Source organism: Mustela lutreola, chromosome 13, assembly GCF_030435805.1.
Source record: "Mustela lutreola isolate mMusLut2 chromosome 13, mMusLut2.pri, whole genome shotgun sequence".
In the NCBI taxonomy this organism is placed as follows: Eukaryota; Metazoa; Chordata; class Mammalia; order Carnivora; family Mustelidae; genus Mustela; species Mustela lutreola.
Window position 1 is genome coordinate 61,325,695 of NC_081302.1, and position 72,089 is coordinate 61,397,783.

Sequence of the window (72,089 nt, forward strand, 5' to 3'; positions counted from 1 at the left end):
AGTAATTCTCTTTAGAATAGATGAATAACTCTTAAACCTCAACAATAATAAAATAAAATAACCCAATTTAAAAATGGGCAAAATTTCTGAAAAGAAACTTGCCCAAGAAGATATATGGATGGAAATAAATACATGGGAAGCTGTTTGATATCTTTAGTCATTAGGGATACATAAGTGAAAACCACAATGGGCCACTATTACACACCTATTAGAATGGCTAAAATAAAGAGCTGAATACAAAATGTTGGCCATGATGAGCAGTGACAGGAACTCTCATTCATTGCTGCTGGAAAAGCAAAATGGTATAGTCAATTTAGAAAAAGATTTAGCCATTTCTTATAAAGTGAAATTTATATTTATCACATGACCCAGCAGCAATCCCACTCCTAGGTATTTATCTGATCAAAACTTATGTTCACATAAAAATGTGTAGGTGAGTATTTTTTTGTAATTCCCCCAAACAAGCAATCAAGGTATAAATTAATAAACAAACTGGTAATCCATACAATGGAACATCATTCGGTAATAAAAAGGAACAAACTATTGATTCATGTAACAATATGGGTGAATTTGAATGCATTTTAGGAAGAGGAACATGATTGTTGGGGCTGGTTGATAAATCCACGGAGATCCATTATTGTATTTTCTATTTTTGTATGTAATTGAGAATGTCCATAATAATAGTTTTTAAATGGTATTTTGATAGAGTATTTTAATGACATCACAATGTCCAGATATGACACACACGTGATTAAAGTTCCATATTCTGATGCCAAAAGCCACATCTAAAATGTTGCGCAGCAAAATGCTAAATGGAGACCAAATCTGAAAATATAAATTATTTCATTTAATATCTTAAGATACACAATCAGAAAGCTTTTGAATGGTTTCCAGTACACAATTCTGAGAGGAAATAAGAATCTGGCTCATTGGTTTTAAGAATTTAACTTGCCTGCATACTAGAAACAGTGCGGAAAGCTACATAGAAAAAAGTCTAGGCTCTGGCCTTGAGAGGCAGGCTAACCGAGTTCCAGGACAGAGTTCGGGGTTACAAGTGAGTACTTTTCCTTCTGTGTGTCTGTCAATGTATGATATGTTACAGAACAAAGAAGTTGGCTACAAACTGTCTCTACTAGTATTTTCTTTAACTTGGGACTAAAGTTCAAGAACAGCCAGTAATCAATCACTCCTACAGATCTCTTGAGATCACTTCTGAAGATGAGGCTCATGGAATTCTATTTACTCCCCAGTATAGGACTACCTGAAAGTTTTCCCCCACTATTCTAAGCTATAATCAGACCATGCTGAAGTTTCAACACTTCTATCCACCCTCTACCAAAAAAGTCACCACTCTAAAAAAATTCTGAGTAGTTTCTCAGGTAATGATAGCGTTCTATTATCTTGATAGGGATTTGGGATACACAGTTGTAAGCATTTGTTAAAATTTGGGGATTTACATGTAAGATTTTGCATTTAATTGTATATAAATTCCACTTCAAAATTTGAAAAATTTTGCACCTGGGTGGCTCAGTGGGTTGAAGCCTCTGCCTTCCATTCAGGTCATGATCCCAGGGTCCTGGGATCGAGCCTCACATGGGGCTCTGCTCAGCAGGCAGGCTGCTTCCTCCTCTCTCTCTGCCTGCCTCTCTGCCTACTTGTGATCTCTGTCTGCCAAATAAATAAGTAAAATCTTTTTAAAAATTTTTGGAAAAGCCATCAACAAATCTTTAATTCTATTAATGATATGCATGTTGAATTATTTAGGGGGACATATAATGATGTATGTGATTTACTTGGGAATGCATGAAAAATAAGATGAATAGATGATTGGATAGAGAAATGAATAGACATGTGATAAACTAAGTAAAATGCAAAATGTTAATGGTAGAATCCAGATGGTCAGTGTATAATATATACTATAAAACTCTCTCAGTTTTGCTGTATGTTTTCTAAATTTGCATAATAAAGTGTTTGAAAAACTATCAAGAAACTTAATGCCACCCTAATTCAGCAGGAAATGCAAAAGAGGCTACCACCATGATTAGATCTGTATTCTGATTACCAGGTGTTATATAGTGCTTTAGACCTAATCTAATTTCCTGGATTCTGATCTCTTGTGGTTTTTAGTACTTAAAACTAGTTACCTTATCATCCCTCCACTTTGACTTTCTGGTTTACCTGTTAATTTGCTCATTCATTTTCAAATACTTATCTTTGCCTACTCTGAACAAGGCCCTGTGTCAGTGTTGGGGAATATTGCCTCTGTCCCCACGGGGTTTCCATCTATGGCTTATTCCCAGTAAACAGTACCTCTACTCCCTTAATTCTGTGAGGAATGTTGGTTCCTGCATCTCCGGCTCAGGCTACACCATCAGGACCATTTTATCGCGGAATACTGTTGGCTCCACACAAAGGGCTAGGAGGTTTTTTTGGAGGGGGGTGTATGAAAAATGTTTTATACTTGGAAAAAAAAAATCTCCAATCTACAAAAAACAAACTGCAAAATCCTCTACATTCTCTAGGCTGCAGAAACAACTTCCAGTCATCCTGAGTTCTCCCTTTCTCACAGCTTTGGATCCCATAGGACTGCCAAGTGGCATTTCTGTTCCCAGGGGCAAATCTGGTCCTAATGTGGATGCTGTAGTGGAGTAAGGAACCCCAACAGTCAGAAGGATGCCTGAGCTATCATAGCCTTTGACTTTGCTCTTTGGCCTCCCTTGGGCTGATTCCTTGTTTCCCACGCTATCTTCTGATTTCCAAGTAGGTCTGCAGAGAGAATGCAGCGTTTGAATATTTCTCGTCCCTGTACCAGGGACCTGTTGACTTGAGGAAATTAGATTAGGTCTAAAGCACTATATAACACCTGGTAATCAGGTGTTGACTTGAGTCAACAGGTAAAGTAGCTTAAAATTAAGAGTTGTTACATCACATGCCTAGAATTCAGGGAGGAAAAAACCACCAGTCATGTCAACATCCTCCTCTGCCTCCACCCCCATCATCATTATCATCGCTTCTGGGCATTAATTTCTCAGTGTAAATTAAGTTGGTAATATAATGACTGAGGAAGGGGGCTGAGGCATATTTGGGCTCACTCTATCAGCCACAGCCTCAGCTTCGAAGGGTTCTGGTTGACTCATGGGTCCTACAGTGTTTTTCTTAGCTTCTGGGGTTTCTAAATGCCATTCTTCTCCCCTTGTTGACTTGCCTTCTGACCTCACACAAGGCCCATTTTACCAACTGGGACTTTAGCTTTTGTTCCTCCACTTTTAGCTCTGTTATTTCAGGGTTCCTTGGTCAAGACCCAATCAACGCAGGGCCCTTGGGCCACAGTGATGCTCCTGTGGCTTGTGCTCACCACATACATAGAGCTGGGACCTAGACAAGTTTTTTGAACATGAAACTCTATAATTATAAAGATTTCCACCTAGAACGTATTGACAGATGCAGAATATTAGTTTTAAAGCATTGTTTGAACAAAAGCAAACAACCGAATAGTGCCTTATAAACCAGTCTTTAATGAAGACTGAGAGCATTGTGGATATTTTATTTTTATTGGTTGGTAATTATGCCTGCATGATTCACAAAATTGCTGTAACATTCCTGATTTTATTGTTCCCCCAGGAAATCCTTCTCTCTTTTAAATGAAGTGCATTTTATTTGTTGAATGCATGGGGCACCTCTACCCTGTTATAGAATTCAATACAGTAAATACACATAAAGAGCTATGTGGTTTGATTATTTTAACAGAGGATTAGCTCCCTACAGGGAACGGTGATTTGTATGCCTTACCCTTTGGAATCAAAAGGAGACTGATGACAGGAGTTTGCAAAGACTGTGTTGAGATGATTGAATCTTGAGTCATCTTCACATCTCTAGTCTGTTGTGTTCACTTGGATAACTATGAACAGATGGAAATCCATTGATCTGATAGGGACCCCACAGAACTCACTGCATAGGATCTACCCCAGCCTGGCACTACCTTTTCTGCATTTTCTTCTGTTACAGTTTGAAAAAGTTATAGAGAAGAAAATGAGTGCATGCGCGCGCGCGCGGTGTGTGTGTATAAGTTGTTTCAGTTACCCTCAGTTCTGGTACTCAGTATTATTCAAATATATTCATATAATGTTATGGCTGCTTAATTGACTCGTTTTTTATGTACTTATATACACAGCCTCGCAGCGTATAGTTCAATACAATTTAGCACCTCGATGTGAAAGGCACTGAGCCATTTTAAATCTTTTATGGAACGAAGTAGGGTATAAACCAACCAACTAACAAACTATAGAATACAATGTGGGAGATGCAAAGAACACTATACTAGTCCTAACCTTACTAGAACCTAGGGGATATTCTGATTAAAGGCCAAACCAATACTTTATATTTCATAATGAATTGTGATATCAAGAATTATTAGGGGCGCCTAGGTGGCTCCGTGGGTTAAAGACTCTGCCTTCTGCTCAGGTCATGATCTCAGGGTCCTGGGATCGAGCCCCTCATAGGGCTCTCTGCTCAGCAGGGAGCCTGCCTCCCCCTCTCTCTTGCGTGCCTCTCTGCCTACTTGTGATCTCACTGTCAAATAAACAATAAAATCTTAAAAAAAAGAATTATTAATAAAATAATGATTGGGGCACCCAGACGTAATGTGTCTGTAATGAAGGCAGACACATAACACAGTCAGTTATGCGTTTGCCTTCAGCTCAGGTCATGATTCCAGGGTTCTGGGATTGAGTCCCACATCTGTATCTCTGCTCAATGGGGAGCCTGCTTCTCCTTCTCACTCTCCTTCTCTCTCTCTCTAATAAACAAATAAAATCTTTTCCAAAAATTTTTAAAAGATTTTATTTATTTGTCAGAGAGATGAGAGAGTGAGCACAAGCAGGCAGAGTGGCAGGAAGAGGCAGAGAGAGAAGCAGGCTCTGTGCTGAGCAAGGACCCTGATGAGGGACTCGATCCCAGGACCCGGGGATCATGACCTGAGCCAAAGGCAGTGGCTTAACCAACTGAGCCACCCAGGTGTCCCTAAATAAATCTTTTAAAAAAAGAAAAAAATAATGATCAGAGCTCTTTTTATAAGTATATGAAGGAGAGCCTACATTTACTCATAGATATTTATTATTCATTAAGCATTACATAAATAGTATTTATTATTATTTATATAATAGGTAAAGTACTATATGTTAACCATTTTTCAGGATTAACTATTTTATGTTAAAGCTATATGAGAAGATACTGTCTGAACCTCTCTACCAGATATATGAAATTTTAACATAACTGTGGGAATTCAACATATTTTGATTTGTCACCAGGCACAAGACATTGGTCACCATCCCCACCTCTCCATCCTGGTCCTTCCTCACTCCCACCCCCAACCTCCCTTGAATTAGGATAGATAAGAGAAGTATAAATGTGATATAACCAGGCAAATCTTCTGATGAGCTTTCACTATCGCATACCAACTACCTTGGTCATTACAGTGGCATTTGTATGTTTCACACACTTTCATTCAGTTTGTTCCACAAACAAAGCTTAATGTGCTATGTGCAAAATTGCTACAGATACATTCTCAACATTCCCAACACACGTTTAAAAAAAAAAAAAAAACAACAACGGTTATGTTTTTGATGATTGAATAAAATCCGGAGGTGGTGGTTTTTTGCTGTTGTTTGGTAACAAGACTCACATTTGCTGAGAATTAGGTGAGGATTTTCAGGGGCAGGAAGCCTGTTGAAGCACTTGCTGTTAAACCGTCAGCTGACAGCGTTTGTCAAACCACAAGTATCCCGGGCTGGGCTTCAGCAGGTCAGAGCCTGGCCGCTTGCCTTCGGTGCTCAGGGCCTCCCGCCTGCCCTGGCCCCTGCACCCTGCCCACTGCCCACTGCCCACTGCCATCCGTGGTGTGCCTTTGCGAGGGTGGGGTGGGGGTAGGGACTCTCACCTTTCACCCCATGCACTTCTGTGCTGCCTGCATTTCTCCCACATGTGCCTTTTGGTGAGAACCTCTAAGTTCTACTCGCTTTTGTCTGCTCTTTCCAAAGACATGTATTTCTTACACTTTAATTATGAACGTCAGGTGTTCATCATGGGCCGCCCTGCACCCAGCTTCTCATACTTTATACTCCTTCCTGCTTCCCCAGCCTTCTCCTTTCTCCATTCTCACCTTTTGCTTTTCCTCCTCTCTCCTGGGATTCCAGCTCTGCCTTTACTTTCTTTCTTCTTTTGCGTGGGTTTTGGTGGACTATACCTCTGTAGGATCTGCTTTAGAGATTCACTGAATGTCCTCATTTGTAATTACACCCACTATTTGTTACTGTGGTGGTTGTTCCTTTAGGCCTTGGTTTCAAGAGATTTGTCCAAAGTGACTTCTGCATTGAGTGGCATATTTCTCAACTTCCCTTATTTTCTCCCCTCACATATTTTGAGAAGGAATTAAGGAAAACACATGTTCTTCCTCTTCCTCCAAGTTCTTTCGCCCCCATGGCTTGTACAGCATATTTGTTAACAGCAGAATTTTCTTTTAAAGCAAAAGGAAACCATTGCTAAAGGAGACAAAATTAACTAAAAGGCACACTGAGTGGCTGGGTATGTCAGGGTCTGATTTAGATGTGAGAAGAGGAGCAGAAGTAGTTTTTGTATTTTAGCAAGTGAGGAGGCCTCCTGGACTAGTTTCAAGAATACCATCAGAGAAACTCTATTAAAAAAATAAAAAATAAAATCCAACAAAATTGAATGGGGAAGATAAGCCAGTCTCTTGTTACTGTAAGTGTCAGAGATCCTGGTTGTGTATTTTAAATGCACTTATTTACTTAATATCAAAAGGCATACATATCTTCCTGACCCCTGTTCTTAACCTCCATTCCTTCTCTGTGGAGTCCTGACCTTTCCTCGTAGCCCCTCCCACACCGACCTTGGATGGGGGCCATCAGGATTACTCCCAGGTAGTCTGGGTCTCCAAGGCAACACCAGTTCGCCAGATTGCTCGTAGGCCGGCCATCCGTTTCTGTGCACGGAGAAAATGCTAGAATGAGTCATAGTCCTCCTTTCCTAACAAAAGGACATTGTATCGTGCTGTTTGATTTGGGCTCTTGCATGCCACTTGTGGTTGCAAACTTATGGTAGAGGAGGCACAGTTCCAGGGACACACCTCTCAAGTTACATTATAATGATTTGATTTGGTGTGCCCCAGTAGATTGTGAGATCTTTTAAGGCTGCGACACTTTTCTTTATCTTTGATCCCCAGCCCTAAGCACATTTGTGCCTAGCTCAGGATATGTATTAAACAAAGGTTGCTTGGTTAGAATGCTACAGCAGGCGGGAAAGGGCAAAAGCTGGGCTCTACCCTTGAGGGGAAGAGGTCCCTGTACGTGGCCGCAACACCTTCACAGGGCCAGCAGAGGGCGCACTTGCATCAGTAGACAGAGAGCGGTTCCTTACCCCCACTTGTTTACTGGAACGTTAGTTACCTTTTGGGTGAACCGAAGGCCTGAGACTGCAGACATTTAAACTTAAACCTGGCACACACGCATCAGGACACACACACACCAGCTGTACAGATGAAGCGTGTGTCACATTCAGTCCAAAGGCGCAGGAACAATCCAGAATTAAGGAATACTAAGCCATGACATCTCTCATAGAATCGAACCTAAAGAAAAATTACCTAGTGTTTAATAATTTTAAAGTTGGAATGCTGCTTACACTCACTTGACAAACTAGTTCCTGTAATCCGGCTACCACATTTCTCCGACAAGGAAACTGACGTTTATGAAATTTGTCCTCTAGACTCCTGAAGAGGAGATCCACAGAAAAATTTTTCTTCTTTCAGCATTAAGTTTTAGGCGTGTTTTGAAAACATGCGGAAAGATGGCCAGTTGGAAAAACTACATCTAGAATCCTTTTATCTCTCTTTCATACCTTCTCATATACTTTAAAATATGGGCATAATGTACATATAAAATATGTAAAATATAACATGTAAAAATATATAATATTTATATATAAATGACTGAAATTAAATTTAAAATCTAAGTACATATAAGCACGCACACACATAAAGAGGCAGCGATGCCTCGTGATTCAGCTTATGGCTGTGGCCTGGATTTGAATTCTGGCTCTGTCATTTATTAGCTGTGTGACCTAGCAAGTTACTTAACCTCTTTGTGACTTAATTTCCTCATCTATAAGTGTCGTTAATCACAATACATATTTTATTAGATTACTTTAAGGATTCAATGAGTTAATCTTTGTATAAACCTTCTAGGACAGTGCTTGGGACATAAAAAGTACTGTAATAATTTTCTGCTAACTAAAATACATAAAAATTTGGAAAGACACTATTAAAAAAATAAATAAGGACAACATTCCAAAGGTTCTTTTAAAAGCGTAGAAGTTGGCTTTTAATATATCTTTGCAGGGGGAGGAATCAATTGTGTGATAAATAAAAAAGTGTGAGAAAGAACGTGTAGTTAATTAACCTGACCAAAAGGCTTTATATTACAATTTCAGGAGCGACTCCGGTGTCCAAGGTCCAGAAAAGTTTTCTAATAGCTTTTTTTTTTTTTTTCCCTTTTGGAAAGCTTAAAAGAAAACACCCAAACTAGAATCCTCAAACCTTCCAAGAATCAAGTGCTTGGAGCACTTTAAATGTACCTGCCCCTCCTGTTGGCTTGTTTCTGACGAACCCGGACTCTTTCTCCAAGGCCGGTTGTCAGTCCTCCTCCTCCTCCTCCTCCTGATGTCCCCATTTGAAGGCAGCCTTTACTTGTGTCCTCTTTTTCTGCTGGGGCTGTAGGGAGTTACCTGGCAGGAAAAAGAAACAGGATAGTATGTTCGTGCTAAGTGGGAAGTCTGGGAGGTCTCAACTTCAGGGCGAGCCACGGCAAAGGGAATCCCTTGCTCTGCAGGAGACAAACAGCTCACGTCCCTGCCAAAGACCTGGGCGGAGGGCAGTCTGGACCAGCTCGCAGGGGCTGTCACTGGACAAGTTAAGGCAACTCTAAAAAGGGCAGAAGGGGAGCACTTGCGTTACTGTCACAGGCCCTCCTTGGGCCCAGCAGGAAAGCCACCCTCCAGGAAATGTCCCAGGAGAGGAGCCCGGAGCCTCCTCAGAGCCCAGGAGTGGAGCGGGGGTTCTTGTAGAAGGGAAAGGGGTCTATAAAAGAGACGCTGGCTGTAAGGGGACAGAATGGGTGTCAGAGGTCCTGGGCTCAGGATTCTTTGAAAAGTGAGGACGGGCCATCTGGCTGGCTCAGTCGGTAGAGCATGTGACTCTTGATCTTAGGGTGTGAATTCAAGCCCCATGTTGGGTGTAGAGATCAAGGGAAGGAAGAAGGAAAGAAAGAAAGAAAAGTGTGGACAATGAAGTAGGCTGGGATTTAAGGGCCCGTTAACAGAACGCATACAAGAAATTCTCCCTAGTTAGCAGGAAGGGAGGGGTCTGAGCGCCTCTCTGGCTTCTCAAACTTGCAGATGAGTGGGAATCACCTGGGGACCTTGTGAAAACTCGGATTCTGATTCAGAGGTATGGAATACTGCCTCTAATTCTGCCTTTCTAACAAGTTCCCTGGTGAGCCTGCTGATCCCAGGACACTGCTTTCAGAAGCAAAGGTCTCTCCCGTTTGAATCTGGAGGTCATGGAGCATAGACCCAATCACTGGGCAAATTCTTGCAGCTCCAGTTTACATTCAAGGTTGTCTGCAGGTTCCCAGGTAGTAAAAGCATTTAAGGAGGAGTTCATTTATGGGGCAAGGAGGGAAAGGAGTCTTGGATTTAGGGTGTCCTCACCAACCTCCCAGGTGCCTGGGGGCTAGGAAGAAGAATGGCCCAATCTACCCATAAGTGGGGAAATAATAATAAGGGAGATAATCAGTAATCAGAAGATCTGGTGAGGCAAAAGATGCTAATAACTGAAGGTCCCAAAGCAGCCCCTAAATTCCCTGCAGGCAGCTTTTCACTTGCTACCTGGAGGCTGCCACTGAGAGGTTTTGAAACAAGATCCTGGGTTACCCCATAGAAGCACTTGCCAAACCAGGTGACCCATTGAGAGAAGCTGCTAATTGTAATAGCGGCAGAATGTTATCTGTACTAAGTTCAAAACAGTTTTCCAGGGGGAAATGAGGACAGGCCAAGGCAGCCAAAAAGGGCTGGGTGTTGCCTTTGCAGAAAGCTGAGTTACACAGGCAAACAGCGTTGCCAGGTGTCCTGTATTGAACCGGACAGTGTGGTATTTTGGCTTCTGGTGTATTAAAACGCAGCAATACCTGTTTTTAAAAAATCATTATTATTTCAGATGTACTTTTCTTACATTTGGGTTGATTTTGAATCAGCAGAGGTTTGTAATTTTAGCTTTTAGTTACTCCTTCTGCTAAGTGTTGAATGGACAAACACAACTTAAAGGGGCCGTAGGATTCTTTTGAAATGTGAGGAATCCTTTTATGTATCTGTGTGCGAGGAAACTGCTCCAACACTAATGTTAAGTATTCTGTTAAGTAAAGTCAAAATCTGTCCCTTGGAAGGGGAGAGTACACTCTGCAAATAAAGTGTTTTGTTTCCTCAGTCTCTGTGGGGTGGGTATTTCTGTAATCCTATTTACCCAGGATGCAGGGAAATGCAATCATCTTGGGCACCAACGGTTATTAGAGGGTTTACCATGGGCCCGACACTGTGTGAGACTCGATGTCCTCTACCCCTTTCTGCAACAATCCCATGAGGAAGATGTTCTATTTGTCCCCATTTCACAGTTAGGGGAAACAGTGTCACTGAGTCCCAAAACCAAATTCCTCTTTTTTCTCAGATCCCTCATCCAATTTATAACAAGTTCTGTCTGTCTGTGATCACTCCGAAATAGATCCCAAACTCTGACATTTTTTCAACTTAGCTCAGGCCCTCCTTATCCATCTTGCTTGAACATTGCATTAGCCTTCAGCAGCCCCCAGTGCCTCTCTAATCCCCTAGGACTCTCTTCTCTACACCCAGCAGCCAGAGGGGTCTTTTTATTTTTATTTTTTTAAAAGTGTTTTTATTTGAGCGTCGTGGACGCAATGTTACATTAGATTTACGCATACAACATAGCTGATTCCGCTTCTTTATACTCTAGGCTGTGCTCACTAAAGCGAAACTACTATCTGTCCCCATGCGGAGCTATTTCAGTGTCACCAACTCTATTCCCTGTGTCCCACCTTTCATCCCTGTGACTAATTCATTCCATAACTGGAAGTCTACATCTTCCCAGAGTGGTCTGTTTTAAATTGTAAGTCACGCCATGTACTCTCCCGTGACTTCCCTTCACATTTAAAATAAAATTCACAGTCCTTTCCAGGCCTTACAAGGCCCTACGTGATCTGCATGATAATTCTTCACTCAGTCAACAAGCATTTGTGGAGGCCTACTATGTGCCAGGCACTGTTTTAGATGCCGGGCATCTTATTCCTATATAGAGCTTGCATTCCAGAGGGAGGAAACAATAGCACAAGAAATATGTCGGCTATCAGGTGGTAATGAGTTCTAGAAAGAAAAGGACAATGGGGACGTGCCTGGGTGGCTCATAGAGCTTGCTGACCTTTGATCTGGGGGGTTGTAAGTTTGAGCTCTACCATGTAGAGATTACTAAAAAAAATAATGAACTTAAAAAAGAAACAAAAGGAGAATAGTGAGTGCCGAGTGGCAGTGAGGGTCCACCAGGATGGCCAAGAAGATAGCCAGTGAAGTCTTTCTGAGAAAGTGACACTACAGCAGAAACCTGAAGGTAGGGGCACCTGGGTGGCTCAGTGGGTTGAAGCCTCTGCCTTCAGCTCAGGTCATGGTCTCAGGGTCCTGGATCAAGCCCTACATCAGGCTCTCTGCTCCGTGGGGAGCCTGCTTCCCCCTCTCTCTGCCTGCCTTTCTGCCTACTTGTAAAGTCTCTCTCTGTCAAATAAATAAATAAAATATTAAAAAAAAAAAAAAAAAGAAAGAAAGAAAGAAACCTGAAGGTAAGGAAGGAGTGAGCCCAGGGGATTCTGGAGGAAGAGCATTCCAGATAGGTGGAGCAGCAAGTGCAAAGGCCCTGAGGAAGAGTGTGCTTGGCTTGTTTGAGGAGCAGCAAAGAGGCACATGTGGCTAGAACAGAGACAGGAAGGTAGGGGAGTAAGCAGAGGTCAGAGAGATCCTGGGTGGGGGTTGGGGTAAGATCAGGCCATGTAGGAACTTGTATGTCCCTACCACACCCCTACTCCTGGGGCCTGGATTTTGAGTGGGTGGGCTTCTGGGGAAGAATGTGAGCAGGGCAGTGATGTGATCCTGGAGAAAGGCATAGTCTTGCTTGGAATCAGATGCAAGACCAATAATGGAGGCAAAGGTCAGAAGGGAGGCAATGCGGGAAGAGGGATCCAGTGTTGCCCATGGGTCTGGGAAACGAGGATAGAAGATCAAGCACTGGATGTGCCAAGGGCAGAGATCTAGCAGATGAGGCCCTTGCCGTGGGGTGGTGGCCGCAGCTTGCTGGAGAGGGTCCAGAGGGAACGGGGAGAAGGAGGTAAAGACTGTGAGCGAAAGCGTTCATGCTGTAGAGATTGTCAGAAGCCTGAGGTGGTGGGTCATCAAGAGATGAATTTGTGACAGTGGAGGAAAGTACTGCAGTTCCTTATGCTGGTGGTATCACAAAGGAGAAAGAAGGACACTTGCTGGAGAAGGCTGGGGGGATGGAGCGTGCATACCTGCCAGAAGGCCTTCAGCCCTGGCACCCACGGGACGGAGGGTGAGGATGGATACAGGGGCAGCTGGGAGCTTGTGGATGTCCTTGACTGCTTTGCTGTTGTTCTCAGTGAGATAGGAAGTCTGTCCGTGAAGACGAAGATCGGGGAGGAAGTGTTACAGATTTGAAGAAAGAAAGAGGACATGTAGCTGGGAGCGGAGTTCATGCAACGGAATAGTTAATACACTGGACTTTGGATCTCAGCTGATTAAGGATGAGAGTGAGGATATGAGGGAGGAGGGGGCAATAAAAAGGTAGGGAAGGAGTGGACCACTGGAGGGTCCAATGGAGCTGGAGAAATTTTGGTGTTGGGGGACTACAGGGCTAGGAAGATGGGGGGGCTGGAAATCGGAATTCTTCATGTGCCACCGTTCTTTCTCCTATACTCCATTTCAGCTCACCTACCTTACTGTTGTTCCTTGTTTCTGCCGCAGGGCCTTTGTAGTTGCCATTCTCTTCACATCTCTTCATGGCTGGTTCTCTAAGTCTATTCAGCTCTCTGCTCTAATGTCACATCCTCAGGGAGGTTTTGTTCGATCGTCCAGATCGAAAAAAGTCTGTCCCTTGACTCTGTTTCATTTTTCTTCATGACATTTATTGCTTCCTAGAATTATGCTATATTCATTCATACGTCTATATTCTATGTCTCCCACTAGAATGTAAGCTCCATAAGGGTAGAAATATTGTCTTATACACCATTTTAGCTCTAACACATAATAATGGGCACTCAATAAACATTTGCTGAATGAATAGTGAATGAATAAACTGGCTCAAGTTCACTCAAGTAGTAAGTAATGGAGCCAAGATTCCCACCCAGAAGTCTGACTCTAGAGCTTTTGCTCTTAGGCACTCATAGGACTGAAGGTGAAAGTGACAGAGGGAGAGGCAGACGGCTGTACCTCCAAGGGAGATTTTAACCTCTGAGATTTTGGTTGCTTCCCCATGATGGAGTTTGAGGGGAGGAAGAGAAAAACAGTTATACTGGTATTGGAAAAGGCAGAAAGTAGAAGAATAAAAATAATTTCCTGGATAGAAAACGCTCTAGAAGCACACAAAACAACTCAGTAACATTGTACAGGTCTGAGATTGGGATATTCATCAAAGGTCACTTAAGCATTACGTGTGTGTGTGTGTGTGTGTTTGAGAGAGAGAAAGAGAGAAAGAGAGAGAGAGAAAGAGAATGCATTAAGGGAGCGTTTTTGAATTAAAAATGAAAATGCAAAAAAAAAAATACCCACTTTTTTTTTTTTTTTTTAAAGGGAGAAAAAAGAACACTGCAGACTATCTGGTGATGAGAGGAAAGGCTAAAACTTAAGCCACCTTTTCTGGGAGAGCAATGGGTTTAGAAGATTAAGCCATGCAAAGATTTTAAACCATTCATTTTCTGGATGGACATCTTCAAGGTGTCCTTGGGAATGACTCAGAGCACCGATGCTTGTGATGCAAAACTCACTCCTGGGTGTTATTTTCCATTTGCGAACTGGTTGGATCCACTTGAGTCAAACTGTGCTTTTGTAGACTTGGTTGCTTCTTTTGGAAGTATTCTTTCAAATTAGGTTACAGAAACAAGAGCTGAATTACACAGACAGCTGCAGAAACAGATTTCTCCTTTCAAATGTAAGATGAAAAAGGGAATATTGAGAGTACTCCTTTAGTGTTGAAACAGACCAACTTTCTTGGTAAAGTTGTTTCTTCACAGTCAGGAATTGGGGGGTGCGGTGTCCACAGGCCTGGAAGAGGCAGCCAGGCCCCCTTCAGGGCAGAAGTTGGGGTCATGCAGATGGGTGTTTGAATTCTGTTCCTCTCCTCATAGTCAGATGACTTTGGTCAAGGCGTTTTAACCCTGTTACTTCCGTCATTTGTAAACTCCTTGTTCCTGAAACTCCCTCGTGGGGTTGCTGTGAGGGTTAATTGAGAGGGTGTGTATCTTGTTGCAGACTGATTTGCTTGATAAATGGAAGTTATTATGTAAATTGCTGGCAGACTACTGCTTGCTTTTGTGCACTCGCGTTTTTGTTCTAGATCTGTTGTTCATAGACAGCATGACTATCTAATTTATCATCCAAACTGAGACCTTTTGAGAATGAAAGAGTACAGCAAACCAGAGTGGACTCTGGGCTTCCAGGAGTAGGTTAGGACTAACCCCAGGCCAACCTGGATGTGTGGTCACCTTCCCAAAGACTTAACTCCTGGTGATACAGGAGCCAGTAGGAGAGATCTGGCTGTTGTCATCCCTTCTGCTGGAGGGAGGACAAGTAAAAGGAGGAGAGCTTGGGGCAAGGTGGGCCTTGCCCATATTGGTAAGCTAGTTAGGAACCAATGACCCAGTGTTTGGAAAATGTTAAGAGCAGAAGAAGGCAGTGTGCCTGGGGGGGTCTCAGTCAGTCGTGTGTCTGATTTCGGCTCTGGGTCCTGGGATCCAGCCCCACATCAGGCTTCCTGATGGGAGCCTGTTTCTCCTTTCTCTTCTTCTGCCTACTCTTCTCTCTGCTTGTGCTCTTTCTTTCTGTCAAATAAACAAATAAAGTAAAAAGAAAGAAAGAAATAGAGAAAAAAAATAGAGGAAGCCCTCTTTTCCCGCTCCCTTGCCATCTATGATTTGGCAGAGGCCTTCCCTCTGTTGGGTCCAGATTGGTCTGGAGTTTAAAAAAGCCAGCATGTGCCAAGGCAGCATCAAACCTATAGGGTTAGGGTGAAGACCCCAGCATGGTTATAAGTATGCCTTTTCTTGGGAGTCAGACCACATGCATTTATGCTACTGTGTTTATTTCTCTGCTACTTGCCAGTGCAGTGGTACCCAAATTTGCAGGAATTTAAGGATAAACTGGCATTACTTTAAAACACCAATTTTCAGATTGCCACTGTAGACCTCTGAATCCAAATCTCTTAACATTCTGTCTGTTTAAACTAGCATCCTGGGGACACCTGAGTGGCTCAACTGGTTAAGCATTTGCCTTTGGCTCAGGTCATGATCCCAGGCTCCTGGGGTGGAGGCCCATGTCAGGCTCCCTGCTTGGTGGGGAGTCTGCTGCTTCCTCTCCCTCTGCCCCTTCCCCTGCTTGTGCTTTCTCTCAAATAAATAAATAAGTAAATAAATAAATAAAATCTTAAAAATAATAATAAGCTAGCGTCCTGGCCACGCAAAGTTAGAAGACATTGCCCTTGTCCTGACAAAAGTTGTTTAAACTTTCTAGCTTTGATTTGGTCGTGCCATGGGATGTTAAGAAATGCTTTTTGTATGTAACTTTGTATCAACTGTACTTCAACGTAAAAAAAATTCCTTTTGTTATCTCATGCTCGGGTCTCAGGTATGAAAGGAAGAAAGCATCCAAGGAGCCTTTGCTGGAGCAAAGATAATGAGGCCACGACTCCCAGAAGAAAGATGAATGCCTGGGACAGGGTTTAGGGTTCGGTGGTCTCTGCTTCTGGCTCTGTAGTCACCTGGGGGCTCTTTTTTGGTGTCAACCTTGGAGGAACTGAGTTTTATTTTGATTAGAAAAGCAGTGATTCCATATCCTTATACTTTATCTCTCTATCGCTCTTTGTCTTCTTTCCCCATCATGATTCCAGAAAGAGTTGTTTATTCTTTCTGTCTTCACTGCCTTCATTCTTATTGACTCTTGACTGATCTGGTCAACCTGGGCAGGTTAATGAAGGACTCTGGGTCTCAGTTTCCTCACCCTGACTTGTGGATGAGGTCATGCCAGAAACATCGTCCCTGGCAGATAGCAAAATGTGCTCTTGATTCCTTCACTTCCTTTACCTACTTCTGCCCCCCAGAAAGAGATGAACTTTCTTCTCCTAAAATTGTTAGTTACCCCATTGGAAGATTCAGCGGTACACTTCTTTGTCGATATTCAAGACTATACTCAGTTCTTTTTTTTTTTTTTTTTAAAGATTTTATTTATCTATTTGACAGACAGAGATCACAAGTAGACAGAGAGGCAGGCAGAGAGAGAGAGAGGGAAGCAGGCTCCCTGCTGAGCAGAGAGCCCGATGCGGGACTCGATCCCAGGACCCTGAGATCATGACCTGAGCTGAAGGCAGCGGCTTAACCCACTGAGCCACCCAGGCGCCCCGACTATACTCAGTTCTTGAAATTCTTATTCTTTTCTCATATTTATGCCACTTTTCCCAGTGTTTGTCCTGGTTCTTTTTCCTTTGCATATACCTTACATGTAGGTGTACTGATGAAGATATATAGTTGGTTAAAGCCTCTGCCTTCGGCTCAGGTCATGATCCCAGGGTGCTGGGATCGAGCCCCGCATTGGGCTCTCTGCTCAGCAGGGAGCCTGCTTCCCTTCCTCTCTCTCTCTGCCTCTCTGCCTACTTGTGATCTCTGTCTGTCAAATAAATAAATAAAATCCTTTAAAAAAAATAAAGTATCATCATAAAGACTGGAAAGATGCAGGAAAGATTACTTTAACATCCTAAATAGAAAGAGTGCCATAGAGAATGCTACATGTTAAAAATAGGTAAGGAGCTTTTGGTCTTAAGAAGGTATTATGACAGCATTATGTGATCTGAAGACATCCTACCCAAGCCACAGCCACAGCGAAGATCCCCCAAGGGCAGCAGACGTGCAGAGAACACCAACTGATGAGAATTAAGGTGCCATTTGCTGGGCCTGAATGCCCCTGTGGGCGTCAGGCCTGAAGACTGGCTTTATCTTCCAGGCATAAATAGACTCTTACCTCTGCAGGAGCACATCAGAGAGAGATGCCTCTGCCTGAGAGGGCAGGGTTTCAACAATGAACAAAGGAGCTGCAAAGAAGAGAGATTGTCTCTTGGGTGTGCTGGGGCAGGCTCATATAAGCTTGAGAGAGCAGATTCTGATCATCTCTTTCTAATTCTCCGTTTAGCGGACTTCAGGTTGAAATTAGTCCTTGCAGGAATATTTACATCGTGGAAATTGGTGAACACTACAAAGTGTGGCCTCCCACTCCCTACCTTTGCTCAAAGCTGAATGTTAACTATTTATCAGCACACCACCAGGGGAGGGCAGGTAACATGGCCAGAGAACATGCAACACTCCCTTCCTCTGAGTTGGCTCTGGATTAAAAATGGGGAGAACAGGGGCACCTGGGTGGCTCAGTGGGTTAAGCCTCTGCTTTGGGCTCAAGTCATGGTCTCAGGGTCCTGGGATCTAGTTCCGCATCGGGCTCTCTGCTCAGCGGGGAGCCTGCTTCCCTCTCTCTGCCTACTTGTGATCTCTCTTTCTCTGTCAAATAAATAAAATCTTTTTTTAAAAAATGGGGAGAGCATTAGATCGACATCTAAATTTGCATCTGCAACAACAGAGATGACAATGACAACCCACTGAGCACGGCTGGGTATTCTGCATCACTGTATTGAGCACTTCCCATGCATAACCTTAATTTATACTCAAATCCAAGCACTTCCTGTGCATAACCTTAATTTATACTCAAATCGCTTTATGAAACAGGAACCGTCATTACCTCTGTTTTACACATGAGGAAACTGAGAGTCAGACTAAGTAATTTGTCTAGTGTTATATTGTTGGTGAATAGAAGATTCTGGATTCCAGTCCAGGCAAGTCCTCTCTAGAACATCAGCTCTGACTTCCACATAACCCCTTCCTGAGAAAGGGGGGCAGAGAGAGTGACAAAGTTCCTTCTCCAACTAGCACTTGACAGTATGTATTACCATGATAGAATGTTTATATATATATTTTTTTAAGATTTTATTTATTTGTCAGAGAGAGGGAAAGAGAGCGAGCACAGGCAGACAGAATGGCAGGCAGAGTCAGAGGGAGAAGCAGGCTCCCTGCGGAGCAAGGAGCCCGATGTGGGACTCGATCCCAGGACGCTGGGATCATGACCTGAGCCGAAGGCAGCTGCTTAACCAACTGAGCCACCCAGGCATCCCTAGAATGTTTATATTTTAAAAAATAGATTCTTTTGTGTATTGTGATACAGTTTGTACATAAGGGTTTTAGATATGCAAAGTAATACTATTTATTTTCATGGATATTCACATAGGTAGTAAAGGTATAAAGATGTACATGGAGATAATGTAGGTACATAGCTATATATATTTATTTTAAAGATTTTTATTTATTTATTTGGCAGACAGAGCTCACAAGTAGGCAGAGAGGCAGGCAGAGAGAGGAGGACGCAGTCTCCCAGGGAGCCTGATGTGGGGCTCGATCTCAAAACCCTGGGATCATGACCTGTGCTGAAGGCAGAGGCTTTAACCCACAGAGCCACCCGGGCGCCCATAGCTATATTTTAATATAACCTTTCTGTATATTTAAACTATTTTATAATAAAAATTTCATATATTTCTGTATAAGGTAATCAGACTGCTTTTAGAGGGAAATGGGTAGTTCTAATCATTTATTAAAAAAATTTTAATGTTGTTATATAGTCTTTTCAGCTAAGTGAGTGCCTGCAAGATTTGGTAAAAGTGAATAATGTCTGTAGTCAGCAGTATTATGCCAATATGAAGGTCTTGGTTTTGAGAATGTCTTGCAGTTATGTAAAATGTCATTATTGAGAGAACTGAGTGATACAATGGACCATTACTGCTGTTTTTAAATGAATTAGTAATTTTATTTATTATTTGCAAAAAGTTTGAGAATCTCCGTTTGTTTGTTTGTTTTTAAGATTTTTATTTATTTGACAGACAGAGATCACAAGTAGGCAGAGAGGCAGGCAGAGAGAGAGAGGGGGAAGCAGGCTCCCTGCCGAGCAGAGAGCCCCATGCAGGGCTTGATCCCAGGACCCTGAGACCATGACCCCAGCCGAAGGCAGAGGCCCTAACCAATCAGGCAAAAGACACAATTCAGAGGATGCATGGGACTTCTTTTTTTTCTTCTTTACAAAAGTAATAGATGCTCAATGTAAAAATACAAGAGAATTGTAATAATATAAAACACAAACACTGAAAATCTCCAAAGTTATACCCTCAAATTAATAATTTGGTGTATGTTCCTCCTAATTTTTTTTCTATCCATATTCTACCAATTACATTTCTTCTCAAAATTGGAATCATACCTATTGTATTTAACTTGATTTTTGACTTACTAAATCTTATACATATCCCATTGACAAATATACAGCTTTATTTTATTTTAAAAAAATCATTTTATTTTTTAAAGATTTTGCTTATTATTTATCTGAGAGAGAGCCCGCATGCACTTGTGGCCTGTGCAAAAGCAGGGGGAGCAGCAGAGGGAGAAGCGGACTCCCCACTGAACAGGGAGCAGGATCTGGGCTCACTCGCAAGACCTTGGGAACATGACCTGAGCCGAAGGCAGCTGCTTAACAAACAGAGCCACTCAGGCTCCCCCAGCTTATCTTTTTTAATAGTTGTGTGCTATCATGACTATATTATGTTTTAAACATGAATAGTTGTACATTTTTACTGAATTATATTATTAAGTCTTTTTTTATGATGTAGTGCTTAACTTTTATGTGTAGAAAGAAGGTTCTCAATTTTTTATGGGAGTTCTCTGTACTGTTCAAGAAACTACCCTCATTTTCAGAGACAAGTTATGCTGTGAAATTGTGAAGACTGTTGACCCATCTTGGAAACTGTAGGAGGAGTCTAAAAAACTGCTTTGCAAATGAAGGGGGGAAGACACTGTTTTGAGCAAATAAAATGGATTAAAGTTCCTATTTTAAGTGAATAAAATTCAAAGTACATTACCTTTTTGGCTGGTCTCAACAGCTCATTTCTAGAAGGTTGAAATGCATCAGTAGCCTTTGAAAGAGAGAATTCTTACTTCCCTGAAACATTCATAAAAAAAATTTATGATCACTGGGTTAGGTGCTAGGAATGCAATGACAAGGGAGCATCGACACACACACACACACACACACACAAAACACATGGCCCCTGCTCTTAAGAGTTTCCAGTCACAGGGAGACAAACATTATTCAAATAATCATACAAGTTAATATATAAAAATTAACTGCAGTGTGTGCAATGGAAGAAGAGTAGAGGACAGAATTCAGAGGGATCTGCCCCAGGCCTGGAAGATTTTGGAAAGCTAACTTTGGATGTGTCAGCGGTGCAGGAGTTGGGGGTCTAGGGTGGGGATGTGGGGTTTGGTGGCAGGGGGAGGGTACATTTCTGGGGGGAGAAACCCTGAAGCCAGCCGGAAGGAGCTCAAGCCTTGGGCAACAGAGAGCGAACTCAACTGCCTACAGAGAAGAAAGGTTGTGGGAGAGGAAGAAGCATGCTTCTGCTGAAGTATTTAAATTCAAACAGTTTTTGTCATCTACAAATGGTATGATGGGGGTGCCCGTGGCTGGCTCAGTCTGTGGAGCATGCAGCTCTTAATAGTGGGGCTGTTAAGTTTGAGCCCCATGCTGGGTGGAGAGATTACTTAAAAATAAAATCTTTAAAAAAGAAAAATAAATGGTATGACTACAGGCTATCGATTTGTGATCCCTGCTTTACACGGAATGTGAGATCAAATAAATAAATAAATAAATAAATAAATAAATAAATAAAATCTTTAAAAAAAAAAAAAAGAAGTCCCATGCATCCTCTGAATTGTGTCTTTTGCCTGATTGGGAGTGGGTGTGGCTGGGTTAGATCCAGCACGAGCTCCTAGAGACCCCACCTCATTCTAGCAACAACCAGCATGATGTAATAAACAAGACAAGTATAAGATAAACACATTTTTGACAAGGTATTTATTACCACATGCTTTAATATCAGAGAGACTCAAGTGGGCTCACATCAAAAACCATGAAGCATGTATTTCTTCTGCAGTGCTGTAAAGATAGGTATCTGATAAATCTAGGTCTTTAGAACCAAAGCTCTATGAAATGTACTATTGCCTTTATTTAAGATAGACTGTTGAAGGTACAGGAATCAGCTATTGAAAAACCGCAGAACCCCACCCCTGCTGTATCTTTATTTGTGGAAGAAGTATTCTGAAAAATGTCCCATAGAACAGGATGAAAGTCATTTTCTAAGTTGTAATTATAAGGCTTTATTATCAAAACTGATGTTTTCCAAGATAAAAACAGAGCACATAATGATTAATGAACTCAACAGAAAGATTCCAAAATAAAGTTTCTACAAATTTAGTTCTTAAACAACTGTAAATAGATAGTATATGTAGCTTAACAGAATTAAAAATTCTCAAGGCTCTCACAAAGTTACTCTTCATCAAGAATAAAATTCTACATGAATGGGAATTAAATTCAGAAAAAAAATTAGTTAACATAATTGAATGTAATTAATCATTATTAAAATATCAAAACAGAGCAGTACATTTGAGTATATATATGTAGTGCTTTTTAAGGCTCTAGTGAGACACACTTTCAAATGTAGCTAAGCAATGTAGTAATGTATTAGTCACAAATGTAGTTAAGGTTATAGAAAAATAAGTTATGGATATGATTGATGAATAAATAAATCGATATACATAAACACATATAATTTTCTCTTATAGGATTTTAGGAAAATATGTGTCATAGTTAATTCTTCCTATATTGTATTTTACTTACAAGTTAAGAACTTAATGAATAATTATTTGGTATTAAATGGTTCAGTAGGACTTACCCATATATGCTGTCCTTTATATATATTATTGCATTTTTGAAGATCTATAATTTTCAACAACAAACCTCAAAAGTATTAAATTTCTTCTTCCTTAAATCTTGGATCCTATAATCATATTAATCTTCCTAAAATTCTTTCATCTTATTAGTGCCACATAGATAATTATTCAGTGGCTCCCATTTTCTACAGAATAAAGTTCAGCTCTTTATTCTGGCATTCAAAATATTCCATGCTTTGACCTCAAACTTTATTTTCAAGCCAGGCCATGCTCTTCACTGACTCAGTATTAGCGAAGCTCATTCTAACCCTGAGCTGTGTTCCTCACTTCAATGTTGCACTTTTTCATCTTCAAATCCTATGGTTGGTTGGTTTGCTTGCTCCTTTATTTATTTATTCAGTAGGCTCCACACTCCAGGTGGGGCTTGAACTCAAAACGGTGAAATCAGGAGTCCCATGTTCTACTGACTAAGCCAGCCAGGTACCCCAAACCCTATGATCTTTAAATGTTCCATTTGACTCCCACTTCCCTTGTGAAAATTTCCCTAATGTTTCTGATGCCTTCCTCTAATCTTATCTTTAACACTCATGCTGGCTTTTAAATAGCCACTCTCATGGACTGTTACCGAACTAGTTCCTGTTTTTAAGACTTGTCTCTTCTCCCAAATGGGAAATTCCTTGATTAGTGCCTATGGTGCCTAGCACAATCCTGAGTATCTAATAAGTACATGCTAGTATCATCTTAATTACTTCTGACATTTTATTCTTACATTTTTTCTTTCCATCTCCAGAAACAGCACAACAAAAGCCCAAGCTTACTGCTGCTGTAGTGTGTCATTCTCTTCAGAAGCCAACTGACTTTGCTATTTGCTCCATTTACTGCGTGAACTTCACTGTGCAACTGAAATATATGGAATCTGGAATTTTCTTCAAACCAGGGGCTAACACCTTTAATTTCATCAAGTTTTAAGTAAGTTTCTGTCTTTTCTGATAAATATGTATTTACAGATATTTTCCTTTTATTTTTTTGAAGATTAAAAAATATCATTTGCGAGAGAGAGACAGACAGCACAAACAAGGGGAGAGGAAGAGGAAGAAGGAAAAGCAGACTCCCTGCTGAGCTGGGAGCCTGACATGGAGCTCAATACCAGGACCTGGAGATCATGATCTGAAGTGAACGAAGGCAGATGCTTAACCATCTGAGCCACCCAGGCACCCCAGATTTTTTTTTCCTTTTAATGGACTATTTTGGATGTTCAATCAATTTCTCTGACATTATAGAGTTTTAAAATAACTGCCAAGTTTTTCCTTCCACTGATTGTGATTTTTTTTTTTTCCTTTTTCCTGTCCTTTCTAACTGAGCAAAGGGAAAGGGGTACAGAAGTGGTAGGATATACGCTTTTTAAAAGCCCACACTGGGCTGGGTGTAGAAAAGCATAAATTATGGTCCTAAATTCCTCTACTGCACAGACAGCTTTGCTCTGCTTAAAATTGTTATGCTGGAGCTTCACATCTACAAATCCAAGGCATCTATAATCCCAAACCAGCATGGTTCTCTTCCACCATGTAACTGTAGCGACCATTTATTAATCACCTCCTATATGTCAGATACAATGTTGATTACTTCATCTCTCACATAATTATCATAAATAAGGGAATCATGATTCTCATTTTATAGAAGAGAAAACTGAGGCTTAGAGATGTTAAGTAATTGGAACAACTAGTAAGTGGCACCGCTGAAGTTTGGATGCACAACGAATTCTAAAGTCTCTGCTGTTTTCACTACATCTTGCAATATTGGTACCGTGTATTGCCAGGAATTCTACTTGGGGAATATTGGGGCTTGTACTGATGACCTTGTTGGCTATTGGGAAGGACAGAATAATAATAAAATATTTCAACGTGTTTGAGGAGGCTCACCAGCACTCCTCTCCTGCATACATTTGCTCCAATCTTATTTAGTTGTTCCCACTCCAACAATTTACATTACAGTTTACACCAAATTTGGCACTGTCCCTTTTGTAATGGAATATCTGATCCCATGTCTTGGTAGGTAGAAGGAGAGCTGGCAGTTTTTACCTTTGTTAAGGAACAAGACAAAAACAATAGAATGAAATCAACACAGCAATATAAGAATATATATACATGTATTTCTTATGTATTTTAGAATTTCTGCCTGTAATAGACCACAGAAGACAAACTTAAATAAGACTACGTATTCTTCTTGTTCTGACAGATGAATTTGAATTTTCAGCTGTTAGTTTACTTATTTGAAAAAGTCAATAGAAGGAAATTCCAGTGTGACAAGAATTTTGACAGTCCCTCAATATTATCTCTAACGAAATCTAGTTACATGGTGAACTTTCAGGAAGGATGTAGCTGTGGATGTAGGTTTCAATCGGGCCATTACTCTTACTTTAGTTATACTGTATGTGGCAATTCCCATTGCTGTTTTATTAGGGCCATGGGAGGGGAGAGGCTATTCTATATTTTTCTACACTTGAGAGTTTACCATATAATGTTCTCTTGGTAATCTAAAAGTCTAAAGATTTCTATGCTGATTTAACCAATGTTTTACATTGAGTTGGCCAGAAGTTTATTAATAAGTATTTGCCACCAAACAGCTCTAACTATATAAATATGTATTACATAATTACATTAAGGATACTTTGTGTTTATGAGTCAATAACCTTTCACTGTTGCATCATTTTTACTATTAGGTATTTAAAATGCTTTTATAAATCAGACTTTTTTGGTTTGTTTAAAAAAATACTAATTTTTAGTAGGCTACTGGGATGCAGTTTTCAATGGCGTTGACAGTTATGGTGCTATAGAAAGAACCTATACCTGGAATCTAACTTTATAGAGTCTAGGCTCTGCCTCTTGATTTTTATCTTGAACAAATCACTTCATTTATTTACTCATCTACAGGAAGGGGATCATAATTCCCATCCCACAGTGTTTTTTATGAAGACTATTTGGCATATAGGAGCTGTTCTACAGAGGCAAAATTGGGTTTAAGGGACAGCAGCATGGCAAGGAACTTTACTCAGGGGGAATTGGGGAGGGGCTTTTTATGGAGTTTGAACTAAACATTATTAGTCACAGAGCCCAAGTACTATGTATGGTAGGCCTAGAATACCTCTCCCTGAAATTCTACTTCCAAAGACTAGACTTCCCCACTGGGGGTGAACCCAAGCCCCGGGGTATGTTTTGTGATTTTTGTCCTTGTTGCCCTTTCCCCAAGACTGGACATTTTGGAGAATCCATTCCTTCATCTTTGTATCCTCCTGGGAACCAAACAGATCATTAGTGTAAGTGCTTAATGTGCTCAATATTAGACAAAGTCCCCATACAGATCAGAGAGTCAGATTGGCAACTGAATAACCATTAGCAATATTTAAGTTACAGCCAACTTTAAGTTCTTCCTGTAAGGACCTATTTAGCCAGAGCGCTTCCATCCAGTTAAACAATAATTTTGTTGTTTAAAACTTAAACTGTCCCTAACTCCCTTCCCCTAGGCGACTGCCTTAAAAACAAGTCCCGGAAACCGGTCCCAGGTAACAAAGCCCAAATACAAGGGTGGATCAGGCCAGGTGGAGACATAGGATTATTGCGGGGATCAGTTGGGGGGCGCATACTGTCTCCCTAGTTACCAAGGAGTATGGGCCCTACCCTTTGGGCACCTTTTGGGCGCCAATTCTGACCAAAGTAGGCTGGTTCAGATATCTACTAGGGTAAATGGTAATTCAGTTGGTCACTTATATGTGACCTAACATGACTGCAGCTTTCTCTGTGTTACAATTTCATTGGCCACCTGTGCGGGCCAGGCCCAACCACATGGTCTTTGCCGGGGAAAAGCTAGTCTGTGAAGCAGAGAGAGGTCGTCCTCTCTGTTAGAGGCGTGGCCCCAAACCTTTGGTTTGATTGATGCTTGGCTTGAAATCAAGCTTTGCTTGACCTTCGCTTTGTATCAGTCTCGCTCTTTTAATCACGGACCCATTATTGGGGGACCTAACACTTCCTTCTCTCCAAAGGAAAGAACAGTGGTGTTTTTCCTAAAAGAAAATCTTAAATTGAATTGGGTCGGTAGCATTCAGCCTAAAGCCTCCAAAGAAATTAGATGCAAGGTTGGGGAGGAGGATAATTAACCTTACTTTGCGCTCTGGTAGGAGCCCTTAACTAGAGCCTGGGCGTTGGTCCCAGGAGGAATGGCCATCCCACCCAACCCGAGTTGTGGGGTGTCAGGCAGAAAGCTGTCTCCATCCCTCCAAGCCACTGTGGCTGGGTTTCTGGTCTTGAGAGATGCAGATGAAGTGGTGTGAAGGGTTGGGCTTTTTTTTTTGTTCCTAAAAATGCAACGAACAAAAAAAAAAGTACAACAATCCAAACCCAACCATCTTGTCGCGCGCCAGCCTTCTTCCCCGGTGGCGCCGCCTCTGGTTGCCCGCGCTCCGTCAGGCACAGCGCCCGCGTCCTAGCGAACGCCGTCAGCCGCCCAGCGGCCGGGCTCCGCCGGATCCGGTACCGCGCTCTGCGCCGCCCCTCTGCAAGGGAGAAAACCAAGCAGCCCGGGACCCTCCCCCCTTCCAGCCGCACCGCGGGCGGCGCCGGTTATTGGTGACGGTTGTTGACACCGGAAGGACTCCCGCCTCACCTCACCCACTGCCCCTCCCCACTCCCACCCCCACCGCGGGGAAAGGCGAAACTCGGGAGACGGAACAAAGGCGAAGCCGGGCCGAGGAGGCGGGCCGAGGTGCCGGGAGGGGAGGGCGCTGGGGCGGGGCACGGCTTGCGCCGCGAGTCCATTTTGCAGCCGTGCCCAGCCGGTAGCGCGTGCTCCTCGCGGGCGGAGGACAGACGACCGCAGGGCTCCAGGCGGGGCCCCCGAGGTCCGAGATAAGTACCCGCCGGGTCCCTCTCAGGGAAGGGGGGGCTGATCCTCGGGGCTGCTGCGAGGATGGGGACTTGCCCTGGCAGGACAGCGACCTGCGTGGGTGGGGGGGCTGGCGGATAGCTCAGTGTGAGCTCCACTCCCAGATGCACGGCGGAAGCCAGCTGGGCACTGGAAGAGGCGTGAATTGCAGCGGCGTGTAGGGGGCGTCCGCCTGGCCGGTGCAGCGTGTCTGTGCTCCAGAAAACCTGCTCCGCTACCGATTATGCCCGGCTTCACGGCCAGAGCCTCGAAATCGCCTACGAAAGAAAAGGCGACCATGAATCCTAAATCGGAGCGCTCAGCCACTTTCTGGCACCGAATCTGGGGGAGGTGCCTTGGCGTCGGGGGAGGGCGCCCTAACCGGGAAGCTCCTTAGTACTGCACAAAGATCTCCAGCCATGCTCCTGGCTTTTTCACCAGGTCCTACCTAGCACGCTGGCTTTATTTGTGGGGGACGACTGAAAAAATTGAGGATCAAGACTAAGGGTGCTGTGTAAATTAATGCATACTACTGTCTTCTTTGTTCTTTCTTTGCAGTAGTCTCGATTGTCGATCAAAACGTGAGAAAAAAACCCAAACCTGATTTTTTTGTCCTGGGAAATAGTGACCCTGACGAATACACCTGCTCGCAGGGGACAGAGGTAAACTACAATACTTCTCCCTACATTAAAAAACCAAAAAAGCACCCAGTTTTTTTAAGGCCGAGAACCATGCAAAATTCAACTAAGTGTAGAATAACCATGCAAAATTCAACTGTGTTCGGTCCTCATGGGTGGTCTCTGTCCTTTTCATATTTTTTCAAAATTCAGAAGAATAGATTCAGTATTTGGAAAATTTTTATGTAGCAGTTATTCTACAAATATTGCAGTACACAGATTTATAATGAGAAGGAAAAGAGATGCCTCGGTAGCATTTTTTTTTTTTTTAAGATTTTTTTTTTAAAAGATTTTATTTATTTATTTGACAGAGATCACAAGTAGGCTGAGAGACTGGCAGAGAGAGAGGAGGAAGCAGGCTCCCGCCTAGCAGAGAGGCCAATGCGGGGCTCGATCCTAGGACCCCGCGATTGTGACCTGAACCAAAAGCAGAGGCTTGAACTCACTGAGCCACCTAGGCGCCCCTAAGTTGTTTTTTTTTTCCCTTCTCCCCTACCATGCTGCTAGGACTTGTACAAATACTGAGTTTTCTAACTCTAGAGACTTTTATACAATAGGTATTTTAAAAGCAGAATTTCATTTACATAGCCACTCCTGGTAGAACTTGATGGAGCAGTTGATTAACTGGTTGTATTTCTGTCTTACGCAATGAGAAGAGACATTTCTTAAGGCTCTCTTTTTCTTAAAAACACCTCCTTCTTTGCACTAGCTGAGATACTAAGCCTCCCTGGTAAGTTCTTACATAACACCAGGTTATTCTTTCCATTCTGTACATTTATGTACCGGGTCTTAACTTGTAATTATGGTTACCTGGTCTTAACTTGTACCACAGCTATGTTCAGATATGCCCATTTCTGGGAAAGTGCTTTGTATGTGGTATCCTATATAATGGCTTTAACTTTTCATGAAATTGTAGTTCAAGAGTCCAGTTCTTTCAGGACCTTTCTTGGTTAATATACTCATGCTCTAAAATAACACTTTAAATGTGAACTTGCATTTTGTGTATTTGTTCACAACTGTAATCCATCCATCTTATATTTATATAGTTTAGCAATTTACAAAACTGGCACTCATTACTTAATCTTCTATGATGAGGATGAGTTCGATAATGTAAAAATCCTCATTCTATGGAGGCTAAAACTCTTGCTTAAAGTTAGATATTCAGAGACAGGTTCAGTGCTCTATTTCCTCTACTAGAGAGCCTGTTATAGCCTAGTTTGTAAAAATCATAAAATTTTAGAAGGGATTTAGAGAGCCATGATTAAACTTCTCTATTTTATGAGAACACTGAATTTTTTTTTTTTTTAAAGATTTTATTTATTTATTTGACAGACAGAGATCACAAGCAGGCAGAGAGGCAGACAGAGAGAGAGGGGGAAGCAGGCTCCCCCCTGAGCAGAGAGCCCGATGCGGGGCTCGATCCCAGGACCCTGGGATCATGACCTAAGCCGAAGGCAGAGGCTTTAACCCACTGAGCCACCCAGGCGCCCCAAGAGAACACTGAATTTTTGATCCACTTTCTGGATCGTGCTAAAAGCCTAAGAATTGGGAAACTCAGGTCCTATGCCTAGCTTGCTGTGTATAATTGGGAAAGCTCCATTTTTGGAGCAGGGGGGTTCAGTTTTTTCAGTTATAAAGTTAGGTCTTTTCTAGGTAGTCTCTAAGATACTTTTAGACCCAGTACTTTTTTTTTTTTTTAATATTTTATTTTTTTATTTGATAGACAGAGATCACAAGTAGGCAGAGAGGCAGGCAGACAGAGAGGAAGGGAAGCAGGCTCCCAGCTGAGCACAGAGCCCGATGTGGGGCTCCATCCCAGGACCCTGGGACCATGACCTGAGCCAAAGGCAAAACTTTAACCCACTGGGCCACCCAGGCACCCCTGGACCCAGTACTTCTCTTTTATTCCTACTCCATAACTTTTATTACCATATATTCCCTATACATATTGGTAATCCTAAATACATATTAACTGCCTTAAACTGTTTTATATTTTAATTTTTTTTTTTTTAATTCATTTGATAGAGATCACAGGTAGGTAGAGAGGCAGGCAGAGAGAGAGGAAGGAAAGCAGGCTCCTTGCTGAGCAGAGCCCGATGTGGGGCTCGATCCCAGGATCCTGGGATCATGACCTGAGCCAAAAGCAGAGGCTTTAACCCACTGAGCCACCCAGGCACCCCAGACTGTTTTATATTTTAAATTTGGGTAGGTATGGTAAAAATGTATGCCTTATTCTTTTTTCTTTTTTTTTTTTTTAACTAAACTATAAAAGTAGGTTCTGTTGTAAGATCAGGAACTGCATGGAGAAGTAGGGCACTCCTACATCATTAGTTAGAGTTCATAAACTGGTATACGTGTTCTTGAGAGAAACCTGGTAATCTTTTCAAGGTCCTAAAATTCTTCTCATTGACATGCCTAACAGTACACTTAAAGGAACCATCTAAGGAAATAATCAGAGCTGTAGACCTTTTCTGCAAGATGTTCATTTAAATGTTATAACCCAAAAAGACTTATAGCCAGTAAGAGCATATCCGTAAGATGGACTATCACATTTTAGAAGAATATGTAACAATAGGTAAAATATATGTAATAAAGTGAAAAATGGTGGATACAAAATAGTGTGAAGCTACCAGTTTTGTTAAAATAGGTATGTACACAAACACAACACACACACGATTGGAAAAAATAAATAATAATGGTTATTCCTTGCTGATGTGATTATAGGTGATTTCTCCCCTGTATTTTCTGAATTTTCTATACTCACAAATTACTTTTCTAGTTTAAGAAAAACATAAAAGTTGGTTGCTTGGATAACCTAACTTCAGTATGGTGTCAACTTTCTGTGTCCTTTTTATAAGGCATTTATCATACCTTTTACAGGAATAATATCTTTATAAATGTGCTATACTTCTGAATTTAGGGCAGGAATTGAGTTTTGGCTTATATTTTATCTTTTTAAATATCATTAGGTCATTGGATTATTCATTCTTGTTACTCAACAAAAACACTGCCATCTTCATTACCTTGGCCTTGAACTCTGGATACTAGAATGGTACTGAAGAATAGAGTGCTATCCCCACTTCTCATAATAGTTAACCAAATACAGGCATCCTCTGACATACAGAATCCATTAAGCCTTCTATAAAGCAATTTCCTATAAACTTTTAAAAAATAAATTCATTTCCATTATAGATGAAGACATACTACTAAGGAAGAGTTGAACTGCAAATTTTTTGTTAACAGTTTAAATTATTGTTTTTCCTGTGTCATTAGTGCCACAAGTATATTCTACTGCAATAGCCAGGTTCCTCATTGTAACTCCATTAGGAGCTTTTTTATTCACCCTGCATATTTGTGGTATTGAATATGAGCGAGGAGTGCCAACATAGTATATATAATATAGCCAACCTAAAAATTGCTCAAGTTTAGCACAATTGGCTTTCTCCTTGATATATTCTGTAGCCCGTAGCCCACATTTACTTTAGAATGAGATGTATACATAATTCTACACTGAGCAAAAGGACCTTTGTTTAAACTAATTACATTTCCAACAGGCATCTCAGAAGTAAGTTCTTCTTAGTTGGTAAGTAGTGCTTATATATATCTACAAAATGCCTCTTTTCCCCTCTACGGTATTATATATAAGTAACCTCAGTTATCTAGATGAATCCAGCTAGCTACCTACCAAATGATAGACTTTGATAGTACTTCTGAAAGCTGGCATTAACCTGAAATACAGATTTAGATGATGGAGACTTTTTATTAGATACCAACCAATAATGATTGCCAAATTTATAGTCGTAAAATAAGAAGTTGTTTTAGGGGTAAAAATTTTCTATCTTAATTAAACTCGCTTGTATTTATTTAGGGGAAAAGAGACCAGACATTTCTGGTTTGACCTTTCCAGAAGTCATTAGTTCCAGCTTAACTGGGACTCTTTCACAGGTAAAGGTAAAGATCTGAATCTGTTTGGTACCAGAGCAGGAAAATAACTTAGTCTATATATATGTTTTCCTCAAATTCAGACTTACTCAAATGGATTTCACCTGGTGATTTAATCAAATGGATTTCCAATGCCCTAAAATGGGTGGGAGAGAATAGCCTTCAACACCGTGTGGAAATCACACAGACTTCTGTGGGGATTTTTTGTTGCTAAATTAAAAAAATTTTTAAATAACCTCTCCATCCAACATGGGGCTCAAATTTATGATCCTGAGATCAAGGATGCATGCTCTACTGACCAAGCCAGCCAGACATCCACCCCAGATTTCTTGACATTTGTGCAGAGGTGGGATAGGGATATCTGATGGAGCTATTGTCCTAAAATCCTATTGACATAATGCTGTGGAATAATAGCTGGGATAATTATCAAGAGACATAAGGGAAAAAAAGGGGGGAAGAAAGATAAGTAAGGTAAAGGGGCAGGTAGGGGATAAGGAAAGAATAGGAGGAAATCAAAAGACTATACACCTTGACATGGGCAGTATGATGAGTTAAGAGAATAAATAAACAAAGGAAAGTCAAGGCAAAATCGTGGTTCAGAAAAGAGAATGAAGGAAAGGAAAAAAAAACACATTTTTTTTTTAAAAACACATTTTTTTGAGTGGTCTGGATTAAGTAGTAAGGATAATGACCTGGTTTTTATGTTTCCGAGAATGTTACCATAGTCTAAAACGTTTAACTACTAGAAATACCCTAGAAACTACTAATTCTGGGATAATGCCAAAAAACGGAAGTTTCTTACTGTCTTACATTGACATATAAGTAACTTTTATGTTGTGTTTGCAGGAGCTGCATAAGAATTAGACAGGCTATTTTAGACACTCTATCTTCCATAATCCTTTTTGAGATTCTTCAACTCACTTTATCCTGTTTTGATCATGTAAGTTATGGAACAGTCTCTAAAAGCCAAAATAAAGTGTAATAACACATCGATACAGAACACTTACATATTTTGTAAATAATTTTCATACATTATTGACTTTCAAAACAATTGTATAATGAGGAGAGAAACTGCAGTATGTCTGTGGTTTGTCAAAGGCCACTGTCTAAGATCAGATGAGTATGTCAGCCTCACAGACCTGGATCGAGATTCTTTTAATACATTTTTTTATTTTATAAAAGAAAACAATACTGTAGCAGATCAAGCTCTTTAAAGCTTATCATACTTAGCTAATGCTTCTGAAGTTTTGCTTTTTAAGTTCAGTATGGTTTTCTTATAATTGGTCTCCCTTTTTAGTTTTTTCCTAAAGAAGAAAAGAATTTTTAGTGAAAATTTTCAAATATACAGAAAATTTTTAAAATACTACAATAAATATCCTTACATCCTCTATCTAGATTCAGTAACTTGACCCTAAGTTTCAAGAAAGCATTACTAGTGGATCTCATACTAGCAGAATACAGTAAACTACTTGAAAAGAAATTAATATGCTGAGAGGAAATGCTTTAAAAAAAGCAATCCTTTTATTCCAAGCATTGCTTCAGGAAAGATGGATGGCTCCCAGTTTAGTAGAGGTTTGCATAATTTAGTTTTGTCTATGAGGTATGTTTCAATATTTGCTATGTAGTTTCTTTTTTTTTTCTTCTTGATTTTTACTTGTTTAACACACAGAGATCACAAGTAGGCAGAGAGGTAGGCAGAGAGCTGTATGTAGGGCTCTATTCCCAGGATCCTGGGATCATGACTTGAGCCAAAGGCAGAGGCTTAACCCTCTGAGCCTCCCAGGCGCCCCTGTTATGTTATGTTTCTTATTAGGTATCTACTTTGGAATTCCTGAATCCAGAGAGGCCTCAAAGCAGGATGGAAATTTGATTTAAATCCTTAAGATACAAAGTATTATTAACTTTTCTTTTTGTTCTCTAATGGGATTTGGAAGGAAATAATGGGTAATATCTTGAACAACTTTATATTCTTACTATTAAATTCAATGGCTTAATAGGGAAGTTTGACTAGTTTTTTTTATTAAAATTAACTTTGAGTGAACAAATGAGCACCTTTTGCATTATAGTCTTTGAGTTGATCATTTAAAAGCAAGGGACTTCTAGGAGAGAGAATTCTAATACACATATATAGGTTTTGCTTTTTATTTTAAGACTACTTCCCTTTTTAAGTATTAACTTTTCCATTTTTAATATTCTGGTTATCATGTTTCAATTTTCATTTGTAGAGACTTGTTGCTATATACCCACTCAAGGTAGAAGAGTTTTCATAGTCTTCCTTGAGTGCAGATATCATGAATATTTGCCTAAAAATAAATCTGTGGTGGTGTTATACAATCATGCATTTGTCAAAACTCACAGAATTGTATACCAAAGAGTGAATTTTATTGTATGTAAATTAAAAGTATATTTAAAAATACACATATGGCAGGAAAATGAGGTTGAAAATGAGAGGTGGTAGATAATTATATATTTGCTACTTGGTTGGTATAAAACTTGGGAAATTTCTAATTAGTGGGTAAAATGGATTTCTGTGCTTCAAAATTTAGTCTTTCTTGGTTTTCAGAAATACATTCAAAGGAAAAAAAGAATCTTGGAAATGTGTTTGCTGTTGTACACTGAACTTGACAGTGCTTAAGTTGAAATTTTATTACTGGAGAGGAATAATTTTGTTTACATAGTTTCTTGACTTCTATACTGGTAACGAAAATTAGCTATAGAAAAGAGGGGATATGTACCTTAGTACCTACAAAGGAGTATGTTTTATTGACTTCTTCAGATTTTTATGTTAGCCATACTTTAAAAATTTTTTTTATTTTTGTTAACATATAATGTATTATTTGCCCCAGGGGTACAGGTCTGTGAATCGTCAGGCTTACATATTTCACAGCACTCACCATAGCACATATCCTCCCCAATGTCCATAACTCAACCACCATCTCCATACCCCCGTTAGCCACACTTTTTAAGAAAAGAATCTCTAAGTTCCTTTATTGCAAAGTATACTCTTCACTTAGTGAGCCTAAAAACCTTATTAGTGACATATTTTCCTTGAAAACTTTTGAGGCAACAAACTTTCTATGGTTTTTTGGATTCGGCTGTTTCAGTTTTCTCTAAAAGTTGGCTGTGGGAGTGGTCACATTAATTTCACAGAGAAAGTTTTGAGTATAAAGAAAAGAAAATGTTTAGCTTTAAAGTCAACAGAAATAAGAATCTTTAAATTATAAACCAAAATTTGTAAGCTGCATCTGGATCCACCAGAATTTTGATGTAATTTTTATTTTTCAAAAAAGATTTGAGGGGTGCCTGGGTGGTTTAGTCGTTAAGTGCCTGCCTTCGGCTAGGGTCATGATCCCAGCATCCTGGGATCGAGCCCCACATCGGGCTCCCTGCTCCGAGGGAAGCATGCCTCTCCCTCTCCTGCTTCCCCTGTTTGTATTCCCTCTCTCACTGTCTGTCTCTGTCAAAAATAAAATAAAAAGATTTGAGAGTGAAAGAATGCTAGAGGAGGGGCAGAGGAGCAGAGGAAGAGGGAGACAAAAAGACTTCCTACTGAGCAAGGATCCTCATGGGGGTCTTGATCTCAGGACTCTTGAGATCATGATCTGAGCAGAAATCAAGGGTCAGTTGCTTAAGCAACTGAACCACCCAGGTGGCCCTTGATGCAGATTTTTAGAAAGGGGCTTTCTAAGTGGTTTTTTTGCTCTTTTCCTCTGATTAATTTTCAGAGCTATAAGGTGATTATGGCTTTGGGATGACTGTTTACTAATACATTTTTCTATGTATGACATTTTCCTGTTTATTTTTCATACTTGATTGCCTTGAAATTCTTTCTGGCCCCTATTGCAGTATCTTTTTTAGTTTTCCTCAAAGTTTCTGTTTGCCTTGGGTGCCCATTTTTTCCCCACTGCATCCCAACCACTTGGTATTCTTTATTTTTCCTCTTATTTATTAATATGATTGTATAAAATTCTATGGGAATATTAACTTTGCAAGAATGAGTAAATGAGTTTACTTTAGCCCTCTGTTACTTTCCTGTTTCTACTTCCTTCTCCAAACTCTCTAGTTTTAGCATGGAATTCTTAGGTGAAAGAAGATAACAGTGGAGATGATAAAAATAGAAAACAACTAAGGTAGCAGGATCAGCAAATGTTTTCTTTCTCTGTTCTAGAGTCAGAATTTTAAAATTTTTGTTTATTTGACAGAGAGCGAGCAAGCACAAGCACGGGCAGCAGCAGAGGGAGAAGGAGAGGCAGACTCTACTGAGCCGGGAGCCTGATGTGGGGCTTGATACAGGGTTCAATTCCAAGACCCTAGGATCATGACCTGAGCTGAAGGAAGACACTTAACTAACAGACCCGCCCAGGCATCCCCAGAGGCAGAATGTTTTATAACTGCTTGATAACTTCTCTTAGAACACTAACTCCATCCAGTCTGTATAGCCATTCTCCTCCCAATGCTTTTAAAAGGTCTTATGATTTCTTATGTCACAAAAGATTGTTCTGAAAAATAAGCTCATCACATATTTTTGCCTTTTGACATTAAATTTGACAGAATAGGGGCGCCTGGGTGGCTCAGTGGGTTAAGCCGCTGCCTTCGGCTCAGGTCATGATCTCAGGATCCTGGGATCGAGTCCCGCATCGGGCTCTCTGCTCGGCAGGGAGCCTGCTTCCTCCTCTCTCTCTCTCTGCCTGCCTCTCCATCTACTGTGATTTCTCTCTGTCAAATAAATAAATAAAATCTTAAAAAAAAAAAAAAATAAAATAAATTTGACAGAATATTCTTTGTTTTAATTCTGCATATAATTTTATTACAATTTATTATACATCTGTCTCTCAAAACTTAATGTAAAGCCCTAAATTAATTATCCTTGCAAACTCAGCTAATTTTTTTTTTTTTTTTTAAGATTATTTATTTATTTATTTATTTATTTGACAGAGATCACAAGTAGGCAGAGAGGCAGGCAGAGAGAGAGAGGAAGGGAAGCAGGCTCCCTGCTGAGCAGAGAGCCCGATGCAGGGCTCGATCCCAGGACCCTGAGATCATGACCTGAGCTGAAGGCAGAGGCTTTAACCCACTGAGCCACCCAGGTGCCCAAACTCAACTAATCTTTTAAATACAATTTATCTTCTAGATTATAGCTCTGATTGTGACTTAAAATTACTGCTAAAATTTATTTACTTATTTTTCATTATAAGATGATCTGTAGATTATTAGATCCTCTTTTATTTATTAGTTTGGTGGTAATGTGACATAATTTTGTCCCTTAGTAAGCTGAATGAGGATATAGCACTATATTTGGATTTAAAACTTTAAAGATAGAAGTTTTAATATGTACATTTAAAAACAATAAATGAGCTGAAAAGTGGTATCTAGATCAGGAATCTCAAATATTTTTTTGTCTCTGGATGACTATACTCTTTAAAAACTGAGAATCCATATATATAGATAGATAGATATAGATAAACCTATTACATGTAACATAATTTGTGAAAAATAACATTTTCAAAAGTTGTGAGAAGAGTGGCATTGCTTTACATATTTATGGATCTCTTTAATGAATTGTTATTAATAGATTATAACGAGTCTTTTATCTGTCCCTGCATTACACCTGTTAAAATAAGTTATTTTGGTTGAAATATACAAAGATCATATTTGGCCTTACACAGATAGTATAAGGTCAAATATTGGTGTTGGTAAAGGGAAGAATATTTTAATAGCCCTTTCTGATAATTGTGGATCTTCTTTGATACTATACCAAGACTCAAAAGTGGTAATTTCTTAAAAAGTTGCAATATGAATCTGAAATCATATTATTGAAGGTGTTGGTCTTTTGATCTTTTGCCTGATTTTTATGATTTGTAACATGCGTTGATGATCTGAACTAATTAGTTAATTGTGTAATGCAGATCTCCAAATGTTAACATTTTATTATACAGTAATGGCCCCCTAAAAGAGTAAAAGCCCACACTTGTTAAATTTACCACTTATTTCATTAGAAAATAATTAATGGGAAGTAAGCCCTTTCGTGGCAAAATGTTTTCCAAAATTCTAACTTTCATTCAAAAACTTAACTTTTATCATTGGCCAGAAATACCATGTTTCCCTTGAAGTGAAGGGCTTATTTTGTTCATTTCTGAGTAGATGTCTGCTTTACCTAAGTCTAAATAGCCTGTATGTCACTTATTTTTCAAATAAAATTGTGTTCCATAAAAAAAAAACAGCTGGTTCAGATTGTGACTCAATCATGAAAGTGCTTTTTCTCCAGACAATATCTGTTGGGTAGAGTAGAAATGCTTTGTTTACTTCCTTTTTTGTCACTGAAAATATTGAAAAGGTATGTAGACACTAATCAGGATTTAATAAAATGAGTAATTTTGGTGCTTCATAAAGATGATTCTTAAATAAAGCTGGCTACTCCCACCCATACCATGGGTGTGTGGTAATGAAGAGTACAATAACTGGTAGTACAGTTTGGTACTGCCTTTTGCCTTGTTTGATTTCCACTAAGCCTCCAGCAGTGTCTACTCACCATTACTTTTATAGTACAATTGTCAACACGGTGCCAAAAGCAAATATCATCTCAGTATTATTGTGAAAAAAGTATTGACCTTCACAAATGACTTGAACAGAGTCTTAGGAACACCAGATTTCTGCTCACATTTTGAGAATTGATGCACATTAGACAGTTGTGGTATAAAAGAAAACGTCATTTAATTCTCTGAAGGATGAATTGCAACTCTCATGTTTTTACTTACAATTTGAGTAATTATAATCTTGCCTCTGAAATAGAAAAATTTGCCAAATTTTAATAAAAGCCTGCACGAGATGCATGCTTGAATTTATATTTCTGTGCTTCTTTCTTTTAAATAGCATACCATTTTATAATTGTGGGCCCAGATTAAAGAGCTCATTCTATTCAGACACTGAGTAGCTTTGTTTCTGACAGCTAGTAGTCAGCTTTCTGTTTTAAAACAATCAATTGGGTCCTGCTGGCTTAACTTGCAGTTGTCCTAGACCTAACCCTATCTCAGCCAAAGACTGTTGTTGGAAAGCCCACACAAAGGCCTTGTGTACAGGGAGTCCTGCTAATAAGGAGTGTGTTCTAGTCCCAGCAGATTAAATCTGCTTTGGTGTGCATTCCCTTCCCAAATTTCTCACTCATTTCCTTTGTTTGCCTGGTTATTTCTGTGAGAGATCATTTTTTAATGCTTCTGAAGATAGTTTCTTCTGATTATTACATAGTCTGAGTGGAGGGGATTACTGGAGTAAAATATTTCTTTCTCTGTGGTAGGATGTGATGGAGCTGCTTGAAGAAGATCTCACATGCCCAATTTGTTGCAGTCTGTTTGATGATCCTCGAGTTTTGCCCTGCTCACACAACTTTTGCAAAAAATGCTTAGAAGGGATCTTAGAGGGGACTGTGCGGAATTCCCTGTGGAGATCCTCTCCATTCAAGTGCCCTACATGCCGTAAGGAAACTTCAGCTACTGGAGTTAATAGCCTTCAGGTTAATTACTCCCTGAAGGGTATTGTGGAGAAGTATAACAAGATCAAGATCTCTCCCAAAATGCCAGTGTGCAAAGGACACTTAGGGCAGCCTCTCAACATTTTCTGCCTGACTGATATGCAGCTTATTTGTGGGATCTGTGCTACTCGTGGTGACCACACCAAGCATGTCTTCTGTTCTATTGAAGATGCCTATGCTCAGGAAAGAGATGCCTTTGAGTCCCTCTTCCAGAGCTTTGAGACCTGGCGTCGAGGAGATGCTCTTTCTCGCTTGGATACCCTGGAAACTAGCAAAAGGAAATCTCTACAGTTACTGACTAAAGATTCAGATAAAGTAAAGGAGTTTTTTGAGAAGTTACAACATACATTAGACCAAAAAAAGAATGAAATCCTGTCTGACTTTGAGACCATGAAACTTGCAGTTATGCAAGCCTATGACCCAGAGATCAACAAACTCAACACCATCTTGCAGGAACAACGAATGGCCTTTAACATTGCTGAGGCTTTCAAAGATGTGTCAGAACCCATCATATTTCTGCAACAAATGCAGGAGTTCAGAGAGAAAATAAAAGTAATCAAGGAAACTCCTTTACCTCCTTCTAATTTGCCCACAAGCCCTTTAATGAAGAACTTTGATACCAGTCAGTGGGAAGACATAAAATTAGTAGATGTGGATAAACTTTCTTTGCCTCAAGACACTGGTACATTCATTAGCAAGATTCCCTGGAGCTTTTATCAGTTATTTGTGGTAGTCATTCTGCTTAGCCTTCTTATTTTCTTTGGTCCCACTATATTCCTAGAAGGGTCTTTATTTGATGAATTCACAAGTTGGAAAGACCATCTCTCAAACTTCAGTTCCTATCTGACTAAATCAGCTGATTTTGTAGAAGAATCAATGTTTTACTGGGAACAGGTGATGGATGGGTTTTTCATTTTCAGTGAAAGATTTAAGAATTTTACTTTGGTGGTGCTGAACAATGTAGCAGAATTTGTGTGCAAATATAAACTATTATAAAATCTGTTGCAAGTGTATAGTTCTCTGTCTTTTATTAGAAATTTGTTAAAGAGCTGAGTGGTAGTTAATATTTGGTCAAGATTTCAGTCAGGTATTTTCCTGCAAAAGTATTCGTTTCAAAAATAATGTCTTCTACATGTTGTTCATGTAGCATAAAGATAAATGTGAGATTTAATAGTAAGTCCCGAAACTTCTTCCCTTTTTAAATAGTGCTTTTGTAATACGCCTCCTACCCCCAGTATTGGTTGTGTTTATGCTATGGAAAAGAAGTGAAAGCACAACATGATCTAATATTGTGTAAATGAGGTAGTGTAACTGATTGTTCATTTAAGCATGTAATAAAGACTATTCTTGTAAAGTAACTTTTTTGGAGACGGGACATTCTTTTTAAAAAGGAAAGAAGATATGGGTGAATTGGACTTCAGATTTTTCTAGATTTGAATTTCTAAATTTTACTTTTTTGTTAAAATGTAAATTTAAGGTGAACAAAAAGTGGCATTTTTCTTCTATTAAGTTTACATTTTTAGGAGGGTGGAGATTTCCGCTTGCCTTTTTCCTCCTTTGGTTTTGTGAATCACCAAAGGAATTCAAAGGAAATGTTAGGTGGCTGTGCAAGCAAAGGTGTAGGTAAAAAAAAAAAAAAAAAAAGCTTAACACATGGCAAGAACAGGAAATGGGAAAGTCTTTTTACTGGCAGCTAAGTGTTATGCCATTCCAAAGTATCATGGCAACTGTACAACCAAACCAATCCATCGTTTAACATCTTTTCAAAGAGAAGTAAGATTAATTTGACAATAGATGGAACAATCTTTCAGCTATTATAAGGTACAAAGTAATCAGCTAAAAACATATTTGTTAACTAACTAGGATTTAAATAAAAATAAAAAGATAGCAATACATACATACATACACTACTGGGGGGGCATTAAAACCCTAATGTTCACATGAGATAAAGATGTACTACCTCCCAGTTTTTTTGTTTGTTTATTTGTAAATTTATTTGAGAGCGATAGAGCAAGAGCAAGGAGGAGAGGCAGAGGGAGAAGGAGACTGCTAAGTAGGAAGCCTGATGTAGGGCTCAATCCCACATGATTTGAGCTGAAGGCTGATGCTTAATGGACTGAGCCACCCAGGTGCCTCCTACCTCGCATAGATTAAAAATACTTCATGTACTCATCTTGCTTAGAATCCAGATGAAAACAAGAAGTGATCTTATCTTAGAACTGCTCTCTAGTCCCCTATTTCTGTCATGGAACAAGATATTCCTTAGAAAGCCAAGAGTGTCACCCTGTTCTTTAATTTGTTTGAGAGGAAGCAACTAAATTTAAAGTACAAAAGAATCCACCAGTGGGGGGCACCTGGGTGGCTCAGTGGGTTAAAGCCTCTGCCTTCGGTTCAGGTCATGATCTCAGGGTCCTGGGATGGAGCCCCACATCGGGCTTTCTGCTCAGCGGGGAGCCTGCTTCCCCCTCTCTCTCTGCCTCTCTGCCTACTTGTGATTTCTGTCAAGTAAATAAACAAAATCTTAAAAAAAAAAAAAAAAAAAAAGAATCCAGCAATGGGAGTAAGTCAAATTAAGCTGCTAGTTGAGGTAATGGCTGTCTCATCCGTAACTGATAATGATTTAGCCACTAAATTGCTAAAGGGTTTATAAATTACAATAATATTTCTCTGCAAATCTTCTGCCATGACAACTTATAGATAAGAGATCTGGGGAAAGGGGAATGCTTTTCTGCTCAGCATTTTTTTTTGAAGGTTTTTAAAATCTTTAAATCTTTTTTAAAAGATTATTAGAGAGGGAGCAAGAGAGAAAGCATGAGCAGGGGAAGGGGCAGAGGGAGAAGGAGGAGGAGACTTCCCACTGAGCAGGAAGCCCAATGTGGGGCTCCATCCCAGGACCCCTGGATTGTGACCTGAGCTGAAGGCAGACATTTAACCCACTGAGCCACCCAGGCATCCCTCCCAGTACTTTTTTTAAAAGATTTTATTTATTTATTTGTCAGAGAGAGCGAGCACAGGCAGACAGAGTGGCAGGCAGAGTCAGAGGGAGAAGCAGGCTCCCTGCGGAGCAAGGAGCCTGATGTGGGACTCGATCCCAGGACGCTGGGATCATGACCCCAGCCGAAGGCAGCTGCTCAACCAACTGAGCCACGCAGGCGTCCCACCCAGTACTTTTTTTAAAAATAGAGATTTACAATAGGTTTTCATGGATAATTTTTTTTTTTAAGATTTTATTTATTTGACAGATCACAAGTAGGCAGAAAGGCAGGCAAGGGAGAGGAGGAAGCAGGCTCCCTGCCTAGCAGAGAGCCTGATGCGGGGCTTGATCCCAGGACCCTGATTAGGACCTGAGCTGAAGGCGGAAGCTTCAACCCACTGAGCCACTCAGGTGCCCCCATGGATATATTTTTTTTTTAAATGGGATACAGGAAAGGGATCTAGTTGACATCTATCCTTAGAAATATTAGCCGTTTTTTTTAAACAATCCAGTTCCTCATCTGTTGCTTTTTCATTTTGTATACTGCAAGTTCCCAAGCAACTCAAATTTGCAAACACAGCTATGGATACAATATTTGCTTTAGTTATATGGGATTCTAGTTCTCTTTTGTTATTTTCCCCACCCATTCATTTCTTAATCATATATAACTAGCTATGGCTAGAGGTTGATTTGCAAGTTCCTAAGTCTGTAACCTCTAGTTTGAAGCAAGAAAAGGATGAGTAGTCAGGAACTGGTCACTTTGAATGTGGGAGGGAAGATATTCACAACAAAGTTTTCTACCATAAAGCAGTTTCCTGCTTCTCGGTTGACACGAATGATAGATGGCAGAGACCAAGAATTTAAGATGATTGGTGGCCAGATTTTTGTGGACAGAGATGGTGTTCTATTTAGTTTCATCTTGGATTTTTTGAGAACTCACCAGCTCTTATTACCCACCGACTTTTCAGACCATCTTAGGCTTCAGAGAGAGGCTCTTTTCTATGAACTGGATCCTCTGGTTGATCTCTTAAACCAAGAACACCTGCTACAGCCAAGACCTGCTCTTGTGGAGGTGCATTTCCTAAGCCAAAACACTCAAGCATTTTTCAGAGTGTTTGGCTCTTGCAGCAAAACAATTGAGATGCTAACTGGGAGGATTACAATGTTTATAGAGCAACCTTCAGCACTGACCTGGAGTAGTAACTCCTTCCCTCCTCAGATGACCTTACTTCCACTGCCTCCACAAAGACCTTCTCACCATGACCTGGTTTTCCAATGTGGCTCTGACAGCGCTACTGATAACCAAACTGGAGTCAGGTATTTTGTACTTTGAAGTATCTCTCTTCTAATACCAGTTCCTGATGTTTCCCCTCAAAACTGCAAGTTTCTCAAGGTTGAAACTTTTCTTGGAAAAAATTATTACTCAAATGTTTTGGAGGTAATAAATAGAGTTGGGTAGAATGATCAGATAATTATTGGGCTATTTTTCAGAGGGAAAGAGGGTATTGTTACTATGTAGGACAATAGGAATAAACCAAGACTGTCCAGGGAAGATTGGAACCATGGTCATTCAAGTTTTAAGAGGAAATAATTTTATAGATTATGTTCCTTTGTTAGTGAATTTGGCTTAGGACTGAGACAATGCCTTTTTTTCCCCCAGAAGATTTTTTAGTGGCTGGCTTATAGGAAAGTCTCAGTAGTTTCTCTTGATTTCCTTACACTCTACATATATTTGTTCTTTTAGTCCTTATCATTTGGCTACTGATTTTCCTCCGTCTCACTTTACTTTTAAACACCATTATGGCAGATATATCCCATAGCAAATTTGGTGTCCATTACATCTTTGGCACTCTGAGACAACTCAAAATATTGGGATAGGCTGTCAGTATGTAGCTCCTGAGTCAATTATTCACTTTCTCCCCCTGTTGTTCTTGGCTGAACACTAAGGCTGATTTCTACTCTGCTGTCAGGGATACTTTTTTTTCTTCTTAAAAATGTCTTAATGTTTTAGTAACTGTCCCACCATTGCTTTAGTAACTGAAAGCTGGCTTTAATTTTCAGGAGGAAAAAAAGTAGTCTGCATATGGTCTTTACTGATACTACTTAAAAAAAAATTTTTTTTTTTTTTTTTGTGGGGGAGAAAAGGTACACATAGTTTAGGATATTTTCTTGACTTTAGCAGTTATCATCAGGAACTATCAATGTTTGCCTCTCCCACAACACACTCCTTTGTTCTACTTACCAACTGAAGAACACTGGGCAATATGACAATTCTTCAGTTAGTACACTTAATAATTTCCTGCCCTCCCAAGAAAGGTTGAAATGTCACTTTGGGAAAAGGGAGCTAGTTAAATTAATAGGTTGATTGTGAAGAAAAATTAAGAGAACTTAATTTATCTCAGAGTGTTTTGTTGTTGTTGTTGTTTTTTAAAAGATTTTATTTGTTTATTTGACAGAGAGAGAGAGAGAGAGAGAGATCACAAGGCAGAGAAGTAGGCAGAAAGAGAGGGGGAAGCAGGCTCCCTGGTGAGCAGAGAGCCTGCCTCGGGGCTCAATCCCAGGACCCTGAGATCATGCCCTGAGCCGAAAGCAAAGGCTTAACCCACTGATCCACCCAGGTGCCCCTCGAAATCAAATAAACAAATGCTGAGAGGACTCAAAGACATAAAAATATGTGTAAACCTGGTGATTCACAAACCTGTACCCTGGGGGATAAAAATATATGTTTATAAAAAATAAAAAATTATTAAAAAAAATAACCTTGATAATATTTAAAAGGGTAATACAGCTATATCAATGTGGACATGTTATGCTGACATTATTAAAACTAACATACAGCCAATCTGAAAAGTTCAGGTTGGTTTTTTTCTTGAACTGTGCATATTGGTTCTATAGAATTTCCTAGGAAATATAAAATTTTGTCATTTTTGACTCCTGAGGCCTTTTGACCCTGTGCTTTACTCTTTAACAATGGATAGTTACTGAGTAAAAATTGACAATAAAATAGACATTTTTATCTGCAAAATTGTACCTGAAAAAATGCATTTGATAGAAATAAGTTACAAAAGTAAAATTCTGTAATGTCAGTGTTTATAATGGGTAGAATTAGATCTAGGGGGAAACTAAATGTATTAAAATATTCATTAAAATGATTGAATCAATTCATTTAATTAAGATGATTAAAATAACATTAAGTAAATTGAAATGAAATTAGAAATAAATTATATTAAAAAATTAAGCTAATTTGTTTGGACAAATTGCTCCAGAAAGTAATTTCTCAATGAAAATTCATCAGTATTGGTTATATTCCTAAATGTGGATTTAAGTGATTTTGGAGATCACACGAAGGTCTCTATTTTCAGTACCCTGTAATTACTAATTTGGATTTATAAAGGAAGTCTCAAAAAAACTGATCAAAAATGGTATAATAACTTTATTTGAGGTTTTAAATCAAATTGGTATGTTTAATTTTGCTAGTTACTAAGGGATGCTTTATAATCAAACATCTGTTGTGTGTCCTAGGTATGTTTCTATAAAACCAGATAACCGAAAATTGGCCAACGGAACTAATGTCCTCGGCTTACTAATCGACACTTTATTAATGGAAGGCTTCCACCTAGTCAGCACTAGAACATTATCTTCTGAAGACAAAAGTGAATGCTATAGCTTCGAAAGGATAAAAAGGCCTGAAGCTCTCACCATGAACAAAACACTGAAATCAGAGATTACCATCACGTCAGAGCAATCTCAGAAAAAGAAATGAAGTTCTCTGTTCTTTTTTAGAGTAAAGAGAAATTGCCATTTTCTTGTTTGGAAATTCCATATTTATGGCATGTGTGTTAGTCATATACATACTCATCCTTACTTCTTGGTCTTATCTCCTAGTATGCCATCTCGGGCAACTATACCTCAACAGTGCTTATGCCACACTAACTGCTTGCTGCCCTCTAAATAACACTGTCCACTTGGTGCTTTGGCACATGTTCCTTCCACCTTCAATGCCCCTTTCCCTTTCTTTTCTTCATGAAAATAAGCTCTCAAGAGTGGGTTCTGGAATCAGACTGCTTGATTTCAAATCTCAACTTAATCAGTTACTTCCTATATTACTTGGGCAAATTATTTAAGCTCTCTCTGCTTCAACTTCTTCATCTATCAAAATGGGGATAATGTATCTTCTTATAGGATATATGAAAATAAAAGGAGATAATGCAAAGTACTCAGCACACTGTCTGGCACATGGTAGACACTAAGTAACTGTTAGTGACAGTGATGATGATGATGATGAAGATGAAGACTGGGGTTGCCTGGGTGGCTCAGCGGGTTAGGCTGCTGCCTTCAGCTCAGCAGGATCCAGGATCCTCGGATCAAGCCCCGCATTGGGCTCCTTGTTCAGCAGGGAGCCTGCTTCTCTCTCTGCCTCTCCCTGCCACTCTGCCTGCTTGTGTGTGCATGCTCTCTCTCTGACAAATAAATAAATAAAAATCTTAAAAAAAAAAAAAAGAAAAGAGAAAAAGGAAAGAAAAAATGAACTCTGGTGGCCTACTTTCAATTATACCTCTTCTCTGAGGCCTTGTTTTCCTCTTTCCCAGGCATATTAATCAGACCTTTCCTCTGTACAGACTTACATGACATCATAAAAACAAACTTTTTTCACTTGAATGTGAGCTCAGTCAACTCAATAGTTTTAACACTACTGTGTGTAAAGCACTATTAAACATTTGGTGAGAGGAATAAACTGTTACTAATTAGCACCTACATTTGGTGAAAAGCTTCTGAATAACCTCTCCTAACATTTAAAATATCCATATACCATGACTTAGTGATTCCTCTTGTAGGAATTCTTCATATATATATGTCATTTTGAACCCTAGGATAAACATCTAGAAAAGGAAACATTAACTCAAAGAGCACCAAACACACAGCAAGCTTAAAAACCTGCATGGAAGCAGTTGAGTACCTTTTTAAAAAGTACAATTAATTCGTTCAAAGATGATGTTAAACATTTGTTAGACATCATAGTAGGTTTTCAGGATTAAATGAGTAAGACAAAAATTCTTATCCTCAAAGAGCTCATATTCAAGAGAGAAAGTACATCGTCATAATAGCAAAAGATAAGAAATAAACTCAGTTCATTAATGGGAATGGGTAAATTATGATCCACACAATGAAATACTATGTAGCCTTAAAAAGAATAGGGCAACAGGTTACAAACTAAGTAAAGATTGTCAAGTATCTATCTGTAAGTGGAAAAAAATGCAAGGTGCAGAATGATGTATAAAGGGGAAAATATATTTCCATTATATATGCGTGTGTGTGTGTGTGTGTGTGTGTGTGTAGTTTCCATTTGTGGAAACATTCTCATTTTCTTATACACGTATAGAATTTTCAGCAAAGATATGGGACACCTATGTAGAAGGGAACAGGGTTAGTGGGGTTTAGGTATGGAATGAAGACCTACTTTAAACAGATCATGAAGATGTATTATCTATTTAAAAAAAAAAGAAAGGAAGAAGATACACCTGAAACATGTATGTGTGTGTGGAGAAAGGAATTTTAGGGGGGCTATAATGGCATAGAATGGCCCATTATCTTATACTGATACAAATGTTTATCTACCTTTCCTGTGAAAACCCTCCCCCTAGTAAAGAATTTGCATTTCTGAAATTTCTACCAATTATAGATTTGTGTTCTAGATTGTAGAGAAGAAATACTTTTATAATTTCCTAACAGTATCTCAACAGGTTATATAATGTAGAAGTGAAAATTACTTCAAGATTAGTAACATCAAGGTTAGCAGTTGAAAATAATGACCCAAATAAGAGAAAAAGCCCCTTGAATAAGTATTTTGTTTTTGGTCGCACCTATCCCCACTTTTTAGCAAAAAAGTCAATTTAGTTGTTTTACTGTGTCATCTTAATTTTGGGGATGATGTGTTTGGTTTCCTTGCTAGCACCATATTCTAGGGCACAATATTTTTATTCTGTTAAGTTTCTGACATTTTGTGACTTAACTAGTTGGATGCAGTTGGCAAGTTTATATATACAACACTGTTTAATTCTGTATAGAGCTTTGCTAATAAGAGCATTAAAAAACTGATAACTGGTTTTAAAATACTGAAACAAAAATTATTTTAAAAGGTTGGCAAATAATAAGACAGGAAATGTTTAAACTACTGTTAGGGGATGCCTAGGCGGCTCAGTTGGTTAAGCATCTGCTTGCTTCTCTGCCTGCCGCTCCCCCTGCTCATGCTCTTTCTCACACTCTTTCTCTCAAATAAATATCTTTTTAAAAATCACTGTTAATATGTTCTCAGTCATTCACATTCGCAGAGAACTACTCTGAGTTGAGAAATAAAATATTCTTTTTAATATGCTAGTAGAAACATACTACCTATAGAGACACAATATATATGACATTCATTCATTCATTCAGTAAATATTTACTGACACCTTCTGTGTGCCAGATACTATTTTAGGCATTGGAGATACTACAGGGAACAAAACAATGCCTTCCCTTCTAGAGTTTTTTCACAAAAACAATTCATAACATTGACAATGGGTTTAATCAGAATAACAAACATTATTATTAAGAATAACAAGCATTATCAACAACTTCTAAAAAGTTATGAATTCAATGCAGAGGTTTTTAGGAGATAGACTATTTCCATTTAAAAAAAATATATTATTCATTAGGAAAAGCGTAGGAAAATATATTATTCATTAGGAAAAGAGTAGATTGAGTTTCTTATTTTGATAAATATTTTAGAGATTATCGCATCTGGAGACACATCTGTCAAGATCATCTCAGTAAGCCTTTTGTGTTTACTCTAAAATAGAATGGGACACTGTCACTGGGATATCAAGATATGCAAAAAATAGAGTCTCATTTTAGAAAGGGAGGCAGGCAAATACAGTATGAAGAAAACAGGGATATATTAGATGCACCACAGGCAAATTAAAAACTCTTGCCTGCTTTAGAAAAGAAAAAAAACTTCAACATTTTCATACAGATACCACTTAACTTCTTGACTGAACTGACTTGTCAGTGTTAATTTAAATTATAAGAAAATAATGGCAGAAGCTTGTCTTGGGCAAATGATGCTGAAAACCTATCAAATCATACATACCTATCAATCCATCTCATATATAAACATGAATTATCACAATGATACAGTAAGTTCTGTCAGTCCTTAACAGGACCATTAGTAGTTGGGTCTACCCTATTCTCCTACTTCTGTTATGTTTATTTTAGTTTCTCTCCATCATCCATGGCTTTATTTTGAATAAGGCACTAAATAGCTTATTTTTTTTTTTTAAGATTTTATTTATTTATTTGACAGACAAGAGATCACAAGTAGGCAGAGAGGCAGGCAGAGAGCGAGGAGGAAGCAGGCTCCCCACTGAGCAGAGAGCCTGATGCGGGGCTCAATCCCAGAACCCTGGGACCATGACCTGAGCCAAAGGCAGAGGCTTTAACCCACTGAGATACCCAGGCGCCCCTAAATAGCTTATTCTTGAACCTCAATAATTTTACCTTATAAGTGATTGGAAGATGTCCCTAAAAAGATTTTCTTAAAAGGAGATCTAATGTTGAAATTTACTCTTGAATTTAATATACAAATCACAATTACAAGGAGTTCTTAGGTTATGGTAAAGTTGGAATTAATTTGGGGTGCTTCCAAAATATATCTGAAATCAGGAGCCTGAAATGACATAAAATGGTCAAAGGAAAGCAGCTAGAGCAATAATACATGTTTTAGGGAATCATAAGATATTTCAAATTTATCTTCTATACTGCTTACAACTGACAAACTTCAGTTTTGCTTTGTAAGTTTCTTTTTTTTTTTTTTTTTTTTTTTTTTTTTTTTTAAATTTTATTTATTTATTTGAGAGAGAGACAGTGAGAGAGAGCATGAGCGAGGAGAAGGTCAGAGGGAGAAGCAGACTCCCCATGGAGCTGGGAGCCCGATGCGGGACTCGATCCCGGGACTCCGGGATCATGACCTGAGCCGAAGGCAGTCGTCCAACCAACTGAGCCACCCAGGCGTCCCAACTTTGTAAGTTTCTGTATTGGTTCTCTATCACAAATAATAGAAATGGTTATCACCAGAAACATTGCTGAGATAATGAAAGACTTGCTTAGAGCACTCTAAACCTCCCATATTCTACTTTATTTCTCCTCTGTGCTGGGGGAGTTGACTCCTTACCAGCAAGTTTAGCAATGCAGAAGAGCTACTATGGGAGAATGTTTTAAAAAATAAATTTAGGAAATTTTATCACCTTCCTGGAGCCAAAGAACCCATGAAAGAGAAATGTGATATCAAACTTAGTGTTTCAAACAAAGTTCAAGAAATAGAGTTGACATGAGAATACATTACTAAAAATACTTAAGACTTCTGGACTACCAATGACCTAGTAAAAGCCATAATTACTCACTAGCTTTGCCACAGAACTACACTTCAAGAATTATTAGGCCTTCTATCAGACCTATTAGAGGTGAAAATTTATGTAAAAATTTCACCAAAAAACTCATTATGTCATAAATATTAAGCTTAGGAAATGTCTTAATATTTACCTAAACTATGAGATAGATCCAACCACAAAAATCTTTTAATGGAAAGAAAGTTAACACCTTACATGGTAAATGGGAAATAAGTATTAAGCATGGCACAGAGTAAAAGAGCAACAACATGAAGCAAAATAAATAGGATTTCGCTCCCCAAACTAAAATGTGCCTAAGATTTGTCTCATTACACAGAAATTTTAGGTAGGCAGTATTCTGTACCTTCACATTTCATACCAACACCTCAAATCCAGAAATCATTATATTATTATTTTTTTAAGATTTTATTTACTTATTTGAGAGAGAGAGAGTGAGTGAGAGAGAGCATAAGCAGGGGGAGCAGCAGAAGGAAAGGGAGAAACAGGCTTCCTGAGCAGGGAGCCTGGTGAGGCTGGATCCCAGGACCCTGAGATCAGGACCTGAGCCCAAGGCAGACACTTAACTGACTGAGTCACCCAGGTCCCCCAGAGATCATTATTTTAAAAAGTGGCTTTTTATTCTTAACAGTTGAGTAAAACATACCCCAAACCAAGTGTTTCTATTTCATATTATTCTCCACTATTCACACTCCAGCAAGAATCTGAATTTCTTTGGGTTCCCAAGTTGGAAGCCAAACAGGAGAGGTTTGCTTACTCTCCTTGTAGTAAGACACCCCCAAGAAGTCTGGCTGCAATGTCTGAGCTTCCACGAATTCTTTTAAGATGAGGCCTGGGATTGTGCTTTATACTGATCTTTATACTCCCCCACAATGCTGGACATTTAATGGTCTCAGCTGAACTGAAAAATTTGGAACACTGTAGTCTCACTGAATAGGCACTTGGAAAAACAAGTATTATAGCAGATTCAAAGACAGATGACACTTTATGTAAAGAGTCTGAAGGAACTGATTCAAGCTAAAGACTACAGAAAAAAATCCCATAGTATTTTTCTATTAAAAGTTTATTTGGGTAGGATGTGTGGGTGGCTCAGTAGATTAAGTATCTGCCTTCAACTCAGGTCATGATCTCAGGGTCCTGGGATCAAGCCCTATGACTAGGTTCCTTGCTCAGCGGGAAGTCTGTTTCTCCCTCTTCCTCTCCCTCTGCCCCACTTTTGCTTGTGCTCTCTCTCTCTCTCTCAAATAAATAAAATCTTAAAAAAAAAAAAGTTTACTTGGGTAATAGAAATGAATGAAAATACAGATTTATATAGGAATACTAACTAGTTGAAAGTTACACAAAATTACACATTTAATCAGAGTAGAACAGTCCAGGCAAAATTGGAACATACATAATTTGCTAATAAAAATGCAATATTATAAGAATGCTTTGTAATTAAAGAAATGTTAAGGGAATACAAGTTCAGAATGAATGTTATATGACTATAATTGATATTAAATCTTGACTTACCTCCACAATTTAGGAGTCATAAAAAGAAGTCATCAGACCAGGCATGTAAGTCAGATGTAACTAGGAAAGAAACAGAATAAAATGTTCCCAGTTCTATATAACCTGACTTGAAGTCCTAGGTTTATTGAACTTGAATTAATCAAATGATTCAGAGGTTGAGGTGAAATGGTCTAAAAGATGCTGATATATCCAGAAGACATATTACTGATTAACATCTTAGGGTTTCTTACATATCATTAAAATGGTATATATATTAAAAAATCAATTCAAGATGTAGAATAATGTGGAATTTCTGTCTGATGAAGGTGGCTGTTTTTCACAGCAAGTAGTAACTAGGTAAACAGAACAAGATACTTTGATACTCTAAGTAGAAATCCTACAACATACGGTTTAGCTCCTAGAAAAGCAAAATATTTGCTTTCTTTTTTTAAAAAATATTTTATTTATTTATTTGACAGAGAGAGAGAGAGAGATCACAAGTAGGCAGAGAGGCAGGCAGAGAGAGAGAGGGGGGAGCAGGCTCCCCAATGAGCAGAGAGCCCGATGCGGGGCTAGATCCTAGGAACCTGGGATCGTGACCTGAGCTGAGGCAGAGGCTTAAACCACTGAGCCACCCGGGTGCCCCAAAATATTTGAAAAATTAAAATGTTTTCCCCTTTGGTCACTTTTAAATTCCTGGCTACAATTTACTGAATCCCTGTTGGATTTGTACTGGCTAACAGCTTTTTTCAGAAGCAAACCTGATTTAGGGTGAGAAGAAGAAAGTCACAGCCTCTTAGAAACTTCATTTCTACTAGACTGTGTTTCTCCATCAAAACAAGTATTCATATAAGGAATCTCAGTTATCTAAACCTATTTTTGGCCATCTTCTGGAATTTCTTATATCTCCTTTGAAATGCCAAAACTGCACATTTGGAAAACTTGTCTTCCTGGTTTTCAAATTTCTGTTTATTATTATAGCTCCTCAGCCAGAATGCCAGGTCTTTGTGCTTTACTGTCTCTTGAAACTGGAGACCAGCACATTTCCCACAATTCAATTACCTGTCTTTCCATTTGAGAAATTAAAGCCATGTGAATTTTATAAAATTTTAACTGACATACTTATTTGAACTTTAAGTTCTCAGTTTCATTCCCTCAATCTAATACTGGGAAAGATCTCTGTTTTATTAATAGACATGAAGGTAAGGTTCAAGAATATTAACACACATTAGTTATTAATTCTCATAACTAATATAAGTGTAGGGATTTTCTTACAGGCATAAGCTTGGGATATGACAGTTTAGGAAAAAAGAGAGTTGATTTTTGGAAATGTTTACTTAAGATTATATACCTAATGAAATAATTTCTTCATGTAAATTTATGTGTTACATATTTCTTTTTTAAAATAAAGGGATTGGGGTGCCTGGGTGGCTCAGTCAGTAGAGTATTAGACTTTTGATTTCAGCTCAGGTCATGATCTCAGTGTTTTGAGATCAAGCCCTGAACGGGGCTCATGCTTGGTGGAGAGTCATCTTGAGATTCTCTCTCTGTCGCTTCCCCCTGCTTGCACACTTGCAAGCGCATGTGTGCTACTAAATCTTTTTTTAAAAAAGTATTTTATTTATTTGTCATAGAGAGAAAGAGAGAGGACAAGCAGGGGGAGGGGCAGGCAGAGGGAGAAACAGGCTTCTTGCTCTTCAGGGGGCCGGATATGGTGCTGGATCCCAGGACCATGGGATCATGACCTAAGCCAAAGGCAGATGCTTAACCAACAGAGTTACCCAGGTGCCCCTAATAAATCTTTAAAAAAAAAAAGAAAAAGAAAAAAGAAAAGAAAGGGATTTACTGTCCTTAATAGTTTCAGTTAGCTGGTCTACTCTTACCAGCTTTATGAGGATAACTGATAAATGTACCTTTCAAGGTCGACTTTTACATAGAATTCCCCTTTTTTATATTCAGTGATCTTTAATTAAAGTATTTCAAATGGAATGCCTGGATATCATCTTAAGTTCAGTATTACCAAAATGGGACACATCTATCTCACACTAGCTTCTCTTAACTGTCCTCTTTCAGTGATACTGCTGTTGTCTTCCAGTATCAAAAACATACTTTTTGACACCATCCTTTTATCCAACTCATGATGATGTTCTACAAATTTTTAAAAAATATCTTAAATTTATTATTTATCCCCATTCTCAGTGATATTATTCTGTTCAGGTTTTCTTTACTCCTAGATTACTACAACAGTTACACATGCCCAGTTTCTTTGCCTCCGGAGTTTATATCTCAGAATCCTATATATTATATAGTACTGCTATATTTAATTTCCAAAAATTCCATTACTTTGTCAACTTCCATTGTTTTGTTGGAAGAGGCCATAATGTCTCCCTATTCTATGCTATATCAAGACTGAAGTTCTCTAGTTTTTTTTTCTAGGCAAAGGCCTATTTACATAGTTTTAACCCAGTTCTCCAAATTCATATAACCTTCATTTCAGGTCTTAAGGCAAAGGTTCCAAGTTCCTTTTTCAGGGAATATTGCACTTTCTTTTACCTTAAATTCTTATTCACAAACTAGGAAAGTCCACTATTTAACAGTTCAGTATACCTTAATTTATGGCAGACAGGCCACAAATTATAAAATGAAGACAGTTTTTGAGTCAGTAGGGAAAACGGTCTAATTCCCCTGTGCTTCCTCAAATTTACTTACAGTTTTGTGATGAGAGATCATCTGGTGTGGCATTTATTGCCCTTTGCTAGAGTGAGCTGTGGTCAGGCACTCTGCTCTATACGGACAATGTCTGTTTTCTGTTTTCAGTCTCAATCCTTTCTCCACATGGTCTATGTACACATGGAATAGTCAGTTCTCACCTTAGGAGGGGAGGCGGTGGTGGTATCGAAATACATGCCTAGAAAACAGGTCATAAAGCAAATCAATAGAGGGGAAATTGCTTTGCCATATAAACCATTATTTAATTGCTGGTTGAAATTCTGGCTTTCAGCTCAATGTTAAATATAACAAGTCAACCACCCTCAAAGCTAAATCAAACTCAATAGCAACAACAGATCTTTCAAAAAAAATGTAATTTACATATAGTTTCTGAAAAAGACATAAATGTCATACAGATTTTATATAAAAGATCTAAGGGTATATAAAATAAATCCTTATCACATTATAAATACGATTTAAATGTCCTAGCGGAAAACAAATGCTTAATATTTGAGTCACAGTTTTGTCTTAGATTTTTAAAGAAATATTTTATTTATTCATTTGAGAGAAAAAGAGACAGAACACAAGCCGGGGGAGAGTCAGGGAGAGAGGGAGAAGCAGACTTCCCCCTGAGCAGGGAACCCAGTGCAGGAATCAGTCCCAGGACCTTGGGATCATGACCCAAGCTCAAGGCAGACACTTAGCCATCTGAGCCAACCAGGCGCCCTAGTCTTAGATTTCTAAAAGCTTTCTCTGGGGTGCGCTTGGCTAACTCAGTTGGTAGAACACGAGACTTGATTTCAGGGTCTGAGTTCAAGCCCCATGATGGGTGTAGTAGCGCTTAAAAAAAAAAAAAAAAAAAAAAAAAAAAAAAAAAAGCTTTCATTGGTGTGATGTGGATAGTCTTTTACACAACTGTCCAAGAAAATTAGAAAACTTATTTCACTCAATAAGGTGGTTCCAGTAAGCAGAGGGATTCAGAAGGATATAATTTACTTTAAAGACACACTTCAAAGAATTGCAGCAGGTGCTCAATACATTTGTTTTTTTTTATTATTATGGTAATGGTGTTTCTTGAGAAGTATTTTTTAATTTAAGTACTTTCCATTCTATCATCTCCCATCTCCTCAGAGACATACAAATAAAGGCCAACAGAAAACAGTTATACTATACTTCATTGACAAGCTTTAGATTATCAATTAGATTACAAATGGCCCTCCAGAGGGATACTGAAATTTCAGGGGCCTTCTAACTGTTCATAAACCTACCCACAGGTTTTGGCTTTGATTAAAAAAAATTTTAAAGACAACATTTTAAGATAAATACGACTTGAGGCACGAGTGATAGTAGATAGCACAGAATCAAAGGAGCTCTGTAAACATAGTAAAAGATGAAGAACTTTTTACATTACCAGGAAGGAGCCTAGGCATTTCTGTATTTATCTAGCCATATTCAGCCTTTCCAGAATAAATTTATCGTAAAGATATTATTGCTGATTTTCAGCAACCAACTGCTGTTCATCAAGCACCTACTATGTTAATTTTGCAGAGTATACACTACAGAGTTAAGATAATCCATGTCCATGAAGTACGATATATTAATTGTTCTAAGTCAGGTATATGAATGAGCACAAAAGAGAGAAAAGGCATTTCCAGCTGAGGAGGAAAAATGAACTGGGAAAATTTAATGCACAGAGTAGGTAGCCTGAGAAGATTTAGACAGGTGAAGATGAGAGAAATGACACTCTTAAGAATAAACAACCTGAGCTAAGGCTCAGTTGCAAATTAGAGAGGAATTTGGAAAAGGAGTATTTCTATTTGGCTTAACAGTACTTTGTTATTAATTCACAGTCATTCATAGCATAGCTTAATTCATAGCATTAATATTCCTCTTATCTACAGCAAAAAATATCCCTGGTAATGAAATATTGGCTATGAAATCCTTTCCTCTCAAGATTTCTCACTTGATTTGCTGAGTGAAAATCCATAGACTCCCTAATATTTAGGGTACACTTGTCTAATTTAATTCTAGATTTCCTTCCAATTGTGTCCCCCCACTTTCAAGTCATCACATTTTGGCTCACAGGGTTGCAGGGAATTCAAATACTCTTGTCTTCTATTAGAAATTAGGGCACCTTAGGCAAAAGAAAAGACTCTCAGGGGCACCTGGGTGGCTCAGTTGGTTAAGCATCTGCCTTTGGCTCGGGTCATGATCCCGGGGTCCTAGAATCGAGCTCCGCATCAGGCTCCCTGCTCAGTGGAGAGCCTGCTTCTCCCTCTCCCTCTGTCTGCCGCTCTGCCTACTTGTGCTCTCTGTCAAATAAATAGAATCTTCAACAAAAAAGGAATCTCAAACATGGTTGCAATCATTTCCCTATCTATTCCCCAATACCAATCTCTGTTTTTGATGTAGTATGTGTTATTCTTTCCTACTTGATGATGCACTGACTCATGTTTCTTATACTTGAAGTCTCTGATTTCTTCATTTCACTGAATTACTTCTACCTTTTCTTTAAGGCCAGGTCATCTCCCACCTAAGAAGTCTTCTTTGATGAAAGAAGTCTAAGTCCACATTTTGAGCTTCTACTGAACTTCGTCTGCATGACAGAATTTACACTACACTATTTTCTAGTTGTTTCTTGTATGTTAATATATTATTTCCCTCTAGGCTGTAAGTTCTTTGTTGACAGTGACAATCTTTTTAGGACTACAGTGGGCATTGAATAGGCCTTTAAAAATTACTCAAAAAATGCAAAGTAAAAAAAAATTTAAAGTAAACCCAGTGCCACATGTGGGGCTTGAACTCATGATTCCAAGATTAAGATTTGCATGCTGTACTGACTCAACCAGCTAGGCACCTCAACTTTTAAAAAATTTTAAAGTTGCATTTAGTAACTTTTTTTAAAAAAGATTTTATTTATTTTATAGACAGAGATCACAAGTAGGCAGAGAGGCAGGCAGAGAGAGAGGAGAAAGCAGGCTCCCTGTGGAGCAGAGAACCCAATGTGGGGCTCAATCCCAGGACCCTGGGATCATGACCTGAGCCAAAGGCAGAGGCCCTAACCCACTGAGCCACCCAGGCGCCCTAGTAACTATTTTTGATGACTTAAAATTATATTTATTCTCATGCATAGAATTTGAGGCCTCAAATTACAACCAACTCAGATTTTCACACTATCCAAAAACAGATTTGTGTATTAATAAAACTGTCCTACTCTACCACATATACATAACCATGATCAAAACCAGTGGCCATTCTTATAATCTAATCCCTTCTGATCCAATTTCTGATAGTAGGAGAGATATACAAGTACATGGCCTTGTTTATAAGCAACAGATTATAATGGAAAGTTTTTAATTCAAATCCTTTAGAATGTACATCTTTAAGTGTGCTGTCAAATCATGAATACAATATAGTAATGTTCAGCTTGAAAATAAAGTGAAATTTTGCCTAGAGGAAATTGAAATTCTTCAAATCAACTCCTTAGTTAGTCTGAATTAGTCTTTTGTACTATACCTCACAAAAAAACTTGTAATCAAATACCCTCTGGTATATATGGCTTAAAACACATTGAAGATAATTCTTAAAACTTCTATACCTATTATTACAGAATATTTTATATGACTTGATAATGATTCCTTACTCATAAAATTTAACAATATTAAGACAATATACTGAAATAGTGTAACTTCTTATGTTTTAGAAAATATTCAAACAAAAGTTTAGGGTAATTGCAAACTTCAGTTACCTAAATCATCTAGTACTCCACATTGTCCTATTAAATCAATTTAAGCTTCATCTGGTAAACTTTAAAAATTTTATTATTATTTTTCATTTACAGTACAGCAAATGCTTCTCCTTCTCTAAGTTCCAGGAGGGAATGTTTTTCTTTTATTTATTTATTTATTTATTTATTTTTACTGTATCTCACAGTCAAGGTGTCAGTTTGACAAAGGTTAGGAGAAACAAATCTAACCACCTTTTCTACAACAGCAAAGTTAAACATAATTTCCCAAAATTCTAAGGTGATATTAAACTTTCCACACAAACCTACAAGATTTAACTTTTTTCCTTTGCTTTTGTAATATGTCAATATAAAGAATTATTTGCAGAATGGGTATACTGGAGGCTGACTTTGTTCAGATTTTAAAATATGGGACAAGACAGAGCCAAATTCAGTCTCTTACAATTTTAAATGGAGGACTGGAGAGAGATAGCAACTTTCGTAAGGTGACATAACTAACCTGTAGTACCACAGAAAATTTTTAATTTGAATATGACCACACTTAACGTCTCTTGGATAGGAACAGTTTAAGCTTCTGTTTATACTGTCAATCCTCTGGCAAATTGTCCACGCTACCCAAATAGCTCTTTAGCATAATATTCACAAATAATGAATTTATTCTACTGCATTACAACCTTTTGCTCTGCTTCATTTCATGGTCTTCTAAGCCAGTGGGAAACTTTAGCTTCTTCACATGCTGAACTGTTATATGAATAAAATGGCATTTCGATGACATTGAAGAGACATGTATATGTATAGAGGCAAGTGCCTTTGAACAAAGTGACTTGTTAAATGAATGAATAGCTATAAAAACATTACTGAATGAGAATGAGCTGATGGAAATTTTAGTGTCTAAGACCTTAAAGATAAGGACAAAATCATAGAAAATAACCTGCAGATTTGCATGTCTAGAATCCTCAAAGTAATGTAATGAAAATTTTAATTTCTATTACCGGATTTTCCACATTATTCCTAATTCTTATATGAATTCTTGAATGAATATCAATTCTAAGTTATTTCTTAAGGGATGCTTATATTATTTTCTATAGGAGCAAGTAACAGAACCAAAAGCATAGTCTAAAAAGAATTATTTAATCTAAAAAATTCATTTTACTATTTCCAGGAGACATTTAATCTTTTCAACCGTGAGAAATTAAATAAAAAAAATACTACTAAAAGTAAAAACTTTGAAAGTACAGAGAAGGTTCTGAAGTTATAAGATGATTTGTTGATAAAAGAATCCTAAAAATTCTAACTTCCCTTAAAAAACCCCCATGAGAAATAACTCAGAATTATGCAATATTAATTACTTACTAGATATCTACTATGTGAGATATATTTTCAGCTTAATTTTAATGTTGTTCTTACATGTATAAGGAAATTTTGTAACTTGAAATAACATCAGATATCACAAATTGTAAAACTATACAGTCCTTGTATGAATAAATTAAAATTACAAAAATGCAAACAGTATAATTTCATATAAAAAGATTATTATACTAAGACAGGAAATGAAACAAGATGAAAAGTACACTTAGCCAGAAAAAGTAGTTTCCAACCACTTTAGATCTCTCCATGGCTAATAATTACAGTAGTCTCCCTTGTCCTTGGTTTTGCTTTCCATGGTTTCAGTTATCTGCTGTCAATCAGTCCAGAAGATGATCCCTCTTCTAATGAACCATCAGATCTACCGTAGCCTAATGCTACATCACAATGTCTACATCATTTACCTTACTTCATCTCATCACATAGGGATTTTATCATCTCACATCATCACAAAAGTGAGTACAAGGTATTTTGAGACCACATTCAGATAACTTTATTATAGCATATTGTTATACTTCATTTTATTAGTAGCTATTGTTATTAATCTTACTGTACCTAATTTAGAAATTAAACTCTACCATGGATGTATGTGTGTGTGCATGAAAAACAGTATGTATAGGAAAAACACATTATATATAGGGTTCAGTACTATCTGTGGTTTCGCACATCCACTGGGAGTCTTGGAACATATCCCCCACGAATAAGGTGGGACTACTATATGCAGGCCTGTACTGAAGACAAGGTTATAAGATAATTTTATCATTCTTATGCTTCCTTTGTGCCATGTTTTGTATCTAGAACCTTGATATCAAAACCCTATTCTAACACAATGATCTCTCAGGCTTTTACTTGTCTAAAAATGAGGATATTGTGTATTCTCTGAAAGTGAGCAGTTTAGAGAAGTTATTAAAAGTAAAAATTATTTTAGAGTAGCATATGTGTCAGGTAAATTATCAAGGAATTCATTTGTTAACTATAAATATAACACCCAAATATTTGACAAGGTGGGTCTAGTTTGGGAGGACTTAAGTATGAAGAGCAACAGAAACTACCATGTGAAATATATTAAATGGGCTATGTACACAGCAAGCAAGGTATTATGAGCTTTGGTAGTTTGGGAAAATACTTGGGTTCCCCCAAACAAAGTAGAGGCCAGAAGCCAGATTTCCATATACAGAGAGAAGCAACTGAATATCATAGTTTCAGGTAGACAAGATTCAAAGGCTGGGTACTTTGGGGGTTCAGGCAAGCAGGGTTTGGGAGATCATCAAGAACACAAATCCAGTGCTAGGTAAAGGAGTCATACCCAGATCTCAAAGATTCAGGTGAAAACATCTGTTCCTTGATGTGGAAGAGTTACAAAAAGCTGTTTTGGTTGGATTCTTACATACAAGCTTGTATGAATTCATTAGCTTAAGCAAGTCTGACTTGGATTTTGAAGCTGTCTTAAGCAACCAGCTATAGGGTCAATCAGATATCAATGAAGTAGAAAAACAGCCATTAAATAATTTTAATACTTTTAAAGTACTTAATACTTAAAACTCTAAATCTTGAGATGGTAGAATAGCTAACCAAAATTCTGACCTCCATAGTGCTTTCTTGTAAAATCTGAGAAAGAATATCTAAGAATCCATTTCAGCGTTCTAGGGACAATTTTTCTTAAGACTTAACATCAGATATGTTGTCAAAATTTTTCTTGCCTGTTACCTAGGAGATAAAATCTGTTCTGTGAAATTCTTTATTCCTAACGAGTACATCATCGCAATGAGAAATAAAGAGCCCTTACACAGACTTTATTCCACATATAAAACTATATTACCTGGCAAACAATATTTCGTGTTTCTAACTTATCTTTTCCTTCTGATCCTTTAGTGAAATTGTGATACTCGTGATCTATAAATAGATTTGACCTAATTGAGCTTGGGAGAATTTCACTAAAAAGCAAGATCTAATGTCTAGCTGACTAGTGAGTTGCTTTGAGTAGCCATATTAATATTGGTATCAATGTATTATATAATAAGGAAAGGAACTAACATATTTAGTGCTATGTAAAGTCATCAATTTTATTTACACCAGTCATAAATGAGCAGAATTAAAATATATAGTCTCTGGGCTCAACCACGTTAGGCTTTTAGCCCAACAGCAGAGAAATAAGGAAATTACAGTATGGCATAACATAAGCAATAATAAAACTATTATAATGATGATGGTACAGAAAAGGGAGTTACTAATTTTCTGTGCATGTACATGGACAGGCTGGGAGGAGGTTGCCCTTCTGAGGTAATACCGGAGAATATTTGTAAATGCTAAGTAAGGATTTGCTATACTGCCTGGAATTGCTCTGAGACAGAATGAAGTTTATTATTAAGCCCTTCCAGAAGTCCAATTCTTTAAATTGATAGGAAATAATAAGAAAATAGAATGTGTGATAGCTTACAGGTAATCTCCAAAACAAGTCACAATTTATACTGTATAGTTTGCAGCCTTTTAGTTACAAAAGGTCTGTTTTTCTTAGATTTTGATGAGCTTTCAGACACAGAGTTTGGTATGACAATGATGTTTGATGCTTTAATGCCTTAAAAATAATACAACTAAGTATAACATATAGATAGATAGATCTTTACTCTGGACAGTTAGGTGGGAACAGTTTTCTCAGGGGAGGACTACACGATTACACTAAAGCTGTCTGAATTCATGTATCTTCATGTATATCCATGGACCACAGAAACAAAAGGACATGGATACATAAGCACACCCCATGTCAAATATACCAAAATACACTTCTAAGAGTATGTTTCCTTTCAGTTGGACAGTAATACCATAATGGAATATTTGAGAAGATAATTTGTATTTGGTAGAATATTTCCACATACAAACCTATTTTTAAGGTATCAGTATTATTTTTAGCATTTTAGGGCTTAATATTTGTTAATTTTGTCTCCTCTGCCTCCTATTAGCTATGGGACAGGCTATAAATATAATTACTAAGGGAATGATATCTGCAATCAAGCCACCTAAGCTTGAATAGCTGACAGCCCCTGCCCCCTAACAAGTTATGTGGCTTTAGGCATACTATTTCCCTTCAAGTCAATTTCTTTATTTCTAACACAGGGATAATGATATACCTCCCTCACCAGTTGGTTATGAGACTTAAATGGGTTACAAAATGTAAAAGTTTCTGGCAAAGGACAACCATGCAGTTATTTCTAGCATTAATAGCAGTACCTAAAGCTTGAGTGGTTTTTATATGCACTTAAAAAAAATTAATCCTAGAAGGTATTAAAATAATTTGATAGATTTGGGTCATTTTCACTAAAACTACCATTTAAATAATTTTTAAAAAATCACTGGATTTCCCAGAGGGGCAAATACAACATAAAAACTGTGCCATGGCTGATGTTCATTATTGTATTTACAGTTATCTCATATTCATAATCTCTTATCTTATTTGGAAGAGAACCAGAGTGGTTTGAAAAAGTACTTAACTGTAAGGAACTAATAAGAAGCCTGCATTAAGAGATGTTAAAAGAATTATCTTCTTAGCCAAGCCGTAACATTGTTTAATTGTGAGCCCAAAAATGATTTGGGCTCAAAAGAACTGGCAAAGATACTACAAAATTATTTCCTGCATACCTGATGCCAGAATCAGCTAGACCACATTGCCAATTTCAGAGTGATATTGATCCTTCTGGGAATACTCCACCTAGTAAGTAACTGAGTACCTACTAAGTGCTTGGCAAGAGGAAAAGCTCCAATTGAAGCTGGAGTCCCCTGTATTTAACTACAAAAAGGGAATCTCCAGAGTGTAATTCTAAGTCCAAGCTATGGCCTTTCAGGCTTATTAACATCCAAATACCACAGAATATAAACAACAAATAATGTCCCCATTGACACTATAAATCCTCTCAAACCAAAACTGTACAATTAAGAACTTGTGTAGAATTGATTTCTGTTGGTTTTTCTAATTTTTTTTTAACTTTACTTTCCTTTGAAGTCTTAAGAGGAAAATGAAAACTTAATGATCTAGTTCTATACTGGATTTGTCCAACAGCCTTGAAAATAAATGCCAACTAAAAGCTTTTAGTATTTAAATATTATGCTCCAACTCCAGTATTTAATAAGTTAACATTTTCATTTATTTCATAGTTCTCAGACAAGTGACATGTTTCTGGAAAACTTGATCTTGAACTTCTTAGAGCACTTTCCTTAGTGTTAGGTTGATTAAAAAAATGTTTTATCAATAAAAACTGTCCAAAAGCAAAACAAAACAAAATCCATGTTTCCCTGTAATTTCCTTTAGTCAAAAATTGTTCTATTAGTATTAATGCCCTTACATTTTAATGGCAAGGATTTAAGATGATGCATTCATTGTCATTTCAAATAGTATCTTTAAATCTTACTAACTATCCCCATCCCCATTTCACTTTTGAGGTTCCCGGTAAAGCAGTTCACTTCCACAATGCACGCATCCAAAGTCAGTAGATTTGTTTTAAGGAGATGTTTTTGCATCCTTGAAACTTGGTCTCCCTGCTTTTGCCCTCCAGTGCAAAACAAAATACACAAGCCTCAAGATTTGTTATGTCTTTTTTCAAGGAAGCTTCTCAATACCTTCAACCATTCCTTATGACATTTGAACACCCCATGTTTTTCAATTCTCTGAACGCACTCTAGTTAGTTCACATCCATATTTTACAAGACTTCTAATCAGCAACGCTTGCGGAACTAGTGTTTATTAGCATAATAGGTTAACCTAAATAAATGAATTTTCATGGTAGTTTTGAAATTTGTTCAAACTTTACCTAAATTCCAAATTACATCATCCAACCTGGCTATCCAGAAACCAAGAACATCTGGTATTATGGAAAATAAAAGTTCATGAAGAGTGTCTGGGTGGCTCAGTCATTAAGCGCCTGCCTTGGGCTCAGGTCATAATCCTGTGGTCCTAGGATAGAGCCCCACATGGGGCTCCCGGCTCAGCGGGAAGCCTGATTCTCCCTCTTCTTGCTGTTCCCCCTACTTGTGTTGTCTCTGTCAAATACATAAATAAAATCTCAAAAAAAAAAAAAAAGGTACATTAAAGGAATTTTTTTTTTTTTTTGCGGTGGGGGGATTTAGTTTCATAATGAATATAGGAAGCATGGTAAAACCACCATAAATGTTTTCTGAAGAGCATAACTGCGTAGCATTTTCTAAAATGAGTAAGTCATCACATTTTAAAGGTCCCAATTCCTTGAGTTTTAGAGGTAAATGTATCTAAGTATCACTAATTTAAAAGAATGGTACAGTAGCTTATTATTATGGACCATAATAAATAATAGCCTTATTACTTTTAGGCATTTTTCCTATTCTTCCAAAGGATACAATAAACCACTAATGCTGACAAAAGTGGCACAACAGGGAATCTGACTTGAAATCTGTACCATAAGCCTGTTTTGCTGACAAAAATCCCTCCCACAAATGAAGATCTTTAGATTTCAAAAAAAATATTTTCTTTATCCTATTAGCCAAATTGTTTTCAGGTTCTAAACCTTTCTAAATTACTACTGTACTTAAGAGTTTTAGTTAAGTTCTAAAATACTTGCATGTGAGAAAAACAAGTTGAGACATAACATTTTTGCTTACATTCTAACTGGGTCAAAGTAACAGAAAGGTCATACACTATGAATTCATAATTTGTGTCATATTTACATTTAGCCATATTTTGAACTGAAATGTCCGTAATAAATGCTTTTTGAATATCAAATGCAAATTTCACAATTTCAGAATAGATCAGCTTTTTGATAAATTCGATAGGGCAGTAGAGATACAAAAGAAACAAACTCGTAATTTAATATACTAGTCTTAGATTTCTCTTTGAGAAAATCTTGAGTTACTACACATACTTAAGTATTTATTCTTCTTACTCTCCTGCTAGAAAAACTTCAATGACTTCCCTTGCCTCAGAATGCTTTCACATTATGGAAAGGTACCGTTGGGGCTGGCATGAAGGTGTGGTAGAGGAGACCATAGGGTCAGTTAAGATGTACCTTCTCATATGTTCAAGTTTACTAATATTGAGAAAAAAGTTACTAAACTTTTAAGCATTTTTACAGTAAAATATTACGGAAATTGCTATCCCTGGCATAGTTACGAATTGGATTAAGAAATAAAAATTCGCTAATCCAACTATGCAACTAGAAGGGAATAAGGCTAAGGAGCTGCTACTAGATGGTAAAAATGTGATTTTTAAATAGAATTTTTTGCCTTTTCCTAAGTTTCTATGTTTATGTATTACTTTCATGCTAGGAAACATTAAGACAAATCTTTTTAAATAGGAAAATTTTTATCCTTTTTCTTACTAAAAAAATTTCTTTTCTTGGGGTACCTGGGTGGCTCAGTGGGTTAAGCCCCTGCCTTCGGCTCAGGTCATGATCTCAGGGTCCTGAGATAGAGCCCCACATCAGGCTCTCTGCTCAGCAGGGAGCCTTCTTCCTGCCCCACCCCCCACCTGCCTCTCTGCTTACTTGTGATCTCCAACTGTAAAATAAATAAATCTTACAAAAAAAAATTTTTTTTTCTTTTCTTTCCTTTTTTTAAAAAGATTTTATTTATTCACTTGACAGATCACAAGCAGGCAGAGAGAGGAGAAAGCGGGCTCCCCACCGAGCAGAGAGCCCGACTCAGGGCTCAATCCCAGGACCCTGGGATCACGACCCGAGCGGAAGGCAGAGGCCTTAACCCACTGAGCCACCCAGGTGTCCCCCCCACCCGCCATTTTTTTTTTTTTTTTTTTTAAGATTTTATTTGTCAGAGAGAGAGGAGAGAGAGAACAGGCAGACAGAGTCACAGGCAAAGGCAGATAGAGAAGCAGGCTCTCTGCCAAGCAAGAAGCCCGATGTGGGACTCGATCCCAGAATGCTGGGACCATGACCTGAGCTGAAGGCAGCTGCTTAACCAACTGAGCCACCCAGGCATCCCCCCCCCCCCCAAATTTTTTTAAAGTAAGCTCTATACCTGAAGTGGGGCTTGAACTCATGACTCCAAGATCAAGTCACATGCTCTACTGACTAAGCAAGCCAGGTGCCCCCAAACAGGAAAATTCTTAATTTTTAGATCTAAGTCAGTTTAATTGCTGTTAAGTATTTATATCTATGAAATAAACTGATTTTTCTTTATATAGTTCATTAATATGGTTTCAAAATTATAATAGATTCATCTACTTCTTTTTTATACTTACCTTTTGAGGTTTTGGGGGCTGGAGAGTAGAGAAATGACAGCAAAACCACTCAACAAATTCTTGAATTCTTTTCAACACTCCTTTGAGAAAATATAGATTGCTCTCCCACAGCTGATTTTAAAATTATCTGATTTTTCAAATTACTTCTTCTGTTCTTCACTGTCACTTCTAAAGTTCCTGAACTCAGTAGGATTTCCATTCACAGATTTCCAAAGGGGATTGATTATGCAGTTGGTAAGTCTGTTTCAACTAATTTTTATTTTTCAAGGATTTCTGTATTCCTTTTCAGAAAACAAACTTTCCTTTCCCTGAGTCACAAAATCATACATGCTTCTTTGTAATCATGAAAATAAGATCCAACCCACCTTACCCTAATATTTGTCTCACACCTGAAGTAAACCAGTATTAACAGTTTAGCAAATGATTTCTTTTGAGGAGTCTGTTTATAATATCTGACATACCTTTACTTAATCATAAACAATTTTCTAGCTGATTAAATATTCATTACATTATTTTAAATGCCTGTATAATATTTCACTCAGCATGTTAATCAACCTTTTATTACTGGACACTTTAAAAACTCAAATTTTTAATATCATAAACAACACTATAACAAACACATGGATTACTTCTTAAAGGAGTATATTTATTAACTGCTTTTACAATATTAAAAAATTAAAATAGAGAATTTATTATTCTTTTAAATATGTTAAAATCCTAGAAATGTATATGGTTGGTCCATACTCAAGTATAGGTGAGAGAGAGAGAAAGAAAGAGGGAAGGGGGGATAGAAAGGAGAGAGAGGAGGCGCTTTTCATACAACAGAAAAAAAATCAACTATAACACTGATCAGCATAAAATTAGTATTTAAACTTTGGAACCTGAACTTTCGCTGATGTTTTCAAGTTCTGGGCATCTTAGTCCACTTGCTTTTCTTCATTCTGCTTGTAAAATTTTAAATTTTTATTCATATGGCTAATACATTTAAAAGGTTAATATGTATTAACAAACGAGGCACAATGAGGAAGTGTTCTGTACCTCAGGTGTGTTACGTTAGAGAAAAAGGCTAAGAACTACATATATAAATTGTTCATACCACAAGAAGGAGGGATAATGTCAAATGTTAAAGTAGGGAAATGTTTACTACACACAAGAGGTCCGACCCATTTTTAAGCATGTAAGAATTAGTTGGGAGAGGGGCGTCTGAGTGGCTCAATCGTTAGGCGTCTGCTTAACGAGTCATGATCCTGGGGTCCTGGGATCAAGCCCTACACTGGGCTCCCTGCTCAGCAGGAAGCCTGCTTCTCCCTCTCCCTCTGTCTGCAGATCCCCTCGCTTGTGCTCTCTAGCTCTCTGTCAAATGAATAAATAAAATCATAAACAAACAAAAGAATTAGTTGGGAGAGAGTTGTGGTGGGAGAAATGGCATAAATAAAGGGAAAGAGAAAAAATGGATGCATCAAGACTAGTTCACTTGAAGAAAAGTGGAAAAACTTAAAGCCAGGGCAAGATCATGAGGCAAACTAAGGAGTTTAAATTTTATCCTATAAGCAAAAGTAATGTTTTAGTGGGCTATATATCATAACGAATGAAGCAATTACAGGCAAAGAACTCCTCAGATAAGATGTTACAGAATGGGTAAGAAATAATGAAATAATTATAGCAGCAATTCCAGAAGGGAGGAGTCAGAGATGGCAGTGACTGTTTGGGTAAATGACAAACATGAGTAAGGTCACTGTCTCTTGGAGCCATTAGCATTGACAAGCTAAACTGATCAAGCAGAAAACTTCAAGCCATGAAAGCACAATTTGTAAAAACCTGATCACCACACATGTACCTATTAACCAACTATTTAAACATCTTGTTTATATTATAAATGGTGTCAGATGGAGGTTCTAATCTTGAGTCCGATTCGTAAATACTGTTCTACCTACAAAGGTTAAGTAGGCTGAAGGCCATACCATTGTCAAGGTTCTCTTGAAGAAGTATAAAAAATTAAATCTGTAGAGCAAGCTAAAAGATTAAACAGCCATAAAATCAAGCCCCTATAAACTCTTCCATCCCATGAGCTATGAGTAACCCTCTTGTATATTTAATCATGGCCACCCAAACCTCCCTACTGTTCCTTGTACACAGCAAAAATCCTTCAGCCTCAGAATCTTAGTTATTATTTCATCTGCCTGAAAGGCTGTTTTCTCAGATACCCAATGGTCTACTCCTTATCATTTAAAAAATATTTTTCTTACTAAATATCATCTCTGTGATGCGTTTTCTGACCATATTTAAAAACATCTCTCTTGACTTCTAAACAACTTCATCCTTTTCCCCTCCTTTGCATTATTTTTCTACATAGAACTTATCACCATTTGACATATCACATATAGAACCTATTCATTTTTTTGGTCTATTCTATTACCTATGTCTCATTCTCAAGACTGTAAGCTCTATGAGGGTGGAAATTTGTTTTGTTCAGTGTGGATTCTCAGCATTAATAGAAATTAATTAATAGAATTAATTTGTACCTCTCTCTATATAACTGTTTCAAATCTATTTTTAATGCTCCCTGTCAAACACAGAATTTTCACACTGCCACAAAAGATATCCATGAAAGTATAAACAAATTAATATAAAAATCTGTGTTAACTATTTTAAAATTTAAAAATTCTCTTAAGAAATGATGTACTCAAACTTTCTTGACTTAAACTATAGGAAAACAAATACCTTTCTTCTTCATTGCTTGTTTCATACTAAAATGGCATTTTTAAATGATGACAGGGAAACCTAAAAAAACTATAATTTACTATCATATGATTAAGTCCAAAAAAAGAAAAAAAAGTTTTAGTGGCACTATAACAACTTATAAACCTGGGACGCCTGGGTGGCTCAGTTAGTTAAGCAGCTGCCTTCGGCTCAGGTCATGATCCCAGCGTCCTGGGATCGAGTCCCACATCGGGCTCCTTGCTTGGCAGGGAGCCTGCTTCTCCTTCTGCCTCTGCCTGCCATTGAAATGCTATAAGCATTCCCAAAGATTATAAAATGATGAAATGTGGAAATAAGCAAACTCTGGGGTGATTCAGAATTTCTACTACTTCCTAAAGATTCTTTAATAAACTAACCCATGGTAGGTGGTTAAATTATAAAACAAAGATATTAAAAAAACCTTTAAATAATACGTTAATTATACTGAGTAACATTCTGTGTAAAAGTAGCTTAAAATTTCTTCTTTCTCAGCATAATTTCTTAAAATCTAACCCTACAGCATATGATAAATAGAAACAATAACACCATTTTCCAGGTAGTTTATCTTTCTTCAGAACACAAAAATTCAATCACAAGAATACAATAAATATCATATTATTCAAAGTTCTACAGAATTAATGGGGACCTAGAATCATTAATATGCTAATTTAAGTATTTTACTCATAAAGATTTGAATGAATTCCATGTATTAGTAATCAAGAAATAGACCCAAATAAAAATTATAAATGTTGAATTTAATTTCAGTAAAAATGAAGAAAAAAAAAAAAAAAGCAACTCACTTGTCACCATGCAACAGTAACTTTTAACATAAAAAGTTTAAACTTGTTTATTTTGTCAACATTTTCTTCATTGTATATAGCTCAAAAAAAAGAGACATCAGAAATCTGTGAGATATATTTATAAACAAACAAAGCAAGAACATATACTCTCACATTTCTGGTGAGTTAGTTCTTCACTAAAGGGGCTCAAGTTATTAGTAATAAAACATAAATTGTAAGAAATCCTTTTACAGAGGTAAGAAAAAACAATTTTGGCTGGAAATGATGACGGTCTCATTTCTTCTCCTAGACATGCAAATAATATGTCTAAATACTTACTAGAGCCAAATCTATCTCAAAAGTTTGGGACACTAATTTTTGTCCATTTTGTTAATACTCAATGAGAAAGTACACTTAGAATTAATTAAAATTTTTTCGATGAATAAGGGATAGTAATATCCACCTGTAAAAGGAAAAAAAATTGATTTAGAATGTCAACTTGAAATAAATTATTAACTTAGAGATCACAGTTTAGGAAAGTTTAATCTTATTAATCCAATTATGGCTAACTTGGGCATGTATCCAGAATGATACTTAGTGGCTTACAAACAACATGTAATTCTATAACAACCAAAAGGATATACAATTGATTAAAGAAAACCTTTGCAGTTGAGTATAGAATTTAGTTGGCCAAATTTTCACATCTACCATCACATATCCATATGTGAGATCTTCAGAGATCTATATTTAAATATGGAATGTAAACTGACTTATTCAACTAATAAAATATTGTTCTTGCTACCTCCTGGATACTTGCCTGAATCCTCTGAGTTAGCTCCAAACTCAATCCATATTCCATGTAAGAGATTTTAGATGTTCAATATTGAAATTATATGGCATCAACTTAAAAGAAACTGGATGAAAAAAATGAGGATTTTTTTTTCCAAAGAAGATGGAAAAAATGAATTTAATACACACCCATAGTTATTTTTCTTTGTAAAATAACCAAATTAAGGTCATTAAAGGGTATAACTTTTATTTTACTATTTGCACTTTATGTGCTCAAAAATTATACAAGGATGGAAGTGTATTAACTCATACAAATAAAACTTCCCAGTTTCACTGAATTACCTAAAATGTGGGCTTCATTAGGTACTGACAGGCCATTTCCTCTTCTTTAGTAAGAGACTGGAAAGAAGCTGTATGCTGTTATGATAAATTTCAATTTAACAGTTTTTCTATAGTTTCTCACTTTGCCAATATTTCAATTTTTCTTTAATTCATTCTCAGGATTAAAACAAGAAAGT

At 38.1% G+C, this 72,089-nt stretch overlaps 2 protein-coding genes across 4 annotated transcripts; both read left to right on the forward strand.

Annotated features, from left to right (window-relative positions):
• Positions 1–787: 787 nt before the first annotated feature.
• TRIM13 (tripartite motif containing 13) lies at positions 788–40,684 on the forward strand. Of its 3 annotated transcripts, none has more exons than XM_059144194.1 (4): positions 788–1,054; positions 23,059–23,237; positions 27,741–27,844; positions 39,093–40,684. In XM_059144194.1, exon 4 carries the CDS (start codon positions 39,099–39,101, stop codon positions 40,320–40,322), a length of 1,224 nt encoding a protein of 407 aa, XP_059000177.1. In that variant the 5' UTR covers positions 788–1,054; positions 23,059–23,237; positions 27,741–27,844; positions 39,093–39,098; the 3' UTR covers positions 40,323–40,684. The 3 variants fall into 3 exon arrangements, with proteins under 3 accessions (XP_059000177.1, XP_059000178.1, XP_059000180.1); XM_059144195.1 differs by lacking the exon at positions 788–1,054 and adding an exon at positions 21,438–21,486; XM_059144197.1 differs by lacking the exons at positions 788–1,054; positions 23,059–23,237 and adding an exon at positions 26,966–27,159.
• Positions 40,685–42,335: 1,651 nt separating this feature from the next.
• KCNRG (potassium channel regulator) lies at positions 42,336–46,117 on the forward strand. Its single transcript, XM_059144198.1, has 2 exons — positions 42,336–43,617; positions 45,823–46,117. Exons 1-2 carry the CDS (start codon positions 43,037–43,039, stop codon positions 46,061–46,063), a joined length of 822 nt encoding a protein of 273 aa, XP_059000181.1. The 5' UTR covers positions 42,336–43,036; the 3' UTR covers positions 46,064–46,117.
• The last annotated feature ends 25,972 nt before the right edge of the window (positions 46,118–72,089 follow it).

Coding starts and splice junctions, on each gene's coding strand:
- TRIM13 (XM_059144194.1), top strand. CDS start 39,099: ATGGAGCTGCTTGAAGAAGATCTCACATGCCCAATTTGTTGCAGTCTG.
- KCNRG (XM_059144198.1), top strand. CDS start 43,037: ATGAGTAGTCAGGAACTGGTCACTTTGAATGTGGGAGGGAAGATATTC. Junction 43,618..45,822: donor GATAACCAAACTGGAGTCAG/GTATTTTGTACT, acceptor TGTGTGTCCTAG/GTATGTTTCTATAAAACCAG.